Source organism: Protopterus annectens, chromosome 2.part0 (genome assembly GCF_019279795.1).
Source record: "Protopterus annectens isolate FY-2018-M chromosome 2.part0, PAN1.0, whole genome shotgun sequence".
In the NCBI taxonomy this organism is placed as follows: domain Eukaryota; kingdom Metazoa; phylum Chordata; order Ceratodontiformes; family Protopteridae; genus Protopterus; species Protopterus annectens.
Genome location: NC_056728.1, coordinates 1,474,196,576 through 1,474,268,664, shown reverse-complemented (window position 1 = coordinate 1,474,268,664; position 72,089 = coordinate 1,474,196,576).

The following is a 72,089-nucleotide window of genomic DNA, read 5'->3' as shown; positions in this document are numbered from 1 at the left end:
CGATCTGGTAAGTGTGCGATAGTGACGGATTTAGGATTGGGGAGCAGACAGGTAAGTGTACGATAGTGAGGGATTTTAGGTTAGGGTGTGGGAAAGGTGAGTGTGTGGTAGTGTCGGACTTAGGGTTCCAGTAAGGTAAGTGTGTGATAGTGACGTAGTGTAGTGTAGGGAAGGGTTGAGTGTGTTAGGGTTAGTATGCGGGTGGAGTGAGTGTGCGATAGTGACGGGCTTAATGTTTTAGGGTGGGTTAAGTGAGTTAGGGTTAGGGTGCAGGTAGGGTAAGTGCGTGATAGTGACGGTGTTGAGGTTTAGGGGTAGGTTAAGTGAGTTAGGGTTAGGGTGCGGGTTGGGTAAGTGTGCGGTAGTGTCGGATGTTAGGGTTAGGGTTTAGGTTAAGGTTAGTGGATATGTTATTGTGTGCAATGTGTAGTTTACGTTTTTTGTGTCGGTGTAATGGTGCTCAGTTTTTTGAGTTGTTGGTGTTTGTCGGTGTTGTGTGCTTTCGGTTGTTTGGGGTCGGTAAATTGCGTGTCGGTGAATCAGAAGTTCGGTTATACAAAGTAGACCCATATATATATATATATATATATATATATATATATATATATATATATATTTTTTTTCAATTTGATTTTGTTTTATTCTTGCTTATGTAGCACACCTGCAAGAAACTTAATTGTGCATCTCTCTTTCCAGTCCAATATTGTTCAAATATTCCCTTACAGTTTTTGATCACCCACTGCCTCAAGGATTTTAGGTTAATCTGCAGATAGGTTGATCAGGTTATCACTACTCTTTGCAATACAGGGCATGTAAATTTTGAGCAGCACTGAACAAAAAGCAGACTACAGTGTTAGCCCTCTGACTGCACCTCTTGGTTATCACCAGGTCATATTAAATGTTTTTCCTTTCTATTGGCCCAGAAACATTCTTCTCCTTGAGATGTTTGGTATTTGTAACTACAAACAATGAAATTTGATATTATCTCTCATTAGCTTTATCAATATTTATCTTCAGACATACTTTTTTTTCCCCTGGGTTTTACTTTACAAGTGATTAGTAGTCCTGTAATAGTAACAACATTATTCCAGTCTTGTGGTACCTAGTGCAATTGCCTCTTAAAGTACCTCAGTGAATATTTCCCCCAATAGCTTTTGTTGCAAAGGTATATTTATGGAACATTTTGCTGTCATATACTTTGGCATGGAATGGATTTTTGTGATTGAGCATGTAATTTCTGACAGTCAGTAAAGCCTCTATATGTATAACAGTGACTTACCTGTAATGGCTCATTCTCCATGAGCTCATGAGCCGTCATCAGTAAGTCTGACAAGGCTCACTCGCTACTTAAGGGAGTGCTGCACCTTCTGCTCAACAGATCTGTCAGCATGCCACTGAAAACAAAAGTTGAAACCTGCTGGCAGTGACCTCTCAGGTAAGAGGTCATTGGTCACACACAGGGCTTATTGGCTGTACGGCTACTGTTTAGTCACCTGTGCAGTGCTGGATTACCAGTGTATTAGCTGTCTGATTTCTTTTAGGTTATTTTATTCAATAACTAAAAAAAAAAAAAGAAAACCCTATTGAAAGTCACACTGGGCAGTTGGGGGGGGGGGGGGTTAGAGATTGCATTGTCAAGTAAAATATAGCTTATTGAAAATAAATATTATAAGTCACCAAGCAGTAAGTATCTTAAGGCATTTTCTGGCAACAGCGAGTTTCATTATAGCATCTTAGTATTACAACTAACATTAATAAATAAACTTGTTTATTATGTTTTTCAGGCAGAAGAAGAGATTGGAAAGGGGTGCAACACCTCCTTTTGGGCTAAGCCACCTTTTCGTGGACACAAGAAGGCCTAGGTAGAGGACTTCAACATACCACAGTAGGCTCATTCCCCATTAGCCTAGATAAATTATTCTGCTTACTGTCACTTTATCCTGATCAGAAGACAGCAGCTACTATTCTTAAAGGCTTCTCCAAAGGCTGTCCTATTCATCGACAGCCCCATTAGATTCTAAGTTAGTTAATAATCTGTCATCCATTAAAGGACATGAACATATTGGTGCTGTATTGATAGAGAAAGCGCGATCAGCTGGCAGGATAATTGGCCTCTTTTCAACCTGCCTATGGCCTCTGCTTAACATTTTCCCCATCAGCCTGGTTCCCAAGAAACATGAGGGTGAGTTCAGGTTGATTCATCATTTGTTACACCTGGTAGTGTGTTCAGTCAGTGATTTTATTGATAATGATCCTCTTTGTATCAGGCAATGGAAGTCATAATGACCTATTCTGACCCCTGACTCTGTAAGATGAATATTCAATCTGTTTTCCATCTTCTGCATGTGAGACAATAAGAGTGGCTTATTTACATTTTCAATTTGATGACAAAATATTTTTTGACACTGCAATGCCAGTGGGGTGTGCTGCAGCTTGTGCAACATTCGACCTATCCCTTTAAGTTTTCAATGCTTTCTACAGGTCTTTGATCTCTGGTCCCAGGACATGGGGAGTATAGTTTTACTTCAAGTTTTAATGGCCAGGTCCACTGCTGAGGATTCACCTAAAACTTTTAGAGCCCACTTTGCAACTTTGGAATGTTTGGAGCGTTTTTTGGGCCTTCAGGCTGTGTCAGGCCACTGGGTTATTGAGAAGGTAGTCAAGGGCCTTGAGAATATTTGGGGGCCTACCCAGGATAGCAGAACACCTATTGAGAGGCAACTACCTCCCTTTGTTATTTAAGGACTGTATAAAACACTGGACGAATTTCATATGTTTGTTATGATAACAGCTTTGTTCACATTCTTGTATGAGGTTGACTTTTGTGCCAGTGAACTATTCCTTTACCTATGCTGGGAGGACCTTGATGTCCACAGTGATTTTATTGTGATTTGGTTCCAAAAATCTAAGACTGACAATCTGATAGATGACAGCAGGTGCGTTTAGATAAGGCCAGTGAGCTCGCCATTTGCCCAGTGCATTGGGTCAGATTGCTATATAATATTACTCCCAAAAAGAAAAGGTCAAGCTTGGTTTTCATGCAGGCCACAAGCAAGTCTTTTAACCTACTGGAGATTAACTCATTTCTTAGGCAGGCCATAGCAGTGAAAGGAACTCACCCCACAAGATTACTCCTGGTATTCCTTGCGGATAGGTCATAACTTGGACTTGGCCATAATAGGGGATTCTGTTCAGGTCATTCAAAGAATGGGAAGGTGAGCCTCTGATGCCTTTTTGTCATACATCAGGCATTATTTTTTATTTCTCTTGCAAGGAAAAAGGTCATTTGGCTCTTGGGTCATTCTTACAGTGACAGAGCTATAATCTGAGCCTTGGTCCACCCCACTGGTCATTCAAGTTCTTTTAATCTGAACTGTTGAACAAGTCATTCTTTTGGTTTCCTGGCTTCAGCTGCTTTCAGTTCTGGGAAATCTGGCATAAGATTACCAGGGAAGAGGCCTTTCTCAGAACTGTGATATTCACTTTGGGGGTAATGATCTGGGTCAATCCCCTAAAACATCCTGTTGGCCAGTATTCTGTCTGATATGCACCAGTTACAGCAGTTGTATCCAAATTTAGTTGAGTTCTGGTGTGCCATCATCCAAAGACTTTACTGGAAAGGTACTAGAAGGTCCAGTGCTACTGAGGGAGCTAGGCACTTCATCAAACATAGAGTCAAGTGGGCCGCTAGTCACATTGGTTTCCAGGTGATTGAGCACAGTGATTTTGAATGACTGGAGCCTGATCTCTATTATTTAGACGATGTTCATTTGAATAACATAGGTTTTGAGTTCTTAAATTTGGATACTGTTTTTGATATTCAAGAGTTTTTCATAGTTTAACTTGGTTCCTCCCATGACCCAGATTCTCCTTTGGAGGCCGGCTGCTGGAGGGACTGGCACGTAACATGCCAGGTTTGTGGTGGCCTTACAGCTTCACCCACCCTTGCATTCCCTCCTTTTCCTGATTAACTGCCTCAACTCTCCTCAGGTTGGACCCAGATTTGACCAGTGGCCACTCCAAGGGGTATGTGGCTTGTAAGGATGAATTAGATGGATTTGCCAACAGGTCCAAGGTAGCTTGGAATACAGGCCTGTGTTTTGTAGTGGCAGCTGAAACAGGTGGAGTTATGTCAACTGACTTAAGGTAATAGTTTAATGGTTATTGGTCTTATATGTTGCATCTGAATTATTGTGGAATCAATGGCTGTTATTTAATAAAAGGTTGCAAAGTTAAGCTGATATGGTTTCTGACTCAGCTCAGTAGACAACTTACAGTTTTCTTGAAGACTCAGTGCTCCAGTTTCTTTTTGGCAAACATCTACTTGTGATGTGCTGTGCTTCATTACATCATTATGCTACAACGTGGGTGCTTCCCTTATATTATTTTTAAGCTATTCAAAGCTCTACTCTTGCTCTGTATGCTTGCACAGTTCCACATGTTGTTAAACTTCTTTCTGGCATATTCAAAATACATTTAAAACTACATTAACTTCCACAAAGAAATCTTTTGAGAACTTATTTATTTTGTAGATTAGGTATTTGCACAACTCCTAGCACAACTGAAGGACCTACCTCAATATGAAGAACTCATGGCAAACAGCTTAAATTAGTACATACTACTTCATACTTAGTTTTAAGTAAGCAATCACTCTGCACATTTTGATGGGATTCATGAGGTAAGTGTGCATTCACACTTTGAATTCTTTTTTACTTTGCCAAGTCTCATCCACATCAGATTGGGTAACTGCTGAATATGTTTCCACTCTATGGAAAAATGATTTGAAACACAACAGGATGCAGCATGTGAAACTTCGGCTTCTTAAGTCTATATTCCCTCATACCATAGCAAATAATGCACATTGGATCTTTGTATATCATGAAGAGTTTAATATAATTATTTACCTATCTCTGTTGTAAAGATTCTAAGTGACCTTGTATTTGTTGTCTTTGTTATTATTCAAAGCTAAATGAAATGTGCCATAGTTACTTCAATTCTCTCAGGTAAGTTGGCTTGCAATGTCTATGAGACTTTTATTATTGAATCTGCATTAAATGGAGACTAGTTTTCCTTAATGCAAGGCACACAACAAATCTATCTCCTTCTCTGGAGCTCTGATTATATGAATACTGTTTTTTTATTCCTTGGGCTCTCTGTTCCTTGTTAACTTGCTTATCCCTCTAAGGTGTCCATCAAAGTTAACAGATAGTTGTATGTATCCCTTTGCAAGTCCTTATTTTCATCTACATATAAATTCTTAGCCTCTATGAACTTAGCTTCCCATTTATCGTCTAACACTATGTAGCCCATCATTTACATACTGAGGGCCTATAAAGTCTTTTTATCTGCCAAATGTTTTTACACTCTTCTGATTCTGCTTATTGTCATTTTTAAAAATTTTGTCTGTGCTGCCTTATCTTGGAATCTTTTTCAGCTGATAACCTATTTCCATCATTTCTCATATTTCCTTTTTTCTTGCTCTTTTTTACATGTATAAAATATGTGTCCACTCTGTCTTTCTGACTTTTTACATTATTCCAGCACATTTTATTGGAGGAATAGCACATCTATGGTGCAGATCTAAAACTTACTTTAAGCTCAACCAAGGAGGCCATTTACCTTCTACAGCAGCATCACTGGGCAAAATTAGAACAAAATCTTGAGTTAATATTCATACTCAACATGCTGAGATCAGTCTTTTTGCTGGATACAGTTTCTACTTCTCTATTTCTGCCTACATTGCTCTTGTGAATTCCTTTTTTCCCTTCCTGCAATCATCTGCTGATTCAGAAACGTAATCTTTCTAATGATTTCCCTATTCTGATTTAATGAACAACCAATCAGTTTCTCCCTGAGGAAAGTCTAGTTGATTATGGTAGTTTGGTTGTTCACTATAATAAATTCCTTTAATAAGACTTGAACTTAAAACAACAAACCCTGCATTACTTATAAATGTTGAAAATTTGTAACTTTCAATTCTCTGCAAGATTACCTTTTAAGGAGTTACAGACACATGCAAACCTTCACCGTAAACAATTATAGCATGCTTATGCTCCACCAATTTAAAGTTATTTGTCATAAGAAGAGAGACCAATTGACTTCTACATTTAGTACCAAATGAAAAATATGTTATTTCACTATGTACATTGCTTCTTGCTTAATAAAACCCTCACCACAGCTTCACCACAAAGAATGCTATACACTTTAAACAATAAAAATACTCCACATTGTCGCTTAACATGCACAGCTACTGAGCTCACAGGATATTTTACCATCAGCTCCTTCAGATTTTCTTGGACTCTTGCTTTAAACATCTTGCAGTTTTTCTAATGTACTCTTTGGGCAATAATGCTATGAATCACATTTTTAGAGTGCTTACAAAAAACTTCAATGTATGTCTGCTGCTAATTTTGTACCACATATTTTCTTCACAAATTAATAAAATGACTGAACATTGCTCACTATTTTCACTAAAGTTAAGGGGAAAATAACTTTCTTTAATTTGCTTACAGTTATTATGCAAGCAATAATGCCCTCCAGGATGTGTGTTAATGTGTAATTAACTGCCTTCCAGGGGTGTAGAGGCCCTTTACCTGTGGCGTCATTGGGCTTTGTCCAGATTTCTTGCACTAAGTGGCCTCACTCTCTCCCCACTCTCTCTCTCTCTCTCTCTCTCTCTCTCTCCCTCTCTCTCTCTCTCACACACACACACACACACACACACACACACACACAGACACACACACACACACACACACACACACGTGCGCACATGCTCTTTTTATTTTACACTCCCTAAATAGCAGAAGTGCTGCTTAGCCAGTATAATAAAGCAGCTAAACCGATTTGTCTGTATAAACACAAATACACAGAGAGAGAGAGAGAGAGAGAGAGAGAGAGCACGTGCGAGAGAGAGACATATACATACAAGAGAATAACATTAATACATGACAAGAAAAGAAGCATCCTGCCCTGCAAATACTGCCAGACTGTAGTGGGTTAACAGTAAAAAATAATAAGGAATTTAAAAATGAGAATGGAGAAGAGTTGTTTTTCCAAATAACAATGGGATAGGGAAGACAATTGTTAAATGACATGTTTTATGACATGCTTGTCAAAATGTGTACTAGATCTATAAATACAACTGTAGGTTTGTGCTATAGTGCATTAGAATAGGGCAAGGAAGCATTTAAAAGAAAGGAAGGACAAAGGAGAGAAGCATGGGTGGTGAAAAGCAAGATGATGCCAGAGGGAGCTGAGAAAAAAAAGTAGATGGGGAAAATAAAAACAAATATGGTGTGGTGTTACATACTGCAGAGGTCAGGGCAAAGAGACCAGTGTCCAGAAGTTAACACAACTGCAGAATGAAAAATGTTTCACTGAATTTGTGGGGAAAAGGAGAGAACTGAACATAGGCAGCAGACAAAAATTAGTAGTTTTGTCTGGTAGAATGACCTAGGATAACTGAGTCTTTCAAAGGCAGCTGGCTAGGATGGATGGAATTAGAGGAAGTATAAGAGAAACAAGGACACAGTAAAGGCACAATTATTTATTTGGAGTCCTCAAACCAGATAAAATGAAAAAAAATACATGCAAAATGAATAGGCTAAAAGGATACATAGTACTATTGCAGGATGTAATGAGATATAATACAATTACAGTTGATAGAGTTGAACACTAAGAAGGGAGAGAAAATACTGAGAACTCCCTACTCCAGAGGAGAATTCAGTAGCTTATCTGAAGGGAGAAAAGGATATTAGCAACTCTTCAGAAAGAAGTACATGCATCAACATAAACAGCAAAGAGGAGAGGTAAAGATAAATGATGCTCGAGCAAGGAATGATCGGAGGGAAAAGGTGGTCCAAATGTAACACATACAGCCTTAGCAAAGGCAATGACGACATACAGAGGCTACTTCTGAGTCTTGCACCTATGAAAGAAGGCATGGTACACATCAGATCATGCTGCAGTTTTACTAATGTTAAAGAGGGATTAAAGTGAAGATTGACAAGCTATACATTGAGAATGGTAGTGAAGAAACATGAACTGAATAACCTGCTACAGGAGACAATAATGAAGAAAAAAAGAGAAGGGAAGAAACAGAAGCGTATCACTTCATTGGAATCAAAACTATGATGGGGGAATTAGTGGAAGTGGAAGGATGTAGAAATAGAGACTGAGACTGAAATGCACAGACTAAAAGGAAGAGAAAAAGAGATAAAAAATGTGGGAAGCCAGTTGAAGTGCAGACATATTCAAGGTACATAGGTTCATAGGTTCATAGGTTTATACTAGGCTATCTGCCCTAAGGCATTTATAAGCCTAGCCCAAAGATTTGTGGCTTACGCCACCCCTTATGTTAAAAAATACTGTGCCCATTAGTTTGTTGTGCCTCTGTCCAGCAGTGACACAGAGATGATTCCCGGGGTAAACCTATGATCTCCCATCCACCGGTCAAGATTTCTGTTGAACAGAGCAGCGAGGTGCTCTGCCTCACATGGACTGGGATTTTATTCCACAGCATAGGGAGTCTCTGGGTGACAAATCTATCCCTCCAGCATGTCCTATTTATATCCGTGCTAAGGTTTAAGTCGCTTGCTCTAGTGGATCTGGTAGATTTGAATTTTTTGAGGTGGAGCATGTCCATTAATTCCGGGTTGGACATGGCCTTGTATGTCAGGCACAGGTCACCTCTGAGCAGGCGTTATGTGACTGAATGGAGTTGGAGTTTCTTCAGTCTGGCAGCATATGACAGATTTTGGAGTCCCTTTATCCTTTTGGTGAGGAACTTTTGGGGGTCTCTCCAATTGCTGCAGGTGTCGGGTGAGATACATCCCAAATGGGGCATTGTACTCGATCATTGGTCTGATAAGTGAAGAGTACAGGGGAACAATGACCTCACTTGATCTGGATGTGAATCCCTTCATGATCTACAAGCGTGAATCAGAAATACAAAGGAGAAATCATAGAAGAAGATAACAAAATAATGGAAAGATTGACGATATGACCAAAGAATTTATGATGAACAAAAGGAAAAGGGGAAAAAAGTTGGATATAAAGCAAAGAAGATGAATGTCAAACATGGCAAGGTCAGTAAATGTGGGATTGATCCCCAATAACAACAAAAGAAGGAATTTGTAGACCATTTTCCCCTAACAGACACATGTATTAAAATATTGAAAATTCATCAAGAAAAAAAGAGATGACTTTGTCAAAGATAGTGCACAAATACAGAGTGGATTCACAAAAGGCAGAAGAGCTGAGTAAAATGTCAGACCCTAACAAAGTTTACCTGCAAAGAAGAGTGGAAAGAAGAAAAGGACTGATGAGTGGTCATCTTTGACTTGAAAAAAGTATTCAATAAAGTGAGAATCTCTATAAGAGATAATGGAAAGAGAAATGATAAGAAAAAATAATAAAATGCATCAAATCAGTGTATAACGGACAGCTCACAAGCCCTGTGAAAGTACTGAGGGTACAAGATGAGGCTATCCTCAATAATCAAGGCTTATACTGGTGATAAAAATCAGAAGTAACCATCAGAGCTGGAGGAGAAAAACAGAGGCAGTCAAAATTCTTTCTGTATTCTGATGACTGTGTGCTACTGTCAACAAATGTAGACGTGGCCATGATGGAGGTTTTTCCAATATTTGAGGAATATGAGATTGTCCCTGACTTACATTCTAATCTTGAGAAGACAGTCTTGTTTAGGATAAGCAGGAGGAAAGGAAATGGGTTATGTGAGAAATCTAATAGGTTGGGTATACTATTAATTAAGCAATGTTGACAGGACCATACTAGATAACAGAATACAGATATTAGAGCAGGTAAAGATAAAAATGGGAGGTAATTAAAACTGGAAAAAAATCTATACACAGCTAAGTAGTATAAACAATCTGAGAATAAGGGTGCTCCTAATCATGACAAACCTGCTAAGAAATCTCCCAATTAACCCTAGAGAATAAGTTGTATGGAATATGCATAATAAGATCAAAAGCAGGGTAGAGGAGAATAAATGTTAGGAGATTTGCTAAAAACAAGCTCAGCATCTGTAAGACAATTGGATCATTGGGAAATCATACATAATACCTATATCCATACATACAGTACTAATAGGTCGCAAGAAGGTTAGCATGAATTGAACTTAAGGGTGAACAAGGGGAGAAAGAGGGCAGAAGGATGTATTTCTAAAAAGCAAATGAAAACGCAGTGAGGGAAAGAAGCAGTATGACATGATGGAAGATAAAAAGCAAGAACTGAAAAAGTGAATAAAAAAGGATAAGGCAAAATGTTGAAGGATCTGTAAACAACATAAAATTGTCAGAGTAGGAAGTAAGAAAACAATTTTTGGGAGAGGAGGATGGTTAAGATGGTGCCAGGAGATAAACACACTAAAGCTACAACTCTTCTCTGACAATTCAGTATCGGCTATCTTCTTACATCTTACTCAAACCTTCAGCCTCACAAATACTCAAAGTCTTCTCTCTATAGAGTCAACATTACTAGAGTTACATGTTGGATCAGCTGGACCAGTAAGCAGCTGCAAAATCATACTTGCAAATATTCCAGCACACTTGCTCTCTGACAAATCTTAGTGGGACAGCTGTGCAACTGGAACTTAATTCTGAAAAGAAAATACAAAGGAAACAGTGGTAAAACCTTCACACACATCTTTGAAAAATACTAACAAAAATAATAAACAAATATAGCAGACAAGACTAAGAAAATGGATGTATTACCACCACCAGCAACAACAACAAACAATTATCAATCAGCACTCCTGAGAAAGACACATCCAATAAAAGGTGCACACTGTCAAACAATGATGAGAGAAAATCCATTAGTACTTAATTCAAATTGGAGCAAACTTCTGGCACAGATGAAATAAAAGTGGCATAACTACCTATTCAAACAGCAATTCAAAACATAGCTGAATAACTATCATATCAAATATTATCATGGATATCTTAGAATGGCTTGAAACTTCTGAAAATATAAGCCCTAGACGTCACAAAAAATGAGAATGTTCAAGAACTCGCAAAGCTAAATGAAAATGAAAAATTTTGAAACTAGAACTGTACTCTAGAAGAAACAATATCCCAATAAAATGGGTACCAGAAAGAATAGAACAAAAATACTAAATCACAGCAATCCATGACATACTGAAATGCCTGTTAAATGCCCAACAAGACAGCAAAAAAATAATTATCAAAAGAGCTCACTGAGCACTTAGGAGAGCTCAGACTGGAAATCGCCCTAGACAGTTATATATTTAAAATTACTAAACTATCAAACTGTACAAAACTACTTGCAACAGCCAAAACTAAACAGGGCTTCATCTAGAAGGGCAATAAGATAAAATCTGTGAATGATATTTCATAGCAGATTAAACTGCTACAACAAGAATTCTCTCTTTAGTATGATTACTTCATAAAGAAAAATATCACATTCACAATGGAATATTTAGCAAAGTTGGGTTTTGCTTATTTGGGTATCGAGTAGGCCATTACTTATCCACAAAGAAGAATATTTTCACAAGACATCTGGCTTTTCAATATTACATTAATATTTTTACTAGTAAACTCTGTATCTTGTTTTCTACCTGTTTCCAGTCCTGATTATGACTGTTGGGTCAGAGTCATTAAAACCGTCGTGTGATTAATCCATGATCTCTGCAAAGGAACAGGAATTGTTTATGAATCTTCAAGATAGAAGCAACAGTCTGTTCATATTTCCTTCCTCCAGGTTATCATCAAATTAAAAGGAAAATTACACTAAATTTGATACATTTCTTAAATAATTTACACACAAACAAAAGTTCAGGTAACTTACGTCCTTTAAAGCAATATCTAGTATTTGTAAAGAAGTATTGTCTTTAGCATTTAATGTGACACATTGGAATAATTATATCACATCTAAACTTAAAGGTCTATAAACAATGTGAATGATGCTTTCAAATGCAGATGTGAATAATGTACAGGGATATTTGTTGATTACTTCTTGCATCTCATTTGATTTTATTGGATTGTTGTGCCTTAGTATACCTATCAATTTTGGATATGACAGTCTGTTTTTGAGTGTTTATAGATATACAGCTATTTTTGCTCATTACAATAAGTCCAATGTAATGTTTGCAAACTTTTTTTTCCTTCTGGTTGACTGCATCCTAATGTTTTGGAATAGAGTTTTTATCTTACAAATGCTTTTAAATTGCATTAGAAATACTTTTCACAACAAAAAATGAATGTTATTAGCTAAAGATGTCATCAATATAAACTGTTTTTCTCTTCCCATATTTAGGAGTTCGAGGTTAAGTTCCTTATGGTGGGGAAAATAAGTTTTAAAACGTTCATGTTTTGGCAGTTATTGCAAGATCACTGTATAACACATTTATTCTTCCAGTTATTTATATATTGTTCATTACAAATCCCTTGTATTAGTTTTTTTCCAAGAATATTACAACTTCCTATTGGCATCATCTCTAATCAACAAGAATGAATTAAACCTTTTACTATTGTCAGAAGTATTGGATTGTATCAAAGCACTCAGAAATGGGAATGTTCATCGCCCAGATGGCTACACAAATGGTTTCAACCTATTATTTCAAAAATACTTTTAAAACAATATAATGATATTAGTACTAATGGTATGTCTGAGTATTACTTGAACTAATACAATTCAATAATGATTCTCAAACCAAACGAAGATCCTACTGAGCACCTAAATTACATATCTATAGTACTAATTAATTTTGATAAAAAAGTCAATGCATCCTTACTTGCATACTGATTTCAATCTACTCTCCAATCAATTTTATTTCCTTTTCAATTTGATCTTATTCTCTGACAAGTTAATGATCACTCATTGACACTTGAATCATTGCATTCCTTTAATAGTTCTTATTGACATGATAATTCGACTTTAGTTCTAGATGTGTCTAAAGCATTGAATAGAATACCTTACAATTTCGTCTTTAATGTTATGTCCAAATTTAGAATTCCTAACAAATGTACAGAAAATATTCATATTCTGTACAAAACTCTTTTGACAAGACACTATATAGATAAGCTTTATTCTTGTCTTCTTGTCGTGTGTGTGTGTGTGTGTGTGTGTGTATATATATATATATATATATATATATATATATATATATATATATATATATACATATTAACTATAAAACATGTTCTTTCTTCACTAATAGGCCTAACAGGCAACAATTTACCATAACTTTCCAAAATTCTCTAAAATCAAACTTCCTCTAACAGACTTTGTAGATGACCTGAGTATGTATGTCATTAATCCAAATTCTGATAACCTAAAAATTCTTAAAATCATACATTAATTTATAAAATTTTTGAACTATAAACTAAGAAAAAAAACTTGAGAAGTGGAAAGGGAACCAAGAGCCATCCATGCAATAACAAACCCATAAAAGTCACTTGTGAATTGGGAAGGGAACCGAGAGCCATCTGTCCAATAACAAACCAATAAAAAACACTTGAGAAGTAGGAAGGGAACCAAGAGTCATCTGTCCAATAACAAACCAATAAAAAACACTTGAGAAGTAGGAAGGGAACCAAGAGTCATCTGCCCAATAACAAACCAATAAAAACACTTGAGAAGTGGGAAGGGAGCCAAAAGCTATATGTCCAATATAAACTACACCTTCAGAAATCACTATTACTTCCCTTTATGGAAAGTTACAGTATCTTAAAGGCTATTAATATACAACAAATGAATATTAGCTAATCTTTAAAAATATCTAGGGATAAGGCTCCATCAAAATTATTCTCTAAACTACAAAGTAAATATCGAAAATGCATGGACTTAAATTCAAGGTGAAATAAAATATGGTCAAACATACATTTCTCTACTATGACAAAATAGCTGTCATCAAAATGAACATATTTCATAGCACCCTTTTATTATCTAATGGCGTCTTTTAAAAAATCCTGAAAAAAAATTCACCAATATTGTCAGCTGTCTTAATAGATTCATCCAGGCAATCAAATCAGTGTGCATTTTGTAGGGTTTATATTACTTACTCAAACTGTCAGAATGTCAAGTACCCTTCCATCGACACCTCAATGTCTAACGCCCCCTGCATCGAACGGTCACATCATCGATTTCTTTCCAAGGAAAAGAAATCGGTAGGCCAAATACACATAACACAATTTAACCCTCACACCCCCCTAATTAAATATACTAATTCTGAGATCGTACTACAGCGGGTTCAAGGGCAGATTTCAAACAATGGCCAACCAATTTCTTTCCTTTGGCAAGAAATTGATGATGTGGCCATTCGCTAAAGAGGACATTCGACACTTAGATATTGATGGAAGGGTACTTGACATTCTGAGAATTTGAGTAAGTAATACAGACCCAATTTTTTATACTATATTAACAGCTCCTAAATTAAATGGTGAAGTAAGTGATCCAGACTTCTATTTATACTATTTAATTATAAACTCGAATCAATGAATGCATATCATTACTTTCAACTCACATAATAACACATGGGATCCAGTTGGGGTAAAAATAGGACCAGTGTACTAAAATCCCACCCATGTAACCCTAGGTATTCCGTTTCCTCATCAAATAATGTAAACAGCTTAAAATTCACTAATTTTAAATTAACCTGATCTATTCTTTTAAAATACTATTGAAACTTCTAAATATTGAAATAGTCCTTGATTTTTTTTCAACACTTAAACCTCAGCCCTAATTTTAAATTATCCAGCAAAATGCCAAAACTAGCCAATTTCTCCCTAATTAAAAATAAATTGATAAAATATTGCTTCTGCATCCTCTGTTGAACAAATTAGAATGAATCTCAACCTCTACAATGGACACACAATTATCTATCAAATTTTAAACATGCTTCATCCCAAAGTCTCACTTAATTTTAAGTCAGAGGATGGACTCACATTTTCATATAAATTGTGATCTGTGCTCAGCTCAGAAAAGCAGTTTCTATTACATGCAACCTAACTGCAAATTATAGTTTAAACCATATTTTTTTTATTATCGTGTTATTGGACAATTGAATAATCTCTCAACATAAACAACATGGAATTAACCAGAATGTTTAAATCAAGTAAAAACCTATACCCCTAAAATAACTACCCTACATAAACCTCATGATCATGAATAATGATTACCTAGCCTCTCACAATATGGATACATTTTATCTAAGTCATTCTCCTTCTTTTTGAGGATGTGGGGCAGAAAAGGTTCACCTGTTTCATATTTTAAAGGATTATAAGTTTACTAAAAATTTATGGTCAACCCGAAACTCTAAACTATTTTCTTAAGGGTATAAAAATATCTCAATTTCTAGGAAAGTTTCAATCCTACATTCACAATTTATTAGGATTAATTCTAAAAACATGACATTTTTAATAACTATCTTTATGCTCTTTGAATTGTATATCACCAACAATGGCTATACCTCAAATCATTTATTCTGGATAGACTTACTGAAATGATTCTTCAATGTTCTAAATGTTTTATATTAATATGTAACAGAAAAAATACCAAAGATTCATGGATATCAATATCTGAAAAAAATCTTACAACTTATAAAATAATAAAACTAATAAATCCATTTGTTATAAATAGTTTAACAACAGGATTTACTCTGCTACTCCTATTAGAAGCAAAAGATACTTCACATCTCAGATTATTGTCTCCTTATCTCATCTTGAAATGTTCATTCCAGCAAGATGGTTAAACATCTGTTATTTTTGTATATGTTGTAAATACATGTATAAATTGGTGCTGAAAGCTTTGTTTTCTGTTTCATACATTTTCCTGTATGTTCTGTGTGGGCTTCTATTATATGATAAATAAAAATATATATGTAAAAAAAGAAAGCTGTGGGAGAGACTTTATTCTTTAAAACCCAGAAGGAGCTGACAAAGTATGGATGTCCCAAGAAAGAGAGGTTGGATGATATGGTATGATCAATTAAGGGTGAAAAAAAGTAAGGATAACAGCAAACACAGAGAATTTCCCCATGGGACAAATAAAAGAGACAAACAAAAATGAAGATAGAATTATTTATGAAGACAAGAGAAAGAACTCAGAAAAGGTCATATCCAAGGAAGTGATAAGTGGATGGGAAAAGGAGGAAAGTTTGAAAATGAATACATATATATGGGATACAATCATCAGAGTCACTAGGGAGATGCAATGCCTAAATGTGACAAGAGATCACACCTTATGGCTATTGTAAAGGTGGAATTTAACACAAAGAAGACTGACAAGGAAAGGTAGAATATAAAATGACCAGTGTTTCAGATGCGGTCAGAGGATTTGGTGATTTTTTATATGCACTGGAGATTCTTTTAAACACAGAAAACATGGAGAAAAGATTTGGAAGTTTGAGATGAAATATGCAAGAAAAAATAGACCCCCCCAAAAAAAATATTTAATTTGAGGATTAAGAAAAAAAAATGGGCAAAGATGGGAAGAGAAGTAAGCAAAAGCATAGAAACTCACAACAGAGATAAAAAAGAATCATAGCCAGAAACTGGAAATCAAAATCTGTACTTGGTCAGAATAAGATATATAACTTTTTTTTTCATTATAACCTGAAATTGCATAAAAGTGAATAAGATAAAGGGGTAGGAAATATATGAATGAAGAGTGGAAAGAAATAATAATAAGGTACTTCAAAATCCCCATAGAAATCAGGAAGGAATATGAAAAATGGAGAGGGACAAGGGAGGAAATGAAGGTTCAGACTGGAAGAGAAACACAATTGACTGCTTGTATAACTAAAGCTCTACTATGAGTGTGGATGTAGAACAGGAGAACTTAATAATAATAATAATAATAATAATAATAATAATAATAATAATAATAATAATACAGGCTGACAGAGAGAGAGAGAGAGAGAGAGTAAATTTAACAAAATGCTTGATTGTGGCTCATCACCTAAAATCTCTCCCATAGCTAATATCTCCATAGAATGCTTAACAGAAATGTATATAATGTTTAAAAATATAATGTGGCCTATCAGTAATCACTCTGCCATTTAACAGTGTTACATTTTCTAAGAAATGTCTTGTATCCCTTATATATGATTCAAGAAGTATCAAACACAGCTTTAGAACAAAATCAAACATAATCTCCAGTTTTGCTGTGAAATTTTTACTTTTACATACAGTAGGGCAGCTAGATGTTTATATATGCTTTACGTATTATTGCGTTAGTGTAAAAGCAAAGTATTTAGTGAAACTTCACCAAGAGCTCTTTTTTAAACATCATACCTGGAAAGAAGCCTCAAGTTACACTAGTCCTTTATAAAAAATTCCAAAATTCTAAATTATACACCACCCTATGTGATTTTGTTGGCAACCCATATTCTTGTAATTTCAGCAGTTCATTACACATTTGTATATAGTGTTTGCAATTCATCAGAATAATGTTTTTCTTATATTTCCCATTGCATATACTCCAGAGTCCTTTAATTTAAGTAAAATGTTGAATTTTAAAGATAATAATTTACAATTTTGTTATTAATTTCTAGATAACAAAAATTCATTCAGCAAATTTCCTTCTAGCTAGGTATAATGTTAAACAAGATAACTAGTTATCCCTACAAACACTAAGACAGTTCATTCAGAATAAAGGAAAAATATCAATAAGTTTAGAAAGAGATTCATTGCCAAAGTTATTACAACTTTTAATGTATAATAACTTGATAAACATTGAAAATAAATTGTGTACTTCATCTATATATAAAATTCTATGTGATGCCTTTTTACCATTTGGCTCATCCTTTTGGGATTACTCTACAAAGGTCAATAAAGAACACTTTTCAATAGCTAATAAAAAAATATTAAAATCTGTGTATAGCACCACATCTTCACTTTACTGGTAGTTGTTTATGTGTAAATTTATTCATAGAAGTTCTTTTATTCCCTATAAAATTGCTATCATTTCTAAGAGAAAAGAAATAAAATGTTGGAGATGTGGTGAAACTTTGGAGGCTAACTGGGCATATATGTTTAGCAAGTGTAGAGTTGTTTTACAATTTTGGAATGGCTTCAGATATTTTGCAAAGGCTTTGTGGTCAGATAATTGTCAAATTTCTGATTCATTGTTGTTATTTAATGTTCCTATTCCAAACATAATTCCTAAACATCAAATATCTCTCCTTTAGTCAATTTTGGCCATTGTTAGAAAAAATAATCTCAATGAACTGGAAGAATAAAAAGATCTCATATTCAGAGACTTTATAAGCCTAGCCAGATGTGTGTAAAAATGAAATGCAAACTATTTTAAGATAAACATCTAACATTACTCATAAAAGAATAACCTGGTGGAGATTGCAAGATTTGTTGGACAAATATTAATGGTGTACATACTTCATACTGAAATTTGTCACTTATGAATGTATATAGTTATAAATAGTTGACTGTTTTGTGTTTTTCTTCATGTTTTAATTGTTTTGATTGTTAATTCTGGTTGTAAAACAAATAAAAATTGTTTGAAAATGTATGACTGTATTATAAATTATTCTTTGGATTTTAAATAACTCTTTAGTGCATGTAATACTTTTTTTTTAATTTCTGATGCCCAAATTTGGTATCTTTAATTTTGTTTCACCTATTGCACCGTACATTTCATAGTCCTCTCAGTCATCACCATGTTCATTTCATAGTTACATACATGCAAATTCAAATTACTGGTCTGTCTTTCATCATCACTGCTGATATTTATCAAACTTAGAGGGTCTTTTGTCTCTGTCTCATTGTGCTTGCTAAATTTTGTTGCTTACAATAAAACAAAACCTGGGAACAATTTCCTCGTGAATTTCAGCACTTCTTTTTAATAGTACCAAATGTAGTGGACACAAGAATGGAACAAATGTAAATCACCTTCTTAATCCAGGTTCATATTGTTAATTAATAACATACTGATACAACCAATGACTGAATTTGTTTTATTAACTCTCTGGGTTCATAGCTACTTCCTCAGTGACCCCACCAATTCCTAATACTCTTCCCATTTGAGTTAATGTTTGCTCCTCTCCTCAAAGTGATGTTTTCATTCTCCCCATCCGTACACTCAAAACTAACCAGGTGTTTGAAAAAGGCATGTGATCTGGCTGACAAGGCTGAAGACACTGTTCCTAATATAGTTCTTGGAGCTCTGCCCATCTTGCAGGCTGGTCTTCTTATTATTCTAGAATTGCTTTCCTGAAAGGTGAACATTTTAATTCTATTAATTCTTTATAGTTTCATAGGGAGTACTAGGCTAATGAACACTGGGGTCTTTTTAAGCCTAGCCATGCATCTCAAATCTCTGGTAAGTTCTTGTTTCTTGGTAGTGTAAGCAGGGGCTTAGGAGATGAGATATTTACAAGCAGGAGTCTGGGTGATGAAGCATTTACAGGCTGTCTGTGACCATTAGAGATGCAAAACCAGTTATGAATTTCTGGGTCCACATCCAGTTGTCCAAGTTACACTTGAATTGGGTTAGGGAGGAACTCTACTTCACATGGATTATTAGCCTGCTCAAGAGAAGGGGTAGTTTCTTGGATACATACCTGTCTCTTCCGCAGGTCCTATTTATATGGGTCTATATCACATAGTTGAAGTTTTATAACTTTGAACACGGAATGTTCAAACCATTCCATTCAAAGTTACAAAACTTCGACTAGTGATAAAAAAAAAAAGAATTAAAAACAAAATAAACTGTTGTAAGCAGGGGGGCATGCCCCCCTGCACCCCCCACTCCCCCCACTACTTAAATATGCCAACTCTGAGATTGCACCACATTGAAATGAACGGAAACTTCCCTTTACTGAGATTTCCATTTAAATGCTCAAACTTGTACAAGTTTGAGCGTATGGTCTCAACCATATGGGGTTCAAACTTGTACAAGTTTGATTATGTGATAGGAACCCTATTCATATCACAGGCAAGGTCTAAGCCTTTGGATTGGGTAATCCTAAAATTGTTTATTTTGTGGATATGCAAGAGGTCCACAAGAGTCAGGTCTGATGACACCTTGGATACCAGATGTAGATCTCCCATCAACAGCCTGTATGGGACAGAATGCAGGGATAGAGCTTTGAAGTGGTCTGCATATTATATGTTACAAATATCCATTTGTAACATCTATTTGCTTCTTTTAAAAATCCTCTGCTTTGCATTTATCCACATCTGCAGTTATTATTGCCATGTACTGTCTGCAATATACTTGTAGCACTGCTTACTTTGCTCTGGTATTCTATTATGTAATTTGTAAATCACCTTGGTATGTCAACATTATTCCGTCTTTAACAGTATTGCAATTAAACCCTTCATATATGGCGGTGATACCCTCTGTTAGTATTCTTGAACAGCCCCTCTATACTCATCAAAGAAATAAGTCAGGTTTTTAACAAATCTTGTTTAAAGTATTTTGAATGAAATTAAGGCTTAAATATCTGCTATAAATTGCCCTATATTTATTAGGAATCCATCAGTCAGTTTAGATAATGCATTTTTTCAATCATAAATTAAGGAATTTAACAAAGCCTTTCTAACTGGGTTTCCCTACAGTTGCTCCAGGTGAAACTGATCAAGTATCAGTGGCATGAAGAAAAAAGCCAAAAGACATAATGATTATAACTGTTTTCCGTAGGAAGTCATTACCTACTCTGTTCCTTAGTGTGGGCCATCAATGATTCACTTCTTTTGGGAGACTTATCCTTTCGTTGACTTGGTATACAGTATGTCTATGTGTGTGTGTTTAGGTGGGGGGAGCCCCCATCCCCTCCCACAAAGAACAATTAAAATTGATTTATTTGCCCTTCTATGTTTCTGATATTTTTTTCATCCCTTCAGTTTATCAGCTTTTAAGAAGTCAATGATGTATAGTATAACTATGAGACCGTGCTGAAGTAAAGGTCTGATTTAATTAAGACTGTAGGTGATCATCTGTTTTTTTTCCATAAAATGAACAGCAACATGTGAAATTTAAGTAATATATAGCAGTAATGAGTTACAAATTATGTCAACCCATAGACAAAACTGTTATTCTGAACCTGTAAAGATGTAACAGGTAATTTAGGCAATATATTAGTGCACCTGCTGTTCACAGACTCATCAAAAGATACCAAACCATAAGCTGGTGACATTTTATCATTAGATAATTCAGGGTACATCCACAGGAACAAAACACAGCCACAATTCAATTTCTCTGATGTTGTAAGATTCTATAAACACCCAAAAATGCTGCTGCATACAACGTATATTAGCTCAATGTACTTTATTGGTACCAGTCGGTAAGCGCTTTCACCATAAAGGCTTCATCAGACCAAACAGTTACAAACAAATAAAAGTACTTAAATATTCTAAAGTCTGATTGCTCATGATTAATTAATCAACACAACAAGGTGACATCATTTCCTTGATGCTTATAAAGGTGAATGTCTCTCTTAAAACTTGCTCAATGTGTTTTATTATAATAAGTAATCTATTAAATTATCTATTTAAAACAAATATATAAGGAAAATGCAACTGTTCTTTAAAACCAACAGAAATAAAATAAGAATGTATATAAAAGTGAGATTTTTTAAAAATGCTTTGCATAAAACAGCACAATAACCAAATTTTCATTCAATTCGTGCAGAAACACATAAGCCATACAAAAATAGCTAATTAAATCTATCTACTAAACAAATCCATACAATTTATTCAATAACATTTTCTCATCTAGTCACTTTTAATCTTCTGTTATATAGTATTGGTTTTAAGGGCACTTTATCATTGAGCCCTGGTTTCTTATCTGCTCTACTCACCTAATAATCCATCTCAGTTCACATCCTTCTATGTAATTCTTAACATCTCCACCCCATATACTTGGGATGATGGCTTGTAATACCGAAAATTTAAAGGAATGTGCTGATCCTGCTATTAGTGTGTGTTTCGCTAGCGCATTATGCTCAGAACCAACACTTGTGTGATAGGTATGTTCCCTTATTCTTTCTCTCAATTTCCTGTTAGTTTTCCCTATGTAAAATGCACTGCATGACACACATCTGGCAAGACAGACCACATGTTCTATTTGACAATCTGCTGTCACATGAAGTGTATACACATGATTAGAAACTGGGTGGACAAAAGTGTTCCTAGTGTCTATATAATCACATTGATTGCATATCTGTGACATTTTATCATTGTTGAGACACTAAAAGATAACAATAATGTTACCTTTTAGAAGCCTTTATGCAACAAAATGGCATTCAGAGCTTCATGTTTATTCTTATATTTCAGACCAGAAAGACCAATGATTTGCCTTGCAAATGTTTTCTGCATTACTTCAAGCTTATAAGCAAATGATTTAGTATAAACACAAACCACTCCACTTTAGTCTATATGTGACCTGATATGAAGGATGGATAAGAGAATCACCACAGTCTGTGTCAACTACTATCAGTCATCACAAGGTCCTTCATGATCCCATAACATTTCTCAAAAACACCAGTCACATAATTGTTAGATTTGAACTGCAAAAATACTGTTAGCCCCAAATCCTTGACAGTGATTACTACTGGAAAAAAGTTGGTCTAAAGCATAGTTGTAGCCATGCTCATGTTTTTTATACACAATGTACCATGCTATATTTCTTAGAATTAAACACCACTCTGTTACCCATGGAGCTACAAAACACAAAACAGATCATCAACATGCATCTGTAATGTATAATGATCATCAATGCTTCTTACTGCCATCTCAGTCTCGGTATCATTAGTGTATTTGCTTATCTACAGTTCACTAAAAGAACGTAAGATGGCCATTAACTGATAGAAAGGGACCCAACATGTAACCCTGTGAGACTCCAACATGAACAGCAGCTACTTCTACAAACATATTTCTACTCCTACTCTTATACCTCCTGTTTTTCAGACAATTTGCAACCTCCAGTACTATAAAGCTGACAATTGTAGTCTTCCCATATCTTAAGGAATATACTGATGTGGAAGAGAGTCAAAAGTATTTGCTAAATCTATTAAAAACAGTAGTTGGAAGACTATATTCAAGTGATTCAACCATGTAAAGGTAAAAACTCAAAATTACTTTTATTCAAGATCTTCCAGGAATGAATTCATGCTGCACAGTGTCAAATATCTGTATACTATTAAAATAAAGTGGTGATAATAGTGCTGTCTTATGTACCTCATCTGTTATACTTGTTAGACTAATTAGGTGATAGTTACAACCATTACCATAGATGCTACCTTTAGAATTGGAATCACAGTAGCTTTCTTCCAAATTTTAGGAACATAATTTCTGTCTAAACTGGTCTAGAAAAGACAGGTAAGGCATTTCATATTTTTAGGAGTGTCTTAGAAAGGAAGTACCCACTATATTTCAGAGTACCTTTCTTATACCTGTGCTCATATTTAAATATGCTTCATAGCTGTCCTTAGTATTTTTGTAGTACGGAGATTCTCCGTTGCTTTTTTTAAAGCTGTCTCGCTATGTTAAACTCCTTTAACATCGCGAGACAGTTTGTAAAAAACAAAGGAGATCTTGCTTTCTCCGTTGCTTTTGCCCACAGCTCTGAGGTACTGCATAAATATACGCATGCGCAGTACATCAGAACTGCCGCAGAATACCAGACAGCTATGGAAGGGCAGCAAGGAGGCATTATACAATGCCATTATTTAAGAAAAGTAATATTTTTTTTCTTAAATAATGTCATTGTATAATAGCAATAACCCACTTCTGGGTGTGGGTAATACTGGATTTACCCACGGTTGTCTTTGTTTGGCCACTCGGGCTTCACCCTCGTGACCAAACCACACCAACCGTGGGTAAATCCAGCATTACCCACACCCAGGTGTGGGTTATTGCTATATTATACCATTGTTTACTTTTGCTAACTGCAAAAAGGGCTGAAAGTTCTCTGTAGCCATCTCTATGTCAACCTTAGCAATATTTAAGTTACAGTCTTACTTGACAGAGTACAGACAATCTGTACTCAGTCATTGCAATGCACCTTTCTGTTATCCACATTTGCACTTGACAGAGTATAGACAGTAGTTGTACTGGCTTCTATCTGAAAAACCTTACACTGAAAGTTTGCTCTGAAGAGGAAAATTGTTTTTTGTGCATTTATCTATAACATGTTTGCTAGCTGGGCCTATTTATTGCCATTATAATATAAAGTTCTCATTAATAAATATATCATATGAGGCAAGGGTTAGTCTTTGCCAAACCTTTCAACCGTGTAGTACAAAAAATCTGGACAAAACCAAAAATAATGAGGGGGGGGCAAAGGTTCAAAAATAGGGACACACTTTAAATATTGCTCTTAGAAAGTCAGAAAGTTATTAGAATAAGAGGTGATGTTTTGCAAAAATTTGAAAGGTTGAGATATATGCTCTTTTCACATAAAATTTTACAGTGAAAATATTTTTATTTGTGTTTATTTATTTATTATTTATACAGTTTGTTAATTGGGGTAGAGCACTGATCCCATTGGATCAATTTCAGTCACAGCTCAAAATGTGAATATACATCAAGTGGAAAAAAATAAAAATAATTTGTACAATAAAAGAGCAGGTTAAACACAAATTAATTGTCAATATACAATGGAAAAATGATTTGAAGAATGTATTCAATAGAAACCATTATGTACAGTATGTACATCAGTTAGAGTACAAAGATGTTAGAAGTTAGAGAAGAGAAGCTATAGTGAAATTGTCTATTTTAAGAGATGTGGTATCTGTTAAGGAATTTACACAGCAGCCACAAGAACTGTTATTATAATTCTACTGAGGAACGTCATCACATAACTTCCTGCCCCTTTTAACAATAGCAAAAATAGCATATAATGTCCCATTTTATCAAACAAACAAAATGCATCAATTTCTTACATTTATAATTATAAAAAACAATTAAACACATTTAGAAGTTCACATAAAATCAAATGTTTGCCTTCTAAGTCTATCTTGTCTTCATATACCGCTTGCCCTGGCAAGACATACTTGCAATATCACTTCAATGCAGTGATATACTGACACACTTCTGCTCAGAGCATCAGCACTTTTAAACAGTTCTGCAGTCCTCTGTTTACACAGTTACTCCTCTAGCAGATCCTGAGACAAACCGATTAAGAAAAGAAAAAAAAATACAGAAATTAGTAGCTACATAGTGTTAACTGAGTACCAGATATTTTCTCCAGGTAGGACTGAAGAGTTTTAACACAGTTGCTGTCTCTCACTTGTAGTTATCCATTAAACTGATTTTAAATATCAGAGTACATAAGGCATTTTTCTTCGCATGTCAGTGTAACTGTCTTGCAGCTTACAAGCCATAGCACATAAGCTCATCCTTGTGGGGGCAACAACTTGCAGATCACAATTAAACTAAGTGGCTAAATCATAATAACAGTGTAAGTGTGATAACAGAAAATAGCTATGCTCAGATTAGTATTGTATATGCTGCATTTCAGCTTTGAAAATCGGATGCAGTTGTTAGGTGAAAGTGGCCCATTAAGGTGAAGGGACACAATAGTATACTATTATCTCTCTCTCCATGAAGTGATAAAATTCATGAAGGTGAGGTGTATTTTCAAGATAAACCCTACTAATAGTCTGAGTTTGAATATATTCATCATTCATCCTTCATAGCTTGAAATGAGAGCACTCTAAATAGTTGAACATTCATATTTTTTACTATTTGTAATGATAGAAGACACAATTGATGAGTCATAAGATTACAGAATGCTGACTTTCCTTTGTGAGAGGTCAGGATATAGCGAGGAGAAGGATTTGCCCTTTCCCCACTATGTGATCTTGGAGTTGGTACATATATCAAGCAGAGACTGTGGGGTTTAAAGCTCATGACCCAGTCATAAATTAGTTCTCTGTTTGTTAGTTTTTTAGATTTTGAATTTCAATCTTGTGAAATAGATCCTTTTAGTTTCAATATTGCATTTCTTTGTCTTCAGCTACAGTCCATAAAACACATACTAACTACTTCTTTGCTGTGATCATAACTTGGGTTTATGACACAAGTGCCTATAGTCATGAAAGACCTGATGTGGTTAGACTAAGTTACAAACTGAATGTTTGAAAAATACCACACAATTTGAATGTTCAAAGACCGGATGGCATAATGGTTAAGGTCTTTGACTCCCATGCACAAGGTACAAGGTTTCATCCTGACCTCTGTCCAATGTGTGTTTGCAGTTTGCATGTTCTTGCTGTGACTCTGTGGGGTTCCTCCCACCTCTAAACAATATGCTGAGTGTTTCCTTCTCAAACTCACCAATATCTTGAGCTGTTGACAGCAGCACAGACTCTACATGATTCTCTACAGGGAGAAGAGTTGTATAAACCAAAAGCTTTGTGCATGTACAGGAGATCACAGACTGCATGCTGTGGCAGAGATAGCCACTTGTTGGTGTAAAAGTTATGTCTCATGTTGACTAATGTCACCAAAATGAGGATGTCTAGTTATTGGTGATAAATGGTTGAGGACCTGGCCTACTCTGACCTATGCCAGGAACCCCCAATGGGAGGGAGCGGTGGGGTGTTTGTGCTGTTATTGGCCAGTGTGCGTCTACCATAAACCCTGGATCAGTAAGTTACTGGCTGGCCAGTGTCTAAGAGTGGGTTACCTGAGATAGCTCGCAAAATGTACAACCAATGAACTGAGAACTACTACACTTAATATAGGTTCACTAACAGAAAGCTGCTTGGAAGTGGATGACATGATGAAGGCTGTAGCCAGGAAGGGCAGTGGAGCAAAGCTGCTAGGCTTGTAGCTTGGAATCCAGAGTCTATTTTGTGATAGTGAGGAAAAGAGTGCATTCAGACAGCAGTTGTGCAGGACCTACTAGATAATACATGAATGGGTGACTTGGATGCACATATTGTGATAAAACAGGATATGAGGACTGCCTGGGACTACATGGGTGGAGCAACAGAAATAAAGAAGGAGAGGCCATTCTAAACTTCTGTCTGGCAAATGGCATGATAATAGCCAATGCATGGTTCAGAAAGAGAGACAATCACAATATCACATACAAGAGTGGCCAACATGCAACTCAGGTAGACTTCCTCCTAGTAAGGAAAGACACTGGGGAAGAATCAATTATTGCAAAGTTGTGCCAGTGAAACAGTTATAACAGCATAAACCACTGGTTGCCACAATTTGATGCAAGCAATGGTCAGAGAAGGCTCTAAGGTCAACAGAGACCAGAAAGCTGACTGGAGAGAAAGTGCAACAATTCATGGTATTACTCAAGGCTTTAGCACTCCAAGAAGAGGAGGAGATAGGTGGATGCTGAAGAAGAATGGAAGTTCTCAGAACACCATGTGTATGGACTACAGAACAGATATGTGGCTGAGTCAGATATGGAAATAAAGTACATAAGAGAAGTTAGTGGTGGAATGCAGAAGTCATGGACGTTATCTAAAGAAAAAAGGAGTGCAGGAAAAAGTGGAAGATGGAAAAGACCGACCAGGCTAGGAAGGAATGCTGGTTGGCTAACAAAGAGCTAAGAAGGAGTTACAATAGCAAAGAGCAGGGCATCGGAGGCACTCTACCATCTTCTGTAAAGTGGCTCAGTAGGTGGCACAAAGAAACTATATCAGTTTGCAAGTCAAAGACAGAAAAATAAAGAAGATAGTCAGACACCCTTCATAAGGGATGCTAGCAACAACCTGCTCACCAGTCCACAGGACATCAAAGGCAGATGGAAGGACTATTTCCAGCAGAGTTTGAATAAAGAAAACCCTGTAGGAGCTGTACCATTCAAGACACAGCCTACAATGAGAGAAGAAGAGGAGCTCACCTTAGAAGAAGTAAGAATAGCACTAAGGGAAATGAAGTCAGAGAAAGCAGCAGGTTCAGATGAGGTCACAGTAGACATGATAAAGATGCTGGGTGAGATGGGGAGAAATGGCTCCTCAGGGTATTCATAGCAGTGTGGATAGAAAGGCATATCCCAGGTGACTAGAGAATAAGCATACTCATGCCAGTGTATGAGAACAAAGGGGATATTCACGCCTGTGGGCAGCACAGAGGCATCAAACTCCTGTCACATTGCATGAAAGTTCTGTAGAGGGTGATTGATAAATGGATATGCAGAGTAGTAGAAAGTAAGATGGGAGATGAGCAGTTCAGATTCAGATTAGAATTTAGTACAACTTACCCAATATTTGCAGTGAGACAGATAATTGAGAAGAAGCTAGAGATGAGGAAAGGATCCAACTGGGCATTCCTAGACTTGGAGAAAGCATATGACAAGGTCACAAGAAATCTGATTTAGGCAGTACTGCAGCACTTTGAAGTCCCAGAAACATTGTTAGAATTAGTGCAGTCCATGTATGAGAGCACAATGACTCAAGTATGAACAGTGCTCTTTTTCACAGAGGGGCTCCCAGTGGGAGTGTGTGTGTACCAGGGTTCAGCTCTAAGACCACTGTTGCTCATACTGGTGATGGACTATGTTAGCAAATGGGTAGGAGGGGACAGATCAACAGAGCTGCTGTATGCAGACAATTTGGCTTTGCAGGCAGACTCTAAGCAAGAACTTCAGAAAAGGATAGTGGAATGGAATGCAAAACTGAAGGCACGTGGGATGAAACTAAGCACAAATAAGACAGTGGTAATGGCAGCAATTTGGGGAAATCAGAAGAAGCTGAGAATTAAGACAGAAGGGAAGATAGTTGGAAAGGCAAATAGCTTCAAGTATCTGGGAGGGGTGGTTGAGGAGAAGGGAAGTCTGAATGAAGAGGTCAAAGCTAGAATCAGAGGGGCTGCAGCCAACTGGCATAGAATATCAGGTGTAGTCTATGACAGAAGAATGCCAAAGAAGCTGAAGAGTAAGGCGTACAAGATAGTGGTGTGAACAGTACTACTGCATGTTACAGAAACCTGGGCAGTAAAGGCAGAGCAGATGAGGAAGCTAGAGTGATGGAAATGAAGTGCCTGAGATGGTTTGTAGGATATGCACTGTAGGGCAGACAATGAAATGAGGACATAAGAGCAGAAGCCAAAGTAGCTTCAGCTGCAGAAAAGATCAATGAGAACAGATTACGGTGGTTCGGACATACGTGCAGAAAAACTAAAGACAGTCTGGTGAAGAAGATTTGGGACAGACAGGAAGATAAGAGGAAACAAGGACATCCAGCAAAGAGGTTAATGGATTGGGTGAAAGAAGATCTGAAACAGTTAGAAATGAGTGTGGAAGAAGGCAGGAGTGTGGCATTGAATCGAGAGAGATGGTGATCCCATCTAAAGAATGGGAAAAGGTGTGTTGATGATGATTGAATGCTCAGATATGTATTAGATTTACTAGGCAATCATGTTGTACATATATAAGAATAAGTTTCCTTCTGAGATTTTAAATCAGTGGCAAACAAAATTTTCAAGGTATGCATGGGAAAAAAAGTAGTTTTTCATAGCCTGTAGTTACACTGAAATCATGCATTATAGCCTTTATTCAAAGGTGAGATGACCTCATTACAGTTTGTCTTATGTCTGTGTTTTGCACATCAAAATGATGCACTAAAATGGCTCTGACAAATTGAGTAACACTGACAAAATTAACCTACAACTATACTCCACCATATCAAAGAAGGTTTTATGGCAGCAACTTCTTTTTGAAAGCATCTTCCAGAAAACAAAGAGAATAGGAGTGCTGTACTTTAATTAATCACACTCGGACAAAATAATTTAATTTTTTTGTTATTTTATTGCAAGTCACATTGGAATGCATAGACAGCAGCTCATGGCTTTATCACCGCTGCTCTTTTGTCTTGCCCTTAAACCATTAAGCTGTTTACTTGACAAATTATTACAATTTGGCTCCCCAGAAATCAACAAAGTGTAAACACTCCTTATCTTCTTTTTGTGGATAATTTTAAACTGCATAGTTCATTAGATGAGGAGCTGAAAGCGCAACTGTCAGTGGTCAAAACTTTTCTCAGATGATATAATTTGGTCTTGATAAATGGGCAAAAGCAACCTTTAAAGCTGGAAAGCTACAGCAACAAGAGAATATCAGACTGGGAAGGAATGTGATATAAAGGAACTTGAACAGGAGGCAGTATATAAATATTCGGCAATTAATGAAGGATCAACAATAACTGTGGTGGTGGTGCTGCAGTAGTGTTGTTGCCTCACAGATTTGCACGTTCAATTTTCAGTTAGAGCGTCTTCTGTGTGTTGACATGCGTGAATGGGTGTTCCTTCGTTGAAAGTTGTGCATTAGGCCTGGCAAGCCAGCACGTAAAAATCTACTGCCAATCATTAGCGGACTGGAGTTCCGCTGTGGCGACCCCTAACCAGGAAAAGCCGAAAGACAGTATAATGAAGGATCAACAATAAAACATGAATAAATACAAATAAAACTTAGTGATGAATATTTTAGAAGACTAAAATTGAAACTAAAAACAGCCCTGACATCCAGGAACAAAGTCTAAGCTATAAATCAGTTTGGTCTTCCCATTCTAACTTAAAATTTCAGGGTGATTTATTGGCCTCAAAAGGTATTGGATCAGTTGGAAAGAAAAACAAGAAAAATGCTTCATCCTTATCAAATGATTTATAAAAAACACTGTATACCAAGATTATATATTCCCCATTCTAAAGTTAGTATGTGCCTCCTCGATACTGGTTACATATATAGATCTGCAATTGCAAGACTGCATACATATCTGCTGACATCACAAGACCCAAACATACTGAAAGTTTTAAAACATGAGGAGAACACATCTAAGATGACTTTTCTCCTGAGTTTAGCAGAAGCATATCAGTGTCAAGCAAGGATGGAAATCAAACCAGATGTAGGAAAAAAATCAGGCAATCAGATGTGCCAAAAAAAAAGAAAAGAAAAAAAGAAAGAACACAAGGTGAACAATCAGATGAAAAGGTAAAATAAATGTGGAAAAATGCATAAACATAGTTGCAAGAACAGAAAACTCTGGAACAGCTTCATGTCGATCATGATCTAATGCAGGAATGGTTAAGGAAAGGTGAATTTAAACCATTAGATGAAAGGTTAATATTGGTGGCCAAAGATAGTGGACTATGTCCACACTGGTTTATAAAGTCAATTGAACATATCAGAGAAACAGAAAAATTCAGGTTTTATAAAACAGAACTGGAAACAATCACACATGTTGTTGCTGACTTGATATTGTTTTGTTGTTTATGCCATTGGATGTGATTGTCTACCTGTAAAGTGGAATATAGGCCAAACCAGAAGAATGGTAAAACGAAGAATTATGGAGCATTTGGGGTATGTGAGGCATGTTAGGCTTAATAATCCTGTGGCCCAGCATTTCCACGCTGTTCACAATGGTAACACTAGCAGTTTATTTTTTTTCTGTTTTAAACAAACCTTATGCAGTACAAGGCATGGAATATGGGCTCATTTTGTTAAGGATAGAAAGTAGATATATTATTAATTTTGGAACTTTGTGGCCCCATGGGCTTAATATGGAGTTAGATTTATATGTATAGGATGAAATGTTCCAGTATGCATTATTTTATGAACACATAGACATATAAGATGAATGATTTATATGTATAGGGCAAAATATTTAAGTATTTGTTAATCTAAAGATGTATAGGTGCATTGGCATAAACTTCTTAAACTATTACATTAAATGCAATAGGAAAGTAAGCTGTTGCATATTAAAGTTTTTTGATGCACTTTAAATGTTTCTGAAGCACTTTAATTGCTTAGGATGCACTTTAGATTTAAATTTTCTTGACTTACTGATTAATTGATCAACTATTGGAGGGAAAATGTTTTAGTATTTGTTAATCTAGAGAAGTATAAGTGCTTTTGTATGAACTTGTATTTTAAAAGTTTTTTGATGTACTTTAAATGTTTTTGAAGCATTTTAATTGCTCAGGATGCACTTTAGATTTAAATTTTCTTGACTCACTGATTAATTGATCAACCATTGCAGGGTAAAATGCTTTAGTATTTGTTAATCTAGAGATGCATAAGTGCTTTTGTATGAACGTCTTAAATTATAATGTTAAATGCAATAGAAATGTAAGGGGTTGCACTTTATATGTTTTGATGCACTTTAAATGTTTCTGAAGCGCTTTATTGTTCAGGATGCACTTTAGATTTAATTTTTTTTGACTCGCTGATTAATTGATCAATTATTGTATAATTGAATTGAATAATGAATGTAGTGAAATGAATATAAAGCACACCATTCTTGTGCATGATTTTTCACTGGAAGGCTTGATGCTGAAGTACTAGTAACACAGTAAAGGTGGATGGTGACCGTTTCTCCAATTGTTCAGTGTTTTTTTTCTGCAGAGTTGATACACTAATGGCAGAGGGCCTGTATATTGAAAGGCATAATAATGTGGCAAGACTATTGCACTGGGAATTGTGCAAACATTATAATACTGAAGTACCCAAGAAGCATTGAAACATGAGCCACAAAGCATTATAAAGAATAATGCAATTGATATCACATGGGATCACCCATTACCAACTGTTCAAAAAATAGAAGAAAACCAGATATAGAAGTCTATGAAAAGATGGAAAAATTAGCATTGATCATTGAAATTGCTACACCCACTGATTACAGTGTCTTATATACAGAGAAGTCATTAAATGCCAGGATTTTCAGGTAGAAACAAGGGCAACATGCAATAAGTATTCCCATACAGTTCCAATAGTAGTAGGAGCAATGGGTCTCATAAAAAAAAAACAAAAAAACTACAGTCATATTTAGATATGTTACTAATACATGTAATGCCATATCAATTGCAAAAGGAGTCAAATTTGGACACATTGCAGGTGCTGCAAAGAGCACTTCACTAACACCAAAGATTGAAACAATGCTAATTTAATGAACTTTAATCCATGAACTTTACTCACACTTTGTCTTAGGAATGGGGTCCATTCCCCTCATGGTATTAGAGCCCCAAAAGACCTTGAAGAAATTAAACTGTGAATGCAACCAATGTCCCAAGTTTGGAAATGGCACAGATGTGTTTACTTTAAATAGCAAATAAACAAAAATATAAGCAGATATAATATTTTTTTTTTAAGAAGTCAGGTTTCTTAACTACGTCTATACTATAACTGACATAGTTTGTCAGTTTGGCATCACTTTTGACTGTTTAAACATTAGCACTTAGATAAGTAGTTGAAATTGGATTGGATGCCTCCTAGTTTTCCATGGAAGAATGAATCTAGAACAGAGCCATGTTTAGAATGCATTATTTTATTTTTTAACAAAGGCAAGCTGTATCGTTTTTCACTTAGAGTCATTTAAAGAAAGAACCCTATGGAAATTATGTATGCTTTACTTTAAAATCCTTGATTTTATTAAAAACTATGTATACATTTTTGATTTGGCCGAACTAGTTAATTAATTCAACAATCAACACAACTCATTTCAAATGATGTAATTTTGAAAAGCATCATAAACACATCTGAATGTATTCCATTTTATAAATAAATACGACATTCAGTTCTTCATATACAATAGTGTGCTACAGGTTATTTTGCATTAATATGCTTTGGAGACTTCAGCCATCTCTGATTAGAGATTAATACTAATCTAACTGCCCTTGTGAGCCGTTTTAAGCTTAGCCAATTATCCTTTGGGAGACTCAAACCCCGCACTTTGCATTTGTAAGGCAAACACCTTAACCATTAGGCCACCCTCTCACTTCTGTGCTTTATCTTTCCTTGTGCCATTCTCATAGTCCTGGAGTATCCACAAGCAGTTTTAATAGTTTTTTTACAAAGCCAGTACATATGCATATTCATATAAAGTATAACACACAATTGACATAGTTCAGTGTTTTAAACAATACTAGGCTTGTCAATATAGCAAAATGATATTAAGCAGGCAATTTTTTTCTGCCTCACCAGGAAGCAATGTTTCTTGCACATAGTAATTAGAAATTAGTCTTAAGCTAAACTAGCATCTATGCAAAACTAAATGGAATCTGTTTTTTTTTTTTATTATTCTCAGTAAGAATTTATTTATTATTTATTTTATTTTACATTTGTTGACCGTGAAAAGTCCAACTGAGCTGAAAACAGTCCTTTTTCAGTGGAGGCCCGGGGAGAAAAGCTCCAAAACATTATACAGTACATTAAAAAGTTAAATATTTAGATGTTCAAATAAAAAAAGAAAAATGTACATAAACTTATTTAGAAAGGTAATTACAAGCTTAAAAAAAATTAACATTTTTGTTATATTTAAAAGCTATCATTAATGTACAGGAAATATGAGATGGAAACATAGTCTTACAGTAATTTCCAGTTATTCCTTATGGGAATTTGTCATTGCACAAACACAATATGGTGTTTGCTCTATCATGATCTCGTATTTTTAGTCCTGACATTTACATGTATGTGGAGCACTAGAAATGATTGATTTTATGTTTTCTTACCTGACTGTGATCTAGGTACCTTCATGTCCTGATGTTTCTCCTTTTTCATGTGGTTATTTCATAGCTATCCTCAGTTGCTGAATCATTTTTCAGTTCTAACTTTTCCTATTCACTATAACAGTCATCTCTCTTTGAATATCTATGATTTTCCTGTTGCAGCTCCCATTCATTTCCTGCTTTGGGAATCTAGCACTTTCCAGAACTGCTACCATTTCCCTTATGACAGCTACTGAAGTAGAACTACATTTCAGAAGAATTCCACTACAGCTTTCATGGATCTTTTGTGGTGGCTTGTTCTTCCCAAATCCTTCCTATTTCACAGTACAAATGGTTATGCATTGACATTTCCTACCCCAACACTTCCTATGTAGACAATGCCTTTCTCATAAAGCAGTGCCACTTTTACTATCAATTCTATATTCTTTATAGTTTAGTTTCTTATTCTATACCAGCTATACCTCATGATAAATGGATTGTTTCCTAGAATGAACACACTGACCACTGCAATCTCTTATCATCACATATTATCCCACCTTGAGCACTGTTCTGTTAGAATAGTTTCCTGTTTCTCACCTTGCATATTTTTCCCCTTATACATTCCCCCAAGAAGTCAAAGTCCTATAATCCTTTCATTTCTACAAGGTTTTGTAAGCATAAGAAATACTAGAGGTGAGGGCTGAGCAACAGAACTGTCATCACCAGTTCTTTTGAAAAGGGATTTCTGGCTAAGGCGTAATTCCCATCACGAAGGGTGAATAGCACACCACAGGTTTCAACATGTGATGGTCTTTAATAAGGGTGTGTCACACACTTTCTCAAGTGGCATAATCACTGAAAAGCTCCTACCTCTTTGAATTGCTTGATCTACAGTCTCTCTTTTGCACTGAGGATTCTATCATGAAACGTGCACTCCAGACATGTGCGCTATACCCTGTCTTTGACATATGTGATCAGGCATTGCTTCAACATTCCTCTCCAATCTCTGACCAACTCCACCATTGCCTAGGTCAGTAAGTGAATATGTGCCATCTAAGGTGTGATCAGGACCTTATCTCTCCACACCAGTGGGGGTGGTTTCCGCATGTATATTGGAACAAACCCCTATTGCAGCAGGAATCAAGGCAGGAAGGTTATTTTATTCAGCATAGAGTCTTCCAGAAATCTAGACAGAGACTCCAATAAACCCAAAAATGAAGCACCTCTATTGACAAATAATGCCAAGATGACAGTTAAATAATAGACTTGTTCAATTAAAATGTGAAAATGATACAAAAAGTGAATTTGTTAAAAATTCATAACCTGAGTTGAAATGATGGAAATATGATTTGTCCAGCATGTCTCTTCCACTCTTCATTCACATGTAGAAACACTTCTGACTTCAGGCAAATATTACTGGATTATTTTGATATCATCCAACATCTTTAGTCTTTATACTTTTGCAAGATAACATTAATGACAGCCATTAGGAATCTCACAGCCTTACAAAGCTGTTTCATCTTACCAACACCCTCCTATGATACTCTTAATGTAGTCATGAAAAAAATGTGTCTTCTTTCCTGCAAGAATCAATGTCACTTACAACTGCTGTAGAGAGAAATGGAAGTCAGAAAGCTAGCTGTCTTAGAAAAAAATCTTCATAAGATATTTTGAACTTAAGATATACTTTTTATTATGACATGCGAGGATGTGACAGAAATGTACCTGAAAGCACACTTGTATACCTTTAATATTCAAGTAAAATCTAAATTAAGAATACACTAGTAAGTGCATATCTGTTCAGCATTGCTGAAATGCGAATACCAGTGATCAGGCTGTAGATACTAATCAAAACATATAAATAACAGGCTAATTGCTTACTAGCTTTAACATGCCAGAGATACTGGGATGACAGCCAAAATCCACAGCTTGAAGATATGCATTGTGAAATGCAGTTAAGGAAGAACTCTATCTTATGTTTTACAAGAATGAGAACAGATATGTGTTTTATTCAGACTGAATCCAATCTTAATTCTCTTTAAAAATCATCACTGACAAAACCAGTCTTGGTATCTAAGTACTCAGATTCAATCTATTTATTTGTTGTTATAGTTTTAGCATATTCTGAATGAACTACTTTCACATCCTTATACTTTAGAAGATGGGTAACAGTTTCATTGAATGAAAGCTTGGTATTTCAGTTTTCCCCTCTTGATTTTTTCATACTAATACATGTGCCCAGAGCTTCACAAATTGTCATTGAAGATATGATCATATAGAAAACATATTGCTTATTCTTGCCTGGTTGTTTGAAAATTCACTTTAACATGATTGTGGTGGATAAATTCATGCTCAGAGTGTTAACTATTGCAAATTATTTTCAAGAAATCACTGTATAAAGCTTCATCATGGTAGAAAGAATATTACTACTTTTTCAAAATAGCATCCTTTAGGTGACTTATAGTCTAAGGGGTCAAATCGACTGAGCTAAAATTCCAAGACTTTCAAACTAGCAGAACAGCAGAAGGATTATTTTTTATGTAATAGCAATCAGGCATTAACTAGATTAGGCTTTGTTTACATATTTAATTTACTATAAGAAGCACCAATAACTGAATTGTGACAGCAGAAATATTCCACTCCAAATGTAATTTGACCCTAGTGGACATTCAAAGAAGAAATAAGTCATGCATCTGTTTAATGCACAGAAGATCATTTTACTTTATTATCTGAAACCATAACTGTTAAAATTCATGAGTAGAATCTGTGAACAGTCAAACTAAATAAAGATGAGAGGCATTACTTCCTCACTGGGCAAGTATGCCATCTTTTTGTTGTGAAGTTGCAGTTACAGTGTGCTGTTTGCTTCTCAAATTGAAATAGTAATCTGAAGGATGATGGGAAAAGACTGATAAAAAATGATTTCAGCATTAAAATTTTCTATTATTTGTGCCAATTATTATATTTGTAGATATCACTAAATAGAAATAGAACATGCAGTGATTTTATTGCTGCACTACAATATGTTTGTAATGAGTGGAATATCTGATATTGTGTTGTCAGTGATCTTCACTTTGAAATTACAGTTTGCTTCTTTTACTGAAAAATACAAATTTAAACATATTATTTTTTTCCCCAAGTTATTCTCAGTCAAATGGTCATTTTAAAAAGCCTGCCCAGACTATCAAACATTTGTTAAACAAAGCACAAGACAGCTCAGGAGGCTGTTTTACTGTGATATTGTAACCACTGGATGAGCCTGGCTTTCCTCCAGCTCAGTTATTTATGGGTCATAGATGAAAGTCCAACTTATCTAATCCTACTACATTTTCTAAACCTAGAGAACAGGGTTCAGATTCAGCAGACACTGACATAAAATATTTTCAGGCACAAATCCTACTATAATAGGCAAACCAATCAGTAACTATATCAAGAAGCAAGGAATAATAATGGTTCCTCATAACAACCAGTGACTATGCTTAGGATATATGATCAGCTACTATCTTTTTCTGGTTTATACACTTGTTCTAAAGGTCTATAGATGAAAAAGAAAACATTCAGTGATGCTGATTGAGATTCTTGCTGAAGAAGCATTAACAACGGATGCAACTACAGGCAGTAACATCTAATGAGAATGCTATGAATGTCTTGTTTCTTCTATATGTACTTCTGAAGTGCTGTTTTGCAAACTATTACATTTGTCAGTTTGGGAAGACACTATAAGCATCCAGTAAGGAATGCATTCTGACACCATTTTTAATGGCTGGTAGATATTTTACTGTTAATGCATTGAGCCTCTAATGATTTATTCCATAATATTGTAGTTTATTTTTGGCAGACAAACCAATCTATAAAATCAGTAAACACATATAGTCACAGAAATGGTCATTTATTTGCAGATACAAACTCTGTTATATTATAAGTCATTTAAAATGTCATAATATTGGATGGACATTTAGTTTAGAAGCAGGGATATAACATATGTACTGCATTTTTAAACACTTCTCATGCTTTACATGAAATATCAAAATGCATGTATATATATATATATATATATATACATATATTGCCACCTCTATCTGTCTTACTATATTAATAATGCAACATTTTGTAACATTTAACATAGAAACATTACAAGAAAGAAGCCAAACTGGCCTAAAAAGAGTAAAAGATTTTCCAAAAAAGCACATGAAACACAAAGTATTGCAGGTATTAAGCTGTTGAAACAAAAGCTGCACACCTTGCCAATAACCATTTGAAAAGCCTTTGGCCTTTGCCAGGTATAGATGCTTGTAAACATATTTCCAAAATGTGCATTTTTTTATAAATGGAAGCCTATGAGTTCAATTGAAGCTGGTCTGTTGCAACAGATATTATTTCTATCTGTAATAACCGATACTGTATTCCATTTACTGTCTCCAACATCAGTCAACTGCCCATGGAATATGCTTTAGCAATAGACGGCAGATTATCTACCACAGTGGGACGACTGGGATTAAGCACTACTGGACTGCCTTCCATTAAACACCAAAGAGATACAAAAAAAAGACCAACAAAATAAAGTTATACAAATTGACATCATGCTGTGCACACAGTTGAGCATGTTGTTTGCAAGCTGATGTCAGTGTATGCCTGCATCCTGTTATGTTTTTGTCTCATACTTTTGTTCTGTTCTTCGTAAAATGTTTGGTTTTCTGGCAAATCACTGTGGACTGAAGTCACTAAAGAATGGCAGACATTTGAGTTTCTGACTTCAAATCCTTCTGAAAATGCATGTTAATGCAAATCCTGTATTCTGTCAACATTCTAAGTTTAAGAGAACGATATTTAAAATCTGTCCCTGTTTTTGGACTTTTGTCCTCCAATTATTTTAGGCTTTGTCCAGATTTTTTGTATTAAGATGTTGAGAGATATGATGGGAAACATTATATTTGCCCAGGACTGCACTCTGTACTAATAATGGACAGGGGTAGCTACTAAATATACACGGGTTCCTCAAATTATCTATGGTATGATTCCAGTTATTCTTATTGGGGTAATATGTAATCATTCACCATCAGATGGATAAGGCCAGTCTCTAAACAAATGGAATAGGTTAACTGAGTACAGACAAGGAAATTAGCTATGTTTAAAATGGGTTTCTTAAGTTGCCACAGAAGCAGGAAACCTTGAGCAATAGAAAGGCATTCCAAAGCTGTTGAATATCCTCTTTGCCAAGCAGACAAAGAAGCATCACCTTCAGAACATTGGCAAACAGCTGAATGTGTAAAGAAGCACAAACAATAAACCCCACCATAAGTAAATCCGTAAACAGTCTTGCAGTGTTGATACCTTCTTCCTGCACCACTGTCCTACTTCCATGCCATGAATAAATACCTAAATAAATAAATAATAAAATAAAGAAATGACAACAAGTGACCAAACAGGGCCTAAGTCCATCTTCACAGCAGTGATCATAATATCAAATGCCTTTGGGTGTATGTCATTAAAAAAAATGAAGGCATCAAGGAGAATTGAACCACTAATACCTTACCTCCCAAACTGGGGCACTAACCCCTATATTAACAAGCAGATCAGTAGCTTTCCTGCAGTTGTGCTTTTCAACCTAAATAAGTGCTCTACAGTGCCACCTTGACTCATTATTTATGTTTGTTTTGATATTCTGAAGCTACAGATTCTTTGCTTGTTTGGAAAAGATGTTTTTCGAGGGCTTTGGAATGACGTTCTGTAATTCAAGGTTTCCTGCTTTGATGGAAACTTAGGAAGCCCTTAAAATTACCTATGACCCCATGAATGTAAAATGAGTAACCAGGCATAATCGCTGGTGCCTGAAGAGGAATTTAAACACTGAAGCAAAGAGTGAATTTTCCCTGGAAGCTAGAAGGCTTGGTGTAAGTTTTCAATCTCGACAAATTATGACTGCTGTCCTTTATTTTGTGTTTCAACTTTGTACAGAATAATTACATACCAAACTAAAGCCTAATTTGCAATTTAAGAATTAGGCTCAGAAAAATCCATTTCAGTACGTATTGTATGCTACCTGCTTCTTTATGTTACTGTCAGTTATGTTACATGTTCACTTTATGGCTTGCTGACATGGCCTGGTTGCAAGCAATGTGATTATTTCAGTAATATCATGTAATTTTGCCTCACCAAGACATTGTTGTGCTTTTTAGAGATTATATTGGTTTCTTGAACATATGTATTCATAGTCTCACTGTAACTTTCCAGAGCCAACACTTCTAAACATCTTGTCCTCCATTTCTGATGGAATGGCCATCTTGTTTAAGTCATTAATTATACTTAAAGAGTGAGACTCTGTAGACCTCTCAGGTGCAGGTACTCCAAATTTTGTTCAGGACTGTTCAAGATATATATATTTTGCATTAGAATACCACCTACACTGTCTAGGCGAATGTTTGGGGTCAAATTTCAAACTAAATATCTGCATTGGATTATAGTAAGTATAAATAAGAGGTTCCATTCAGTAATCCTAAAACAATGTTATATTGCAGCTTTTTGTGTTATTTTAACAATTTTCTTGTCGCTCCATTTTCTGTATCAATTAAGAAAAACAGAGGAGAGAATTTAATAAAGCCTACATAGTGTTTTAAACTGTGTAGACATTGTGCCACCCTGTTTACATGAAAGTAAGCAGGTTTTCGATTCAGTAAGCACTGCTGAGTGGTGCACGAGTGCACCAACATGGAAACTTCTGTGGCAGGCAAATCTCCTCATAAGCAGGTGAATCTCATGCAAATGAGGCAGGTAGAGTGATCCAGCAAGCAGATAGGCAGCTCTACAGACCCCATGTCAGTGTCCATAGTGTACAAGGAAAAATTCCATGTATAGGAATGTAGACAGACAAAAGGGACTGTAATAAAGTAGATAGATGGACAGAAATGGCATAGCAAATACAGATATGAGTGAAACTATCCTATATGTGTCTGACAAATTAAAGGAAATAAGTTAAATTAAATTCATTTTTTTGATAACCTTGCCATGTTTCCATGGCATGCCACAGTGGGCAAACATGCTTTATAAAAAAATTAAAAAAAAAAGTGGAAAAAGCAAAATTAATATGATTTGACAGAAATGTATTACATTAACCTGTGTGGTGTATCTGCAATGGTGCATTTGTGCTGTTGCTAACAAGGTAGGGCTTTGAAGCATGTAGTTTCCAGGCTGAGAGCATGGATCCCTATGCAAGTGAGATGGAGTTACTGAATAGCACAAATGGGTGATCGTGTCAGCATATCTAATTCATGTAGACAAAGAACCATCTTGTTGTTTACAAAGGAGGTAGCTGACATCAGGGGTGAGTATGTCCAATGAATTGTAAGCCTATTTCAGCCTGTTTGCATGGTGCACCGCAGTGCTGAGCATATCCCTGCAGGGGGGCATGTGCACTCACTTCTAAGCTTTGTTTAGCTAAGGGGACTGTGTTTCTGCATGTTTGTGAGGTGCACCGCTATGTTGGGTATGGAAGTCTGTGGCGGTGTGTACACTGACTGTTAAGTTTTGTTTACCTGCGGGACATGCATTTGCACACTGTGCCACAGTGCTGATTGTATCTAAAACCCAGTGAAATATTAATTACTTTTGACCTCTGTTTAACTTAAACCAGGGCCATTAAATAATGTTAGTGATATACCAGGCAGGTGTACTGCATCACAGGTAGCCAGTCCTACAGTCAACACCTACAGCAGAACACTATGAAGTATGCATATCCCCTAAAATCTGATTTCTCCCTCATACTCTGCACCACTGGAGTACAGTCTTGTGAATTTTAACTCTGAGAATGCTAGGTGCTGCTGCAAGTGTGATACATTTGTATGTGCTAGATGCCAAAGTCAGTGCTGCTGCTGTAGCTGACAATACACCTAGACAGAGAAGTTAGAAGAGTGTTCAGGCCCAGGGTAACCTTCCAGGAACTACATGAGCTGGTGTTTGTAGCGCTCTACAGGGTGGACAGGGACATACTACAAGAACTCACTGAGCTCTGCCACCCTCAACTCAGACCCAGAGCCAACAGAGGGGAACCTATCTCAGTGGAAACAAGGGTATGTATATCTCTTAGGATACTAGATACAGGTACTTTCCAAAGACCAACTGGGGACATGATGGGAGTCTCACAGGCATCTGCTTCCAGGGTACTCCACCCATTCCTGGATGCCATGCTACCACATGCCAGTGAGCACATTTATTTTTCCATCACCACTGAGGCAAGGGCCAGCAATATGCAATGTTTTTACTGTATAGCACGGTACCCTGGGGTACTGGGTGCCATAGATTGCACTCTCATGTACATATCAACTCACCACCCAGTGAGGAGGGTAGAATCTATGTCAACCATAAGGGGTACTGCTCCATCAACTGCCAGGTCATGTGCAATGCCCAGGGCATTATTATGAACATCACAGAGTGTGTGTTTGGGCTTCTGAAGTCATGGTTCAGTGCCTTGATATATCTGGTGGAACCCTGCAGTACTCAACAGCCATATGTGTCCATATGTTCACAGTATTTGCCATGCTACACAATATGGTTCTGTGGAAACAGCTGCAGCAGGATCAGCAAAAGGAAGGGATAGATAGCCCCCCACCAGTCGCCACAGCCACAGTCACAGGAGAACTCAGAGGAGGAACACCCTGATGATGTCCCTGTAGGCAGACATAGGCATGCCCAGTACACCCTGGATTTATTTATTTATTTATTTGACATTTGTTGACCAGGTTAGTCCAACTGAGACAGAGCCCTTTTTCAGCAGATGCCTGGGGAGATAAGCTCCACAGTACAAATATGTATATAAATGAAAATACAAGTTTGAATAACTTTAAAATGCAAAAAAGTTAGCAAAAGAATAAAAAATTAGCACACTGGTGGCATAGACATATGAAATTTTAAATAGTGAACATTCAGTATGTAGATTAGAAATAAATTATAGGTTACAGAAGGTACATTTATTAGTAGTAGGTTAAGATATAGTAAAATGAAAGTCTAAATCAAAGAAGAGAAGAAAATAAGAAGAGAGTCAGGTATCTAATAGGTAGAAGAAATCAGGTTAGTTGGAGAAGGAAACAGAGCAAAGGAAGGAAAATAAAGGGTTAGGAAGGAGGGAGGAGTAAAAATAGAGGAGAAGCAAAAGAGTAGATATCTAGATTCAGGTAGGGTGGTTACAGTGACAAATCCAAGTGTGGTTTAGATATTCTTTGAGAGAGCTCTTCAATTTGTGGATTTGAAGTATGCATCTCCGGGGCATGGGTAGCTTGTTCCAATGAATGGCAGGTGAGTAACTATATAGGTTCTGTCTGACAGATTGTTTTAGGTTTATGAATCTGTAACAAATATTGAAAAGAGCTCCTTAGTGGTTGAGGAGGGATATAAAATGAAACTATTGAGGAGATGTTAGGGCAAGAATAAGGTTTATTGATGATTGAATGTACAACGAGTAAGTGAATAACGTTCAGTTGGTTAGGGAACTCTAACCAATTAAGTAACCTGAGGACATGACAGTGATGTGATTTGGATGGCAGATTAGCAGCAAATCTTACTACTTTGTTACAGGTAGTTTCAAGTTTAGTAAGAAGAGCAATGCTAACTAAGAGCAATGCTATATCAATACTAATATGTTAATGTCATACAATGCTATATATAATGTAATAATGCTAGCTAAGAGGCAATACATAGCACATTCACTGACAACATAGGGCCCTAGGGACTGACACCTCACTCCGACTGACATACATATAGTAAAATTATTGATGCCAGACAACCCACACTACCTGTACCTATCTATGTATTGACTGTGTACTGCTTACATCACACAGAGTCAGCCCTGAACTACAGTCATGTCAACTGCTGCATTCGCAAGGTAAGTCTCTATCCTACACACTACTTGTAGGGATTACTATAATATGGTATTGTATGTACTGATCTGCTGCATTTATACAAGGAAATAAAGTGGGCTATGTGGACAGAAGTAACACCCACATGGGACTAGAGGTACCCAGTCTAATAGTATGTGTTCCATAATAATCACTAGGCTTCATGGTTGGAATATGCACTTAATCAGGCAAGGGAGTTGTTAAACAGTGGGGTCACATGATAGTTGGACTGCTGCCTATCTCAGCAGATCATGTGCTGCTGTTCCCCACACCCTGCACAGCAGTGTTCCCATATAACTGCTTTAACAGTAAGTCAGCAATGGTATATCAGCAGACCAGGCAATCTCAGGGCTGTAGCATAGAACTTGATCCCACTATATCTGGCAACTTGTGCGGCTCAGTGGACTAGGGAAGTTAGCATGAGTAATAATGCTGATGCTTCTAATATGAAAGTAGGCTCATCTGTTGTATGTGAGGTATTATTATGTTGGTGTTTCCACAGACTGTTTGCGAGTGGTGTAACATTATGAACCTCAGCCACATATTAAGAACAGCAGTCTCAAGCACAGAATGCTATGGACAGTCACAGTGATGTGCAGTACTGCAGAAACAGAGACAGATGTCAACCTCTTAGTGCAAAGAAATCTCTTCAAAGCCCAACAAAATGGGGGGACGAAGGCCCACAAATACAGGTGTATATTAAATACCACTCTCATAAATGTGAGCAGTTGCTAAAATAGCAGAGGGTGTGTTTCAACAGACATTTTTCTGAAGGATTTGTAGTCAGACTCTCAAATGTATGTCACTATTTAGTGACTTCAGTCCTAAGTTGATCCAGGTGATTTGCCAGAAAACCACACATTTTATGAGGAACAGAACAAAACTATGAGACAAAACTCTGGACATTCTGTGAAACTCTCAACAGCTGAGACGTATAGTTTATAACATACAAAATCCCAGACTGGAGTACAGTTAAGTGTGGTCTGGAGTCACAGTATAAGTACCGACAGTCACACTGGGTATGCCCAAACAGTTAAAATGAGTGCAATTCTATTGAAGTTAAAATGAGCGCATTTCTGCTGCCCCATCATCAGACTGACCTGTTATGTATAGATATGTCTATACATACAGACACATACGTATACATATCCGTCTGTCACTATCTCTCTCTCACATACATAGTATATCTATCATTATATAGTGTCAAATAGATATATACTGCTATATATAACTATATATATCACACTGATACATAGACTCTCCCCATATATCTACATAACACATATACATATTATACACAGCTACATTTATATATTCATCCCTGTTAATTACAGATATATGTGTGTGGATGTCTGTATTGTCCTACATACTCTTATAATGGTGAGTAAATCTGCACTGTCACACATCTATACTGTTGCTCAAAGGATCCAAAATGAGGGCGCAACAGTACATAATCCAATTAGGTACAGACCCCTGTGCCTGCTGGATGTCACCACTTAGAGACATTCAGGTGAGCAGGTGATGTAATGTATAACGTCAACGGATGCATGAACAGGGCACATTGTTCTTGCCTACAGGTTTGCCCATCTAACTGCAAGCAGCCACATATGGCCATACTGGTAAATGTATACACATAGGATAATAACAGTTATCGCACTGCTAGGATGCTAGATGTAAATAACAGTATGAAGCAATATCACTCTGAAAACCAGAGATGCTGTTCAATACAAGCCTAGTTTGTGTAATGCACAAATACTGTCCCTGTAATCACATATACAACAGACTCAACCTGTGGTGTATGTAATAAGTGCTGTGATCTATAGTGAATATAGCTAGATAGGTAGGGGCATTGTCATCTATAGTGAATACAGCTGGATAGGTAGGGGTTTTAATCTCATTGCAGGCTATTTGGTATGTGTGTGACTTTGTGTGTACATCCTGCAAAATAACTGCCATGCCCTCATGAACTATCCACCTGCAACATTTATAGGGTCTATATTATATTGTCGAAAGCTGACAATATCGAATCTGATATTGTCGACGCAACAATAGCAAACATTCAGAATATCGAACATAAACGGAAAACTTCATAAGGGTAGATTTCCATTTACTTCAATGTAGTGTGGTCTCGGAGTTGGTATATTTAAGTAGGGGGGTGTGGGGGGTGCAGGGGCACTTGCCCGCCTGCCTACATCCTTTAGTTTTTCTTTTTTTTTTTTAATTATTTTTAGGAACATTCAATGTTTTAATAGTTCGATCATTAAAGGTCGACCTTTAGTAATTCAAACTATTAAACATTCAATATTCTAATATAGACCCACATTTATGCACTTTTTGGTCCTGTAACTTGCTGCTGCCTTCCAAATTGCCCTCTGCTACAAGGCCTGATGATGTGATCCACCTTAAGTCTACCAGCTGACAGTATAGTGTCAGCACTAAGCTGTGATGCATGCGCTTAATACTGCAATCTACAGTGTATAAGACTAAAGAGGTAGGGGTTCTAATCTCATTGTAGGCTAGTTGGTGTGCGTGTGTGTGTGTGTGTGTGTGTGTGTGTGTGTGTGTGTGTGTGTGTGTGTGTGTGTGTGTGTACCCCTGCAAAACAACTGCCATGCCCTCAGATCTAAACACCTGCAATGGTTATGCACTTTTTGGTCATCTAAATTGCTGCTGACGTCCACACTGCCCTCTTTTACAAGGCCTGATGATGTCATCCACCTTAAGACTACCAGCTGACAATGTTGCATCAGCACTTAAGCTGTGGTGTGTGCTATTAATACTGTAATCTGCAGTGTGAAAGACTAGATAATAGGGGTTCTAATATCACTGCAGGCTATGTGGTGCGCATGTGTGTCCCAATGGCATAACTATAATAATCTTGGTAACATAAAAATAGGTATGGTTTTGCAGTATTTTATCTGTTGCATGTGATGTGCCCACCCCATGGACTAACAATGACAAGGCCTGCTGATGCCATCAAGCATAGTATGTCCCGAACTGATAGTACTAGCAGACATGAGGTCTGTAGCATGCATCATGTACTGTGACCTGTAGTGTATAGCACTATATAGCTAAGTGTTCTCATCTACATGCAGCCAACTTGCACTACATGTGTGCCTTGGTGTATCCTGTACCCAATGATTGGAAGTGGTGCAAGCCTCAATGTAGCCATTTATTTCTTTATTGCATTTGTTAACTGGGAAAGTCCATTGGGCCTAGGAAGAGCCCGTTTTCAGTTGGGGACTGGGGAGAAAAGCTCCACATATAGATGTATGTAACAAAAGTTAAAAAATATCAATACAATGGATATTTTAAGCAGAACTATCAAAATATTAATACATAGGACATTTTCAGCAGAACTATAATTTCTTTAATTACGTACAAGTGCTCCTTTATTACATGCAAGAGTGAAACATATTGATACATAGAATGAGGTATTTTGAGCAAGTAATAGAAACAGCAATAATGTTTTACAGTCGGGTAATGCTGCCATGTATTCTAGAGTAACACATGAGTATGAATATGTTTGTAGAGATTTTAGCTGAGCACAGGGTAGAGAGGAGGTTACGGGAAGGCTGTATGAGAAAGAATACAGTCCAGGTGATAGCTAGGCATCAGAATGGTCCAGAGAAGAGGAGGGGAGTATTGCAGAAGGTTGGTAAGGGTTGAGGCTCTAGAGTGTAAAGTCAGGTCTTGGAGTTATTTGTTGGGGTACAGGAGCATAGCCAATGAGTGGAGAAATATAATTTGAGTGACTTTTTATAGGAAGCAGGGTTACTGATTGTCCTGAGTGAAGGAGGAAAATTATTCCATAACTTGGAGACAGCATGAGAATACAGCATTTGGCCACCTGAGAATTTGGGTTTCTCGACAAACAATAACATTTTGTTTTCAGACCTGAGTGGTGATTGGGTTGGTAAATGGTGAGAATGGATGAGAGGGAAGTGCAGGTTTCAGGTTGGGAGATAATCTTGTGGGCTGTAGTTAACTGTAGACAAGTAAGTTGGTGGGGGGATTCTAGCCAATGTAATTGATGCAGAGGGGAACAGTGATGGGTAGAGAATTTTGCATTTGTAACACATTTAGCGACTTTGTTGTAGCAAGAGTCTAGTTTATTTTTTAAGGAGGATTGTAGGTTGGTAAGGATGGGGGCCTCATGTAGAAGATTTGGAAGCAGGAAGGATGAGGCCAAGCCTTTTTAGCAGAGAGGCTAAGGAAATAGTTGTGTCTGTAAAAGGTCCCCTAGCTTTTGATGCATTTTCTTGATGTTGCTGTGGATGTAAAGGTCAGAGGTTAGTTTGTCATCAATAATAACACCCAGCAATTTGGTGTTAGGGACAACTTTGATGATAGTGTTGTTGTGGGAATAAACTGTAAAGAGAGAATTGTCAACAGGGCAGGATTTTGTGGGGGTAAATAATAAGAATTGTGTTTTATTGAGGCTCAGGGTGAGTTTGTTCTGGAACATCCATTGTTCAGTAGAGGTAAATGCTTCTTGTGTAAGATGCTTTAATGCAGTGACAGATTTAGAAGAGAAGATTATGGTTGAGTCATCTGCATATTGGATGACAGCACTGTGGGAAAGGGTATTATGAATGTTATTGACAAATATACTGAATAGGAGGGGACAGAGAATTGAACATTGGGGAACACCTGTTTTTGTAGTAATGAAAGGGGAGGAAGAATGCTCCCATATGGTAGATTGATGCCTATTGTTAAGATAGTTAGTGAACCATTGTAGGGTAGGGTGTGATAGACTGAGGTTAGAGAGTTTAATAAGCAGAAGTGGTGATAAATGGTATCAAATGTCTTTGATAAATCTAGAAAGATTGCAGAGCAAAGGAGTCAGTATTTTGGGCTCTGTTAACTGTGTCTGAAAAGGAAATGAGGGCAGTGTTAGTACTATGTCCAGGCATAAAGACGTGGGGGAAAGCATTTGGTGTTTTACCAGATGACTTAAGACCTGCATATGGATACACTTCTCTAGTATTTTAGAGATGGGGGAAAGAATGGCGATAGGATGAAAGTTTGAGATGTCGGAGTTGTTGCCATCTTTATGAAGAGACATAACAAATGCTTTTTTCCAGATATCTGGTATACAGGATGGTATAATGGGTCTGTTAAGGAGGATGCTGATAGGGTATGCGATGGAGGGGGCTGCTAGTTGAAGATATTCAGCAGGTAAATCATCTGGGGCATTGGTAGAAGGTTTCAGTTTGTGGAGAGGTTTCTGGATGGTGGATGTAGGAATGGGAGATAGGGAGAAGGTGGGTAGCTGATTTGATGGGGTATGTTCAGATGGTGTTCCTAGTGGGACAGGGTTAATGGGTGGGAAGGTAGTAGTAAGTTTGGCGATGGTGTCAATAAAGTATTTATTACAGAGGGGGGCAAGCTCTGTGGGAATATTTTCTAGGTTTGAATATGGGGTATTGTTAGTTCATGGGTGGAGTAGGGAGTTGATTGCTCCCCAGAATTCCTAGGGATTGTGTTTGTGCTGATCTTGAATAGCATGAAAGTATTCCTTTCTGTTTTTGACAACTAAGCGTTTAGCCTGATTGCGAAGTTGTTTATATTGTTTGAGGTTGGAAGGAGTTTTTTTTTTTTTTTTGCCATACTTTCCAGGCTTTGTCCCTGGAGAACATAAGTTGCTTTGTGGACTTTGCAAGCCAGCAAGCATGTTTTGCTTTGATTCTCTTTAATCTGAGTGGGGCAAGACTATTTAGGGCCCTGAGAAATGTAGAATTAAAGAATTCTACCGCATCATTAAGTGGAAGAGATTTCAGAAGGCTGCAACTGATTTGCTGCAGAATGTCATTGAGGGTATTTTGGGAGAAGTGGGATAGATCTCTGGTATATCTAAGTTGGTGTATGTTAGGTATAGAGGTGGGCTTACATATTATGAATGCTGGACAGTGGTCGCTAATACTGTCAGGGAGTGTACCAGAGGAAGAAATTTTGTTTGGGTCAGAAACCAAGATCCAATCCAAGATTGAACCTTTGTGTTTATTATTGTCAGGTCTGGTAATGTCAGAGATTAGCTGAGAGTACATGTGAAGGATGATATTAGTTGAGGGGTTACTATTGGAGATGTCTAGCCAGTTGATATTAATGTTGCCTAGAATGATAGTTTAATTTTTTATGTTGTTGGTTGTCCATTAAAGAATTTCTTCCAGGATAGGAGTATTATTGCCTGGGAAGGATGTATATGACTATGATGCAGAAGCTTTTTGCAGTTATTAAGTTTCAAAAAGGTAACTAGTAGCTCTGCAGTGTAAAAGGTGGAAATTGGTTTAGAATATGGAATAGCTGTAAAGGTGTTTGGGAATAGTAAGGCGATGCCTCCCCCTTTTTTATGGAGTCTATCAGTTCTGAGGCAGGAGTGGCTCGGGGAAGAAATTCAGAATCTTTGAATGTAGGGGGATGTGGAAGGGGAGGGGGTATATAGCTTGAGTGAAATTATGATAGACTTAGAAGGAGAGAGAGGAATAGAGCAAATGTGAGAAGGAAGATGTTAAGTAAAAGAGACAGGGTTGTGTACTGAGAGAAAGTTAGGGTGAGTGAAGAGGAGTGGGAGTGAGGGTAGGTTATATAAGTAGGGGTGTAAGGGTTTATGAAAATGTAGGATGCATGAGAATACAATATTGTATATGACTTCCTGATTGTTGGATGTGGGTAGTTATGTGTGTCATGAGGTGGGCTAACTGGCAGGGTGTAGAGTAAGTAAGATGAGGTAAGCAGTAAGAGGAAAGGAAGGGGTGGAGTGTGTGGGGGTTAAAGAGGATGGTGGTGACTGTGCTAGTTAAGAAAGGAGTGGTAATGAGGATGGTTGCTAGACAAATCTCCCCCACAAGCATGTAGTACCAACATCACATATGAAGTTAATGTCCTTACAGTGGGTTATTCTTCTACTATGCCTCCTACAGATTGACAGCATATGCAATAAAACAGGGTCATGCATTGCCCTGTATGCAAGGCACAGATCATCTCTGCATAGTCTATATGCCAGAGATGACAATGACCCTCATTGCAGACTATCCACATTGAACACATACTGGAGACATGAAGTGACCTTGTGAGGGACCATACTGTTGTGCGCAATTGCCAGTACTGCTTGGAAAAGTACATCACCAAATGGCCATTGCACTCAGATATTGGCATGCTGAGGGAAGAGTAGTTGGAGGTTATGAGCATGTCACATACAGATTACTGTGGCCTCAGCTATGCCACATGATTCCTGCCATACCACTGTAGTGACAGGGTTATCTGGGGCACATTAGGTGTATACCTGTGTGGCCAGGTCTGTTTGCCCAGTTTGTTCACCCATGACTATGTACATTACATGTTGCAACTGATGTGCTACTTACCAGGTATGTAGGTCTAACTGATGGAACTGATACTACATATATATTTGCATAGAGTTAATAGCCATTACAATGTCAACAAACATGTGTTTGCAATACCCTATTGCAGGATAGTGACATACCACAGAGACTCTATGGATGCTCACAATTTGCAGGCATCAGCCAATATTGTTAGCCACAGTCAGTCAGTAGTCACACATATTGTGATTGAATGGATTCCAAGCAGTAGAGGACCCAGGACTGTGCCCTGTTGAGCACTGCTGCTGACAGATCAGCTATTGGAGGTGGATGTCCCTATGTTTCATATGTGTGCCAGCAATGGGCCATTTAGTGACCCCTACAATGATAGTATCATGGATGCCAAGCAGGTGCTTTGTAAATGTTGCCTGAGCAGGGGGGATATAGTCAGACAGCTTGGCTGAGTCTAGGGGGTTGCATGCTCTAATGTACCCTCACCCAAGTCCATGGTTACTGCCTTGGAAATGTCCTCCACATGTAACAGTCATGCTCCCCCTGTCATACATCAACACTGTGTACAATCAACTGTGTGTAGAACACATATATGTGTGCTGATCAGCAGCATGATGATTGCCCCTACAGCCATACAGATATGGATTCTCAGATAAAGAGATGTGCAGTTATGTCAGTCACTTGTACCAACTCTGTACAAGGGTATAACAGTTGCCTTTGTCCACTCAGTCGTTGTGTCACCAGTAGTGTTGGTATGATTGCAAGGGTGTCCCAATAGTATTAATAATCCTGTCAAATCACGTCAGATACATCCTGGAATGTCAGCATGTGCGATAGATGTTGTGTATTTTCCACTGATAGGCCAGTTATGAACTGCACTGTAAATATGAATGTTATGGGATAGGTTGTAGGAATGTCATATGTCACATGTGGTGCAGACAAGGGAATGTAGTTGATGCAGACAGTGTGGGTGTACAGGTCAGGTATGACTCCAGACTCATCATATCTGGCATCATGACATATGAGGTCACAGACAATCTGGGCCTGTCCTTTGAGGTCATATGTGTAAGTACACTGTGCATTGTGGTTCTGCTTTGCATGGGTAGCTACTTGTGTCACTTACCATGTAAACTCAACTTCACAACAACAATATGTGCTTCTTTTAGCTGAGGAGGTCATGCCTTCAAGTAAGTGGGGGCACCCTCATTCTAACTTTTTCACAGCACTGTCCACCTATTACTGTACAGTCTGCTAATTGCAGTTATCCACCAGTCAGGTTTGTTGAGCCATGATGAGCCTGTGTCCCTCCTGTCATGTGTAGCCGAGGTCATGCTGTTGTAATGCTGCTGACATAATGCATTTGTGTAGAGCTCCGCATTGTTCCCTGCCCTGTCTGAAGGTGGGATGAAGTCACGCTATGTCAACCATCCCACAGGAAGTGATAAATGGCTGTCTTGACATATATGTCTGTATTGTCTGCAAGGGGGAGTACATGCTGGTAGTGCTAAGGAGACTGATCTGTGGCATGTTGGAGAAGGGACATATGTACATGTGATGGAAGTAAGTTGGGTAGGTGAGGATGCATTTGCAGACAGACAAGACAGGCAGGACATCAGATAATGATGGTAGGTGACACATGAGTGGGGTGAACCCCTTGGATAGGAAGGGTGTTGTGGATTCCAGGTCCCATGTGCCTCCAGATGGCAGCAGCATGACTCCCTTCCATGGGACTGTCAGCACTGATTCTTCACTGCTCACGGGTAGCAGTGGTAGAGGCTGGGCACTGGGGCAAGGCTGCCCCTCCAGATCGGTCAACATGCCCTTGATCTGGCACAGGCTGTGGTCAAACCCATGGTAGACTATCCTGTGCAACAAAACTGGCAGCTCATCCTGGGTGACAATGCCTCCTCCACCACTGCTCCCAGGGGCCCCCCCTCTTGTGGGGTGGTACTACCTGACACCACAAGGCAATGCAGAGGCAGCAGAGGGGGCACCACTAGTGTGGGTCCCAGACATACTGGGACCTGGTGCCATGTCTGGTTGAGGCAAGGTAGGGGGATCAGCTGGAACTGGCCTACCTTGATATGCTGTGGTGATAGAGGTATTGCAATAGGGTAAGGCTTGTAATAACCAAACCATTGTTGGCATTAACAGATTGGAACATCATTTTAGCTCATACAAATACATAACATATAAATATATTAACATACAGTATGCATAACACAACAGTAAAAACCATAGCCGTTAGTATGGTAACAGCATGTCAGTAAGAAGTAGCAAGGGCAACAAAAACAGTTTAACAAAGTATGTTAATAAGGAATCATAATAGCCATAACAATATTACATTACATTTTGCAAAAATATAGTTAGTTTAACAACATATGTTAATATTAAATCTTAACAATAAATAACAATAATAAATAAATGAAGATAAGGGGTGGGAAAAGAGAGACAGAGGGAAACACTCCATTACTGACAATAAAGACTATATCCCTGAAAACATTGCTACTAAATACTCTGCAGGCATTTAATTTCAGCTTTGAATACAGTGACTACAATTCTCCTATAGCTGATGTAGCACATACATACCTCTCAAGCTGTTAGCATGGGTCAGTATGGACCAAGCAATAACAAATACAAGTACACTACTACACAGAACACTTTCATATAATGTGGACTTCTATAACTACCAAGGTGTTATGTAAGTGGATTTGATAATACATTGCATTCCAAGTTGTCTTTTTTCTGGTAATCCAGTAATGGATGTATTAGGCAGTTTTAACTACATTGTGTGAAATCATGACACTTGATAGGCATGTTTGTGTACAGTACATATTCTAGACATCCGTCATACCTTAGTTAGCAGGCATGGGAATAGACACCAATAGCTGTGACTGCAGGGGAAAGTTGCAAAAAAAAAATAACTTAATTGGTATTGATGACAACTGTCTGTGAAATGTTAGCACAAACATATCTGTTCATAACATGAGCTACCTCAACAATATACCATATACATTTGTTCCTGGAGTGGGAGAAAATGAAAGCATTATGTGACTGAATCTGTTTTGTATTCTAGAACTGTTACAGTGTTACACTTGACTGCAGCAACCTTATCATAGACAAGTAATGCATACAGCTCTACTGCAATGGTTATGGCAGCACAATCCTGCTGTACATCATTTTTCTTACTGTTATTGGTATTGTTTATTGTTTATTGCAATGCAGTTGTTATGTCCATTCATTGCACTACAGCTTTACTTGCCCGGTTATTGCACTACAGTTCTACTTGCCCATTTATTGCACTACAGTTTTTATGGTGTATACTTTATTGCAGTAAATGTTTTACTCTTTCATGCTTATTGCACTACCATTTGCATAATAAGTCCATGCATACCACACTCATGGCACAACTTGGTCAGTCACCTGGCATGGGACTCAACATTTTGAGCCCTCTCAGTTGCAGCTGTTGGGAGAGATGCACACCAGTATGTATACCAGTTTTGCAGACATTCAAGTTACATATTGGTAAAACAGAAGAAAATGTGCTTACATATTTGTGGGGCATTCCTTGCTCTAGCTTCTTGGACTCTGGTGTCCAAGGTTCCCATCTTTCTCCTCTTCAGGTTGTTAGAATGGTGACACTGTGTGGGGGATACCAGTAACACTGGTGAGTTCCCTAGCCAACAGGTTCCAGGCTTCCACATTACACTGCGAGCCCTGGAAACTGCCCTGCAGCAACCTGGGTTCATGATTTTTAACCAGGAGCCAAACCAAGACCTTGGACTCCTGAATACCCCATCTCTGCACCCACTATCACCCACTCGCACTATCTGCTATATCAACAGCAGATAGGACTCCAAAGACTGTTGCAGAATTCCCACCTATTGCATTTAATATAGGGGCTGCTTTCTCACCCTTATACATCACTGAGCAACATTCAAAAAAATGCGGCATTGCTTAACAGTACACAAACCAGCTAAGTACAGCTAAGCACTGTGAGAACTCACACAATGTGAGGTTTATCACAGATTAGCACCCAGCAAACAAACATGACCATTAGCATGTTTAAGCAGTGTTCAGTCCAGTGCAAACAGTGCTATATTTCACATTTTTTTAATTAAACATGCATGACACATTGATTTATAGATATTGTTTCATTGCTACAGACTCAAACACAGGGCCTACTAAACATTAGACTGTATCTCTACCCATTTATTAAACCCAAGGCCTACTAAACATTAGGCTGTATCTCTACTCATTTAGCTACTTGGATTTTATGAAAACTAGTATACCTTTACATATACTACTGGGCTACCTATTAGTGTTGCTAAGCACTGCAGCATGCTATGCTAACATGCTAAAATAGACCCAGACACACATAATTAATTACATCTGGTTTCTAGCTTTAGATGTCTAGCAACTGTCAGATATGCATGCATCAGTGCCACTTGCACCGTACAGTGCAAACAGCAATAAAAAAAAAAAAAAAAAACAGAAAAAAAATTAAAATTGCATAAATATACAATTATGATAATTAATGATATCTGGTTTCTATTTTTACATGTCTGGCAGGTCAGCTGTCTATATGTGAGCACACTGGCATTGCTGTGCTCTGCGCTGCTCAGCACAAACATGCAAAAAATGGTTAAGAAAAATTTTAATTTAAATATTACACATTTTACTCAATTCACAGAGTTTCAACAGTAACAGGGAGCAGTTCAGACAATCTAAGACGACAGGTAGCCTCTGCCCTTGTCCCTACACCAGCTAAATAACCCTGTTCCTATGCTCTCCCTTGAGAGCTTGCCATCATTAATATACATGGCATGCTGCCAAGGAGGAACCATAGCTGTGTACATGGATACATTCCATGTAGGTTATACGTGGAGCCTACACAGATTTTATTAAATCCTGAGGAGAGTAAATAATATAAATTACACTGTATATAGGAGCTATTTAATTACTGAACTCATCAAAAACAGTATGCTCTTTATGACTCAAATAACACGTTCTAAGTTGTTCTCCAGTAAGTCAATAGAACGCGAGCTTAACATTTTTATCACTTATAGCATATTGTTTCATTAGTGCAAGGTTAGATAATGCACATGATAGAATAAAAGAAAAACTTTTTCTTGCATGTATGTGCTTTGCACAGACACATTTTATATGGCCTTCAAATGATGTTACTCAAGAGCATTTCATGATGTCTGTTTTTCAAAGCCCAATGTCATCCTAGCTGAATTTGCAGAGCATAAATCACAGATTTAGAGATAGATCAAAACACGTTTTAGTGTTTTTGTCAAAGTATATCTTTAGGAATAAATCCACGATTCTCTGGAAACAAAAAGAGAAGCTGATCTGTTAATCTGTTGCATATGCCCAGAAACAATGCAATGCTTATCAAATTAAAGTACTTGCATCTAGTCTTTGAATTTTTTCTCATTTAGTAAGCCCATTTACCCAACCAACAGACTACAAATGATGCTCTATTGCCGTACTTGCCAGACTGCTGTGGATGATCATTCTGCAGTTAACACAGAATTAGTGCAAACATATGCTATTATGCAGATAAGCTACCAAGTTTGGCAGCCCTTAGCTGTTTTTGTTATTATATCACATACATGGGTGGGCAGAGTGGCTGTGCTGCTTTGAATCTATCATTTATACCAACGTAAATGGTTTTCATGAAAAAAAAAAATAAATAATGCATGACTTATGTTACAGGAGAAATGTTCATTGTAGTTCCAAAATCTTTCAACATCTGCAGGCATTGCTTGCTGTGCTACAAATGAGGCTAATAAAATAGTTATCTTCTTAAATCTATCAATATTATGTCACTTGAACATGCACATATGTCACACCTCCCAGTAGAATACACCTATGATACTAAGTATTGGTAAATATTTACTAAACCTAGTTAAAGAAAATCCTGATAATAATATGTGAATGCAGATTCTGTATGGGAATCAGACATGCCATATGTTCTGAATTTTGTGTGCATCTTTTAACAAGGGTTCATAGGTTCATAGGCTGGTACTAGGCTACCGGCCCTAGGGCCTATGCATGCCTAGCCATAACAATTCCCTGGATATTTCTTCCCACAATATTTACTTCTCTGGACCCCTGTCTAGCAGGGTGACTGACATGATCCCTGGGGTGAATTTCCTATCTCCCATCCAATCATCAAGGTTCCTTTTGAAGATGGCCAATGAGGCACTCTGCTTGACATGTACGGGCAGTCTGTTCCAGAGTATGGGGAGTCTCTGGGTCAGGAACCTATCCCCCCCAGCATGTTTTGTTCATTGTGATGACAGGGTTTAGATCCCAGGAGCGTTTGGCTCTGAGGGATTGGAATTTCTTTAAGTGGAGTATGTCCAACAGCTCAGGGTTTGACATGGCCTTGTATGTTAAGCAGAGATCAACTCTGAGTAGACGATATGCCACAGAGTATAGCTGGAGTTTTTTAGACAGTCAGCATATGGCATCTGCTTTAGGCTTGTGATTCTTTTAGTGAGGTATTTCTGTGGCCTTTCCAGCTGTTGCTGATGTCTTGTGAGGTACATACCAAACGGGGCATTATACTCTATAATGGGTCTAATGAGGGAAGAGTACAGTGGGATAATGACCTCCTTTTTTCTGGATGAAAAGCCCTTAGTGATGAGGTGCACCACATAGAAGGATTTCCTGATTGCTGTGGCGATGTGGTTATCGAAAGTGAGACCACTGTCCATCTGTGTCCCTAAGTCTCTCATCACACTTTCGATGTTTAGTGTCCTGCCACCTATGTGGTTATTCATGGGTACATGTTTTTTTCCACAGGGGATAACTATACATTTCTTGGCATTAAGTTTGAGCCATGGCTCTGGCACCAGGCATCTGCTTCTGTAAGGCCCTTTTGTAGAATATCCACATCATTTGGGGATTCAATAATGGCTCCCAGTTTGCAGTCATCTGCAAACTTTGTTAGCCAGAGTCCCTTAGTGTTGGCCTGTACTTCAGAGAAATAGATGCCAAACAAGAATGGTCCCAGGACTGAACCCTGAGGTACTCCACTTGTCACTTGTCTGGAGCTGGATTTGGAGTTGGCTACTTTTGCAGTCTGGGTTCTGTCAGTAAGCCAGTTGGCAACCCATCGAGTGACGTAGGGATTTATGCCCAGCTTAGTAAGTTTATCTATGATTCCAGAGTGGGGGATGGTGTCAAAGGCCTTGGCAAGGTCCAGACAGGCTGTGTGAACCGGCTTACCCTTGTCCACAGCTCTGGAGACTGATTCGAAGAAGTCAATCAGATTCAGGAGACAAGATCGTCCCTTCACAAACCCAAACTGGGTGGGGTCCAGTGTTTGAAGGTTACCAATGTCATTGTTTATAAGTTCCATGATAATGCATTCCATGCCCTTGCAGATCAGGTTTGTCAGACTGATGGGACGGTAGTTCCTGGGATCCAAGGTGAATCCTCCCTTGTGGAGCGGGATAACTGTAGCTGTGTGCCATTCAGTGGGCATGAAGCCTGAGGTGAGGCTATGATTAAATATGACACTTAGGTGAGGTGTCAGTTCATTTTGTAGTTCATGTAGTACACAGCCTGGGATGTCATCTGGTCCCATAGATGCTGTATTCTTAGTTTTGGAGAGAGCAGTTTCTACCTGTGTGGCCATGATTACTGGCATTTGGCAATCTTTTGGTATTGAGATGGGCCCTTTAGGGGGTGAGAGGGGGGTGAAGTTGGCACTAAATCGATCTGCCAGGATATTGGCAATATCCTTGGGATCAGTATATTTAATGCCATTCTGTTGTAGCTCAGAGCAAATCTGAGCATTGCCATTTAGATTCTTGACATAACTATGGAATGCCTTATGGTTGTCTTTGGAATCTCTGGCAATTTTATTTTTGTAACTAGCTTTTGAGGATATTATGAGGGACCTCAGCTTCTTACTGAGGCAGGTGAGGGAGTTTTTTGCATCCTGGGATTTTCCTCTTTTCTGCAACAGTTTTTTTCCTTCTGTTGTATAGTTTGTTTATAGCAAGGGACCACCAGATTGGCTTACTTTTTTTGGAGAAGAGAATCTTGGTTATATTTGGGATGACATGATTCATGCACGAGTGGATGTGCTCATACAGTGCCTTAGTGTAGGATTCTGCAATCGAACTTCCTGATCCCATCTGCATGGGTGTCATGAAGTTTGTCACTTCTGACTTCTGTAGCATGAAGTTGGCTTTGGAGAAGTTTTTTAAGGAGGTTTCCTTACTGGGGGGTGGGGGTGGGATGTGGATGTCAAGGGTGATTTGCTTATGGTCAGACCTGACCAATGAGGGGGTGACCACTGGTGTGGAGTATCTATCTCCCATGTTGGTAATGACCAGGTCTAGGATATTGGAGCCCCTGGGGGGACAATGGATTAGTTGATCAAGGGTGTTGCAATTTATGATTTCCAAGAACTGTTGGGAAAAGGAGTTAGTACCCAAGTAGTTTTTTCCATTTTTTCCAGTTAATGACAGAGTAGTTGAAATCACCCAGTATTAGGGTGTTTGGCTGTATCTTAATATTTTCCAGTATGTTTAGAAAGGTGTAGTGAGAATCTTGGGGCATGGTGGGGGATCTGTAGCAAGCTACAATTTGTATTGCAGTCTTACCTAATGTTAGTTGCACCTGGAAAATTTCAGATTCATTTTGTTGGGCAACTAGCCTGGAGGTGGGAATATCCTTGGTGAATATGGACACTCCTCCACCTTTAGTGTTTTGGTCTTGGTTTTGTGGCCGAAAAGTGTGGTAAGAATTATAGCCTGGTATTGCAGGGGTGTTCTCTGGAGCCTTGAACCAGGTCTCAGTTACTGCACAGATATCGATGTTCTCCATTTTTAGGAGTGCCTCAAGAGAGTGCATTTTGAGGTTTAGACTTCTAGCATTGAGTAGCATTACCTTCAGATTTTGCATGCTTGTATCTGTTACGGTGGTGGTAGGTAAATAACCTACAGTGCTTGCTTTATAATAAGCAGTTAGCAAACAAGGAAGTAAAAAGATACCTACTCTGTTTTTGTATGTAAAATCCCTTTTTGTGTACAAATCATTATAGATTATGCAGTTTTAGCTTTTCTTAAAATGGCCTTCAGCAGCATGTATTCATAAATTTGGCTGTCTGAACTAACTGCCACTTTGCCACTTCGGTAGTGCACCACCTGTCAAAACTCACTAGACAGGAAGGCATGTGACAAAATTTCAGGTAGAAAAGCAGCTCCCACTGTATATAAGTTATAGCTATATTTGTTAACTGACTGCACAGTGGTGATACAAGCATTAGTAGCATGTCAGAATGACACAATGCAAATTATGGAAGAAAATAATGTAACTGGTATTTATTTTACAATATTCATGTTTGCTATTAACTTGTAGACATGCATGCAAGCTATGGGAGATAGGCAGACCTATAAAATTCAACATTGTCTAAATCAACTCTTTTACTTATCTGCAAAATGCAGAGCAATAGAAGGTTAACTCAAAGGATTAGCGCATAGTAAACACTGAAGTGTAACATAGTGACATGCAGTGAACTGGAAAAATAGAGCGTTGCTATAATTCACTGTCCTCTCTATTTAAATGAAAACTTTAACAGTTTTTAATCCTTTGACTGGTCAGAAGTGACATGATAGGGTCATGGTCACTACAAAAAAAAATCGTATATGTTAATATCTTAAATACCCCATGGCATTTAGTCATATTGTTGCATTGTTGCTGTCTATATTTTTTATGGATGAAGGGCAATAATTGATTTTCTCATTGATTTTTGGCTACACCAAGGTTATCCAACGCATATACAGCAATATGGAATTTTGAACATGAATGCATTATTGCAATAATCACTGCATACAATGCAGGATGCAATATGGCTGTAGAAAACTTAATGTAAACAGAAGATAATTATAGGAACAAAACTGCTGATAGGCACATATAAGATGTATGATATATATTTAAGAATTCCTTCTAACAATAATGAAAAATAAGGACAGAAATGAAATGTTAACAACGTCAGAAACAAAAACTAGATGAGGCATAATTTATACATCATTATTCAGTAACAGGTGATTAGGATGTTTATGCACAAAGGGAAAATGCTGGATTTTAAAACAATTATGTTAACATGACTTAATGGGCCCTGGCAGAGTAAACAGGAATCATTCTAGATGCCTTGACCAGTAGGTTACAAAGATAGGATAACAATCTTTTCAAGCCACAACTGTGTAAAACTGGACCTTTGGACTCCAATGATACATAGCTCTATTTAATATATACTGCTGATCAAGACACACTTGCTGTGAAAGCCTTCTATAATGCTACACTACACATTTTATCATCATTTAATCCAGTACATATTCACTATGCACTTTATATTGTGATTGCTCTATGTGTTTGGTGAGCCTCGTGAGTGATAAGCTAGGTTTTGGATGGTAGTCATTTCTTTCCTCGGGGTATACATGTTGTGTTTCATTATCTACTTCTTGCTTTTAGCACAGACTCTTAAAACTATTTTCTTCTAACAGGATTCTGTTAAAAAAAAAAAAAACTTTCACATCTTTGTTTCCTTCTCTGGAATGTGGGCTCCTTGGCTGAATGTCTGTTTGTCTGTGTTTAGTCCCGCTCACATTACTTCATTTATCCTTCTGGCAATGACTGTTGTTTCCAAGACGATGCCTATTTGCCCGTTCCTCTCACTGGTTAAAGAAGCCTTTGTTTCCAAGACCACTGTCTGAAATATAATGCTTTTATATAATGTTTTATGTCATATACAGGAAGGCAAGCTGCAGCCATGATGGACACTCTCTGCATTTACTCCTACAACTTCCACTCTCATAGTGTAGATTGCAACAGCCAAACCAGAATTCTGGACAAAAATAAACATCCCCAAATAATAATAGTAATAATAATAATAATAACAAAAAAGGATGAAAAGAAGAAGAAGAAGAAGAAGAAGAAGAAGAAGAAGAAATTACTCACCCAATTAGTGTTATTCTGCTATTTTACTTAGAGCAATTTGGGACCTGCTGTTCAAGCACCCACAATATGTTGGCAGAGTTTATATATTACAAATTTGCATAATAGTCACTTTTTACAATTACTAGAAGTACACTAACGTCTGTAGGCAGGAGCCCTCTTGAGCTACTCTAAGGCATAGCAATATGCTTACAACTTCTTCCTGTTCTGGAATCAGCAGACATGTGTAGCCTTAATTCCCCATAGTGCATTTCTCCACAATAACCTTTGTTCATTTGCAGAGGTAATGATGTGGTGATTACTATACTTTTGAGTTAGCCACAAGCAGTCCTTCTGGTTATGGAGAATTATCATGAGGAATCCCTATCAGTTGAGTGGGTTTTCAGTAACTCAAACTCCATATGGCTGAGAATATGTGAGAGTTTTTAAAAATTCAAACCTTTTGAATCACTGTAGTGTTATCTTAGAGTTGGTATATGTAATTTGCATGGGATGTAGAGGGTGCAGGGGGGCTTGCCTCCCCTGAAAAAATGAAAAAAGGGTAGATTTTTTTGTTTGTGTGGGTTTTTTTTTTGATGATTGAGTTTTCAGAAACTCGATCATAAGGTCTCTTCGATTTTAATTTTGGGTTTCCAAAAACTCAATCATCTGACATAGACCCATCCTGAGACTATCAATTACCAAAAACAACCAGGTAGTAAAAACTCAGAGAAACACTTTATTACAATTACAGTTAAGTGCTTTCATCTTCCATAGACAACATCAGAACTATAAGTAATTAAAACACAAAACACGCTTAAAAACCATATTGGCAACACACTCCCATTTTAAAATCAGTCAGATACATTGTTGCCAAAAGCCCACCAAAATATAATATTGAATTATCACAGCACATATTAAGGTCATAATAAATACTAAAAACACTCAGAATTCAGTATTATAACCTAGAAGCTCTAAGCATCAGTTCACTAGAAATAGAAATTGCTTCATTGAGGACAGGAGGCATCAAGATGGAGCTGCCAAATCATTTCCTGGTATAAAAGCTGGTTTTGCCAGTCCCCTGTATATAACATGGGGTTCATTTTTACCAGCACAGAAATTTTAAAACTTGGTGAGGTTTTTACAGGTGGAGGCATGCCTCACTAAGGCACTTGTATTATACATTTTAGTAATACTGTAAGTTCTGCTAGTAAATGCTCTTATTTAATTAATTGTTAGTCTTTCCAATGTAGAAAGCCAAACAAGAACAGCATCTAGTCATCTACACTACCTTTTCGTATACACAATTAAATCTACCCTTGGCCATCCATTTTTGAACCATTACAAATAACTCACCCCCAAGTCAATGTCAATAAAATAGCACTGATGACGATGGCCACATCTAAAAGTTTTCAAAGAGCCATTTTGTAATATTCTCTGAGGTCTTTCCAATTTATTTTTAATGTTAAACTGTTTTTGAAAGTAAAAGTAGTGGGTTTGGCAAAACAGGATTTAAGGTCATCGTCACACTGCAAAATAGATCAATTCCTGCATAAAATGTTATCGATATCACACGCATCCAAAGAATAGTGCAACACAATGTCAACAAAATGACCAGAGAGTACTTAGTAGGATGACCAACTGTGTTGTCAAAATTGCCCACTCAGTTGTCAAAGTTGGAATTCCGTAAACCCCTTATGATTATCAGGGCATATCTGTCACCCCTTTCTCGTAGCACCTGTGTATAGAAGTTATCAAAAAAACATTGATTGTATCTACACCACCCCTCCAGATAATAAAAATATCATCTAAATAACATGTATACCAATAAATCTGGTCAAAAACTAATGGATTTTTCATTAAAAATTCATGTTCCCAATAGGTTATAACCATATTTGCAAAACTAGCACTGCAGGGAGACCCCATCGCTACACCACTTTTTTGTAAGTAGTATTTCTCGTCAAAAAAGGGTTAAGTTATTAGTAAGAATAATATTAAATAACTCCTCATATAAATTAATGTCAGTTGAAACAGCCCCCTTCAGTAATAGTAAGTCAGACACCCACTGGATGCCTAAATTATGGGGATAACCATATATAGGTCTTTCACATCAACTGTCAATACCACATGACTCGGATGAAATTCTAGATTGTTAATAAATTCAAGAAAGTTCCATGAATCCCTCCAAATCTAGGGTTCATCTGCCAAAAACTTTTTAAGTTTATTGTCAACAAATTTAGCACAACGTAAGTAAGAGAATTTCTACCGTGAACTATAAGACACAACGGATGGTTATTCTAGCCTTTATGGATTTTTGGCATACCAAAAATAACAGGTGTTAAAGGAGTTGACATATCTAAATAGTTATAGAAGCTCAAATCAACATGTTCATCAATAAACAAGTCATTAAGATGCTACCTCACATGCTGGTATGCCCCACTGACTTGGTTCAGTGACACTCGTTCATAATTATCTGAATCCATGATCTTAAAAATCCTGTTTTTATAATCAAAATTGTCCATAAAGATCAACCCACCCCCTTTATCCAGTTTCTAGTTTCATCACTTTAACATTTTGATCCTTCTAAAACTTAAGGGCATCATGTTCAACTCTACCCAAATTAAAATTATTAATGGAAATTACAGGATTATTTAACAATGGCCTTATGTCCATCTTGCAAATCTTCTCAAACACTGAAGAGGTCAGGTGGAGCGGAGGATTAAAAGTACTTGCAATCCTGAAATCATTACAGATATCTCCCCTATTGTCCATTAAAACAGATAGGTTCAGTTTGCATAAAACAAGTTTTCAAGTCCAACAAAGTACTAGGCAAATATGCTCTGGCAGACAGAACAAACATAAAGCCTCTATATCTCAACCAATTCAGGTGTGGTATGAAGGCTAGAATAGTTATAAATCTTGAAATAGCATTCATAATTAGTCACTAAAACAAAATTGTTGGAACAAGAGTCCAACGGTGCCAACATAAGAAGCAGTCTTCATCAGCTATCTGCATCGATGGTTGAACTTCCAGGAACATTGATTGTGTTGGGAACCAACCAATGAATTCCATTGGTTTCTCCTTGAAGGAGTGCAAACATCATGAGCACATGATTGCTTGTTTGCTCATGAGGTAGGATTTGCTTGAGGTTGATCCTAAAGTGGTCAATACCCCTTATACATTCAGTACACCTCAAGGAAAAACTAACCCCTTGGTTTACCGCTGTGTGATTACTGCATATTGTGTCGGAAGTGTTAAACAGTGCACAGAATCACCTACGGCATTATCTTGAAAATCCATGTTAACATTGTTACCATTATTCAAACCTTGTTGGTTTGTCTTACCCCAAACTTGGGAAGAGGGAGGTTGGGGATAAGTGGTACCATTCTCATAATTCACCTTGTCCCTCTCAATTTTCTTTAATTTGGTAGCCCTTATCTTAAGGATGTGCTAGCCAATACTATTAAAATCCCAACCAAATTAATATTTATATTGATCATAATCTGTATAAGTCCTTATAGCATTGTCCAGACACTCCAATTTGGCAACCAACATTTTGGACAGCAGATGGTAGTGCTTAATTAGCACTTCCAAACATTCCCAACTTTGCTTGTCAAACAAGTGAATCAATTCAAAGTAAAAGGGAGAGTTTGGTTCAAGCCCAGTAGGGTAACGCCATTGATGAAGACCCTTACGGATTTGTTACTTACATATGCATTCTCTAAAATATGGGATCTCCAGTTGGAGTTTTTTATATTTTAGAAGTTTATGATCAAAAATGTTCAATTGTTAATAATGTTGTTGTTGGTAACAGTTATTCCCAAATCAAGATCACCTGAACTGCCAAGAAAACTCAACAGTTTATTTAACCAATCCTTCATTACTGGAAGTTCATTCAAAACCAATGATGAATTGGTTCAAATCCCATTAATCAGACCAGAATCACCACCATTAGTGCAATCAAGCACGGCAGAATTCACTGGAGTAACTAAATTCACCCCCAGTTGAGCCCATAGGGGTTCACTTCTGGTTGACACCAAATTTTTGAGACAGATAAGATTATGAATGTCAGCATTATAAAAACATCCAGTATGAGCATTCATACCAGTTTGGAACCGAGTGGATTTAAAGAAGTAAAAGTCCCATTATTAACTCCAATGACTCTCAGTGTCAAGTCAGCAACACATTGGGTAAGTTGCTGAATTAGGAGAGTCAGATTCCCTACTGAAGTATTCAAAATAGTCATATTGTTCTGAGAAAACAGAGATGGTGTAGCCAAGTCTCCTTCTGCAGCCATACCGCTTTCACACAAACTAAATAACTACTAGATAAATAACCAAAAACTAAAAAAAAAAAAAAAAATGCTGCAGTGCAGACAGAGAACATAAACACTTGAATAATGTATAATAAATGTAATCAAAAGATTAGCACTTTCATTCACCACAATAACTGGAACTTCATCAGATAAAAGTCACAATCAGAACAATCAGTTTAAATAACCCAATACAGGGATCATATGATGGCAATTAATGCCATCACCATGCTGACCACAAATTGCACTAAACGATCCTAAAAATAATATGCACAAATAAAAGCAAACATATATATATATATATATATATATATATATGTATTATAAAATATATAAAAAATATTATCTTTCCAAAGCTTTAAGCTTCAATACACAGTAAACTAAACAATAGTCATTAAGTCCAGGAACACTATAGGCATTCCACCTCAGCTGCCACATAAGTTCATTTTTTTTTCTAACCATAATGCCCAAGGGCTACCCCTTACATTATTAATCACTTGGTCAATGATCTTATTTAAACCAATTCCCAGGATTCAAATAAATATGTTTTGCTAAAGCATTATGCAAATTCAGCTTATCAGTAGTATACTGATGTTCCTTAAATTTGAGTTCCATTTTCACTATATAAAAACATTCACATCCCTGGCATTTAGCTAGATATATCACTCTTTTGGAGTTACAGTTAAATTTGCCCTTAATGTTGTACACACTATTCCTAACAAGGAAAGAACTACCCCGTCAATATATTTGCAATAAGGGTATGATCCACACTTAAACATACCAGGGCAACTCAGCCAAAATGTATTTTTATTTTATTTTACATTTGTTGACTGGGATAGTCTGACTGGATGCATGTCCATTTTCAGTGGAGGCCCAGGGAGAAAAGCTTCAAGGGTAAGCAGATACAGCATTACATAATACCAGCATTATATATTGCAAACAGACTATTTACAGTGATTACATAAGTAAGCAAGTTAAACAAGTTCCACAGGTTAGAGTTAATCCCGAGCATAAGTCAGGATTAAATTAAATTATACCGTAAGCTGGTTAACAGATTTTTACACATTCTAGAGAGAGTTAACCAGGCTTGATACATTGACATAGCCAGTTAAGTGCCAAATGTTGTTTGAGTCTAGTTTTAAATTTACCTAAGGTAGAAAGTAAGGTAATGTTAGCTGGAAGAGAGTTCCAGGGTCTACTCACAGAGTTTGCAAAGAGAGAGTCACCGGCTGTGTTATTAATTTTGCTAGTCTGAATTGATAGTTTGTTTGAGGATCAAAGTGGTCTAGGATTGTTATATGGTGTGATAATATTTTTAAGTTCAGGAGTATTGTCTGGATTAAAGAGGATTTTATAGGCTATAATCAATTGGTTATACTGGATTAGGCTAGGTAGTTCAAGCCACCCAAGCTGATTTAGATTGATGCAATGATGTGTCCTAAAAGGCAGCCCAGTGGCAAACCTGGCAATGTGGTTGTAGCAAATTGAGAGTTTGTTAAGGACAGTCTTGTTTAAATTTGAGAGTAGAGGGGATGCATACAGAAGGGTTGAAAGAAGGTGAGAGCGAGTTATGGAAATTTTAGCTGGAGGGGTTAGGAAGGCTTTTATTCTGTAAAGTGACCCTAGTTTTTATTGATGGTTTTGATAGTTTGGTTAATGTGTAGGTCGAATTTTAGATTATTATCTATGATGCCACCTAATAGTTTTGTAGAGGGGTCAGGGGAGATTATTGTGCCATCATTTGAATTTATGGTAAAGGTGAAAGCGGTAGATTTACATGTTGGTGAAAATAACAGCATTTTAATTTTTTTGGGATTTAGGATCAGACGACGTTCAGAAAGCCAGTTTTATATTGTATTAAAGGTGGTCTGGGTAGCTAACTATAACTCTATTGGAGATGTGGCCGAGCAAATCAGAGTAGAGTCATCAGCATATTGGATACAGCTTACTTTTGGGATGACAGTATAAATTTCATTAATGAAGATGAAGAACAGCAAGGGCCCTAGTATAGAGTCTTGTGGTACTCCAAGGGTGTTAGCTAGAAGTTTAGAGAGTTTGTTCTGCAGAGGACAGCCTGCTGTCGACCATTCAGGTAGGATTGAAACCATTGAAGGCCTCTAGTTATCTAGGCAGAATGTTTCCAGGGTGTGGATTAAAAGTTGGTGATCAACTATATCGAATGCCTTGGAAAGATCCAAGAGGAGGGCTGAGGATATATAATTATTGTTGCGATTATGGTTTATGGTGTTGGTAAAGGCTAGGAGGGCTGAAGTAGTGCTGTGATGAGGACAGAAACCATGCTGAGTGTCTGCCACAAGGTGATTCTGGACTAGGTGTTGCATGAGTGGTCTATGAATACATTTTTCCATAATCTTTGCAAGTGGAGAGAGTATAGCTATTGGCCTATAATTGGAGAAATCAGTGGAGCTGCCTGCTTTGTTAAGTGGGATTACATAGGATATTTTCCAGATGGTGGGAATTTTAACTTCTACTATGGTTCGATTGATTTGTATTGACACAGGGTAAGCAATAGCATCAGCTGATTTTTGTAGGTACTCGGCAGGGAGTTGATCAGCAGAAAGTGTAGTGGGTTTTAATTTTTTGATCAAGGTATGGATAAGTGAAGTGGCAACTGGTTGGGAGCTGAACGCGCGTAGGTTTCTAGGGGTGGTACTTTCAGGACCAGGGGAGCTAGGAAGTAGTTGGCTAGCTAGGGCTTGAATTGTCAAAGGGTCAACATTTTTATTGTTTCTAACATTTCTGAGTAAGGGTTGTTGGGAATTAATGGCTTTGTGCTTAATTACATATGTGAGAAGGTGATCGCTTAGGCCATCAGGGAGGGTACCGGAGGTGTACAGTTGAGGTGACTATTTATGAGTACCCAGTCAAGTATGCTTTCTTTTTGATTGGGTTTACCTATCCTGGTAAGGGTGAATATGATTTGTGTAAATGCATGCAGGTTAATATGGGTGTTTGGGGATTCTGAGGAACAGGTGCTCCAGTCTATGTTAAAGTCTCCAAGTAGTAGGGTTTCTTGGGGGTAGTGACATGATAGCCAGTGCAGGATATCTTCAAGTGTAGATATATTGTTACCTGGGGGAATGTACATACAGATTATATTAATGCATTTATTTGTATTAAGTTGCAATTTGGTGGCAAGAATCTCTGAGTTATTAATCTTAGGTGGTTATATTACATCTATGGTGACATTCAACTCAGATTTATAGAGTACAGCTACCCCACCCCACTTCCTGGAAGCATGATCCAGTCTGTGTATATTGTACCCAGGTGGTAACACTTCATTGTCTGTAGTGTTAGGTTTTAACCAGGTTTCAGATAAACAGAGAATCTCAGGGGAGTGGACATCCAGAAGTACATGCAATTCATGTACCTTGTTATTAATGCTTCTAATATTGAGATGATAGGCTAGGAGAGAGTCAGTTGGCCTATTAATTGTAGGTTTATATCTTAGATTGCAAGTAGAGGGGGTATGTGTATCTGAAGTGGGTGAGCCAGGGTTGGGGTGAATATCACCACCAAGTATTAGGTTAAGTCTATACTTGGTGATGAACTTCAGGAATTTGTTTATTCGTTTGTGGTAGTGTTTGGATCTAGAGCTAATGTGCCTGGGGTTGAGATGTTTATAGACTGAACAAGATGTTGGATAGGACCTAGTACTGTAAGTACAGTTGAAGGTGGGAGGATTTACAGCTGGGGTGATAGTATGGCCTTTCGGGATCTGAAATCCCAAGAGAAACTGGTTTTCATACAAGGTAAGGAGGTATGGTGCAAACAAGAGGGGTAGTAAAGAGGAGTATATCATTATTTGTGATTCACCTAGTGATTTAAAGAACTGTTTTACCTGGTGATGCAACACCAGAAGATAGAGTGGTGAGGTAAAGGTACTGGAAGGGGGATGGGAGAATGCCAGATGAAAGCTAATAGGTGTTATTAAAATGTAGGTAGAAGAATGAGGGTGGGAGGAATTATCCCAGATGAAAGCAGATAAGATCTAGAAAGTGGGGGAGTGGCTATAGTACTTTAAATTTAGAGGTACTGGGGTGGGAGGGAATTGGGGGCAGGGAGGGGAATGAAGAGAGCCCGAAAGTAGAGAGGGTGAAAGTAGTGGGACTATTGCAGTTTACAAGGTTTTCTAAGGTGTCCTAAAGCTATAAGGTAAGTATTATAGCTCTTATGGTATGAGTCCATTTACTTAAGTTACAGGGGAAGGAGGCAAACACTCAAGTAGAAAAGAGAGCCCTATGGCTGACCAAAAGGGTGACCTGCTTAATTACACAGCACTGTAAGTGAAAGCTTAGCATGTGCTTTTTGTTTAAATGCTGAGAGAAACTGATTTTGTTATGGTGACCAATTGCAGTCCTGTAGACTCCATTTTGCAGGTAAAATGTAGAGTTCAACTAGGAAAAGAGAAAAGCAGAGGTTCTAGGGTAAGCATAAAGGCAACAACAGGCAGTTATTTTATAATAATACATTCAGAAAGGTTTGAGGGTGGGGGGGTAAAGTAGCACACTTCAGAATGAACTAAGATTTATAGCTAAGAAACCTAAGCAAGAGATAAATGCAGTAAATAAACACTTGCCAGATTTTAAAGATATACTAGAAAAACTAAATCAATTGTTCACAATTGTACAACTGGAAAATTGCCAGTGAAAGCACTTCTGGTATAACTAGCCCAAGTTATTCAGGTCATAAAAGCACTTCTTCAATGTGTGTGTGCAATTTAAACATTAAAAACACATGCAGCAAGTAGGAGCTCTGATTATACACTTTTTCTATGTACAGGTTCAGTTTAAACACAAATATTACAACAGAAATTCAATAAAGCCACTAGTTACTTATAGAGCCTCTGCAAAAAATAGAGCAGTCTGTGCAGAATTAGAATTTAGCAGCAGGTCATTCAGTTACACAAAAAACAGTAAAAGATCCATACAATGAATAAAGTTACATTAAGTCACACCAGGTCAGCCAAGGGGGGGAAGAGAGAGGGAAGTCCTAAGCATCTAGATTTGAAAATGATGCTTGTACTGAATTGCAGCAGTTTAACCTGTTTGAGGAAAGAGGGGGATGGGGGAAAAGAGAAGGCAGTAGGAGTGGTTACAGGGAATACTCTGATTGACTCAAGACACCACACCAGAGGTAAGTTGAATGTAAGGGCCTAAAATCTGCACTCAGCACTTTAATGTT